Source organism: Lactuca saligna, chromosome 2 (genome assembly GCF_052625555.1).
Source record: "Lactuca saligna cultivar CGN05327 chromosome 2, ASM5262555v1, whole genome shotgun sequence".
Classification (NCBI taxonomy): domain Eukaryota; kingdom Viridiplantae; phylum Streptophyta; class Magnoliopsida; order Asterales; family Asteraceae; genus Lactuca; species Lactuca saligna.
In genome coordinates, this window is record NC_136418.1 from 156,199,080 (window position 1) to 156,255,289 (window position 56,210).

General features: G+C 37.1%; 4 protein-coding genes across 5 annotated transcripts; 1 reads left to right on the forward strand and 3 right to left on the reverse strand.

The window, feature by feature from the left end:
* Positions 1–4,103: 4,103 nt before the first annotated feature.
* On the reverse strand, positions 4,104–8,380 carry LOC145032276 (cytochrome c1-2, heme protein, mitochondrial). Of its 2 annotated transcripts, none has more exons than XM_078981037.1 (8): positions 8,247–8,380; positions 7,543–7,615; positions 5,640–5,860; positions 5,273–5,552; positions 4,866–4,937; positions 4,656–4,772; positions 4,502–4,567; positions 4,104–4,415 (listed from the first exon to the last, which is right to left on the reverse strand). In XM_078981037.1, the coding sequence occupies exons 2-8, from the start codon at positions 7,600–7,602 to the stop codon at positions 4,299–4,301; spliced, it is 933 nt and encodes a 310-aa protein (XP_078837163.1). In that variant the 5' UTR covers positions 7,603–7,615; positions 8,247–8,380; the 3' UTR covers positions 4,104–4,298. The 2 variants fall into 2 exon arrangements, with proteins under 2 accessions (XP_078837163.1, XP_078837164.1); XM_078981038.1 differs by lacking the exon at positions 8,247–8,380 and adding an exon at positions 7,757–7,896.
* Positions 8,381–16,967: 8,587 nt separating this feature from the next.
* On the reverse strand, positions 16,968–19,995 carry LOC145032277 (cytochrome c1-2, heme protein, mitochondrial). The gene is made up of 8 exons (XM_078981039.1): positions 19,833–19,995; positions 19,153–19,225; positions 18,511–18,731; positions 18,144–18,423; positions 17,717–17,788; positions 17,523–17,639; positions 17,369–17,434; positions 16,968–17,282 (listed from the first exon to the last, which is right to left on the reverse strand). The coding sequence occupies exons 2-8, from the start codon at positions 19,210–19,212 to the stop codon at positions 17,166–17,168; spliced, it is 933 nt and encodes a 310-aa protein (XP_078837165.1). The 5' UTR covers positions 19,213–19,225; positions 19,833–19,995; the 3' UTR covers positions 16,968–17,165.
* A 10,730-nt stretch (positions 19,996–30,725) lies between these two features.
* Positions 30,726–34,742, reverse strand: LOC145032278 (cytochrome c1-2, heme protein, mitochondrial). Its single transcript, XM_078981040.1, has 8 exons — positions 34,609–34,742; positions 33,938–34,010; positions 32,695–32,915; positions 32,328–32,607; positions 31,474–31,545; positions 31,276–31,392; positions 31,127–31,192; positions 30,726–31,043 (listed from the first exon to the last, which is right to left on the reverse strand). The coding sequence occupies exons 2-8, from the start codon at positions 33,995–33,997 to the stop codon at positions 30,927–30,929; spliced, it is 933 nt and encodes a 310-aa protein (XP_078837166.1). The 5' UTR covers positions 33,998–34,010; positions 34,609–34,742; the 3' UTR covers positions 30,726–30,926.
* Positions 34,743–48,652: 13,910 nt separating this feature from the next.
* Positions 48,653–54,350, forward strand: TPLATE (ARM repeat superfamily protein). The gene is made up of 5 exons (XM_078981041.1): positions 48,653–49,995; positions 51,448–52,044; positions 52,119–52,480; positions 52,677–53,556; positions 53,641–54,350. Exons 1-5 carry the CDS (start codon positions 48,868–48,870, stop codon positions 54,172–54,174), a joined length of 3,501 nt encoding a protein of 1,166 aa, XP_078837167.1. The 5' UTR covers positions 48,653–48,867; the 3' UTR covers positions 54,175–54,350.
* The last annotated feature ends 1,860 nt before the right edge of the window (positions 54,351–56,210 follow it).

Below are 56,210 nucleotides of genomic sequence, written 5' to 3' on the forward strand. Positions count from 1 at the left end.
CTACTACCTTTATGGAGTCATATTGCATGAAAGTCCTATATCTACCCCTTTTGGTGCACTTTGAGCCCTAAAACCTTCATTGGTGATTATCTACACGTAAAGTTGGAAACTTTACATGTAAACCAGGCCCCAGGAACCCAGATCTATGAATAGCATGGACTGGATTCAAGCAAAATCGTGTGTATAGTTTTTGTATGAGGCAGACTCGACGAGTCGTTCATCTGACTAGGTGAGTCGGATCGCTAGTCCCCGTGTTGTTCCCCTTTTGTGTTTGCGAGTTGGAGTAGTGAGTCATAGGGTATGAATCAGTGGGTTGGAAGCTAGACTCACTCATGAAGTCACTCGACGAGTCAATGCCATGACTCGGCGAGTTCATGGCAATCTTCTTGTCTCAAGAATAACTCGACGAGTTGTTCATACAACTCGGCGAGTCACAGCTTAGAGTGTTCTTTGGATGAAGGCGAACTCAGCGAGTTGTTCATACACCTCAGCGAGTAGGATGAAGGACTATTGGACTTGGGTATAGAGAAAGGGACTGGGCGAGTTGGCAAGCCAACTCGGCGAGTCTGGTCAACTAGCAGTTGACTGTGACTTGGCTCATGACTTGATAAGGGTAAATGGATAATTTACCCTAAGGGCGGTTAGCAGTATTTGACCAAGTGTTTTGTGGGATTTACAGCCGGAGGATTTCCGGAGCAGCAGCAGCAGACAGACAGACTATTCCCACACAGATCAGCAGCTACTACGAGGTGAGTTACCTTCCAGTAGCGGTGGGTCTACGGCCACAATGTCAGCCCACCAGTAGGAGTTGTATGATGGATGATTGTCTCTGTGATATTCATCTAAGGTTGCTACTACCTGTGATATGTTTATGTGCTAGTATAATATGCTGCTACGTGCTAGTGACAGTAGGGGGAGATAGTCCCCAGATTACCGGTCGATAGGGTCGAAGGGGCGGTCATGTCCAGCCATGCTAGATAGATTATGAGATATGTGTGTTATGTGGTAGTAGTAGGGGGTGATATAGTCCCCAGTATCCAGTCGTGAGGACCGAAGGGGAGACCAGCACCCAAATATGCTAGTCAGTATCCGGTCGAGAGGACCGAAGGGGAGGCAAGCTCCTAGTTATGCCAGACAATATCCGATCGAGAGGACCGAAGGGGTAGGTCGGGCACCCAGATATGTCTGATGATATATGCATGTTATGTGATTGTATGGTATGTGGTACGTTGGGGGAACTCACTAAGCTTCGTGCTTACAATTTTCAGTTTTGGTTTCAGGTACCTCTTCTTCGAAGGGGAAGAAGCTGACGCGGTAGCGGTACATCACACACATGCTTGTATTCCGCATTATGATATCTTCCTGGGAAATTGTACTCTGACACTTTTATGATTATGACAATGTTTTCCGACGTGCAACATCTTTTGTGAAAAGAAATGATTGTTGAATGATTTATTCCTAAATGTTTTGCTAAGTACACGTTTTAAAAACAAAATTTTTGCCTCGTATTTTGGAATGTTACAATAACTTTTATACCAATATTGGTGATCAAATCACTAATTTTCTAATAAATATGACTCATTATTCATACTACCAAAATATGATGAAAGATGAGTTATAATATGAATACACATTATGATGGTGCATTATTAAAGTCATAAAACACAATGGTTGTTACTAATGCTAAATAATGATAAAGAATTATGGGAGAAACATAAAATCCAATGGTCATTCACAAACTAATATTTCATAACAATTAAATAATATTATAACCAATAATGTAAGGGTAATAAGGTATGATGAAATTTACTTGACATTAAATCAATTCAAGTTAACTTCAAGTTTTGGTGAAGAAAAAAAGAAGTTTAATGACTACATTCCAAAAGAAGAAAAAAAAAACAAAAATAAAACAAAACAAAACAAGGGTTCCACATATGGTTGAATATATGATTTTTCAGTATCTAGTTAAAGTAAAACAAGGTTCCACATATGGTTAAACATATGATTTTTCATTATCTAGTTAGAGTAATAAGTCTCTCTAATGAATCTCTTAGTAGTTAAGAAGGTTGCCTAAAAGCACTATATTAGTCATATCTAGTAAAATTAAGGATTTAAGTCATTTTTTGTCACTTAATTTTTGATTTTATGTTTATTTAGTCATTTAACTTATTTTAAGTTTTAAAATGTCACCGAACTTTTGGTTTTGTGCTCATTTAATCACCTAACTTTTGGTTTGGTCGCTTAACTTTTGACTTTGTGCTCATTTAGTCATCTAACTTTTAAAATTGCGTTCATTTTCACTAAACTATTAAAATAAACTTATAAAAATTAGCACAATTTTAAAAGTTAAGTGACTAAATGAGCATAAAGCCAAAAGTTAAGTGAGCAAACCAAAAATTAGGTGACCGCCAAAAGATCAGTGACCATTTAAACTTAAAATAAGTTCAATGACCAAATGAACACAACCAAAAGTTAAGTGACTAAAAATGACATAAACCCTAAAATTTATTAGTTAAATATAAAAATCGTGACTAAGATCGTTTAGAGACAAATAAATTACTACGATGGATTAAACATAATAATTAGTGTCAGCAAATGATGAAATTGGAAACAAACCTTATTAGCAACTACGGACGACTAGCGCTTGATTGTTAAAAATAATTAAAATATCAATTTTAAAAAGGTAATTTCTTTTTAAAATGCCGAGTTAGTTTATGTCAAGAATTGAACTCATGATCTCCTTGATATAACACTTTTTTAGATAGATCAACCTGGACACGATCCATATAAATGAATGTGTCGTATTGTTCTCTAACCCGGATATGTCAAACTCAGACACGATCCACCTAGTGTGTTTAATTATACAAGTGTGTGGGTTAGAATCAGGTTCGTGGGTCAGATTTGAGTTCATTGATCATGTTTGTTTAACTAAGAAAAATTCTAGAAAAATAAATAAATAAATAGATTCAAATTCCCAAAAACTAAACATATAAACACACTAAATTTCGGAAAAATAAATTGATAAATAAAAAGGTAAAACGTTCATACAAACAAATAACAAACGAACACACACAAATTCAGATATTGGTAGGAATAAAACTTTAATCGACTCAAAAATTAGGACAAAATGCAAATACACCAAATTTGAGAAAATATTTTTAAAAAATCCTAATATAATATACGTGTTGGTGGGTTGACCCATGAACCCAAATATTTCCTTGAATATGGCCTGTATAATAAATATGTTATACAGGATGCAAAACCCGTTTATTTGCGTGTCAGATTTATACCGCATCAAAATTTGTCCCCCTTAATTTTAAGAGAGGATAGAGACAAGTTTTAAAGAATATTATATCCCCTTTGCTTTTTCTAAATGTTAAAATTTGTGTCGGCGACGAACGATAATCAGTTGCTAATCAATCACAATGTGCTTGAAAATCTATAGTTATATTTTGTAGGAGATGCGTACCTAATAGCAACGGATTATATAAGTTATGTGTGCAAGTAAAAGTCCCTTTTGTGGAAGTGTTTCTTCCAAATAAAAGAACATTTAGAACGAAAGTTAGCAATGGTTGAATGCAATTATCGTTGGTTGAATGTAGTCGTAAGGAGCATTTGCCCCTTGACCCCCTCACCATTCATCAGTTTAGCTCACACAAACATATACTCCGTGCTTTCTAGCCTATATTTGTGCAAACTTTAATTAATTTGAAAGCAATGTAAATCTCAATTATCTAAAATATTTGATGATATTAAATCACCTACATCATTAAAAATTTAAAATATTAAATATGTACAAGAATAGATAGGATGCCCAACATTTCATATGTTAGAACTCATGACTTTATAGATGTGTATACGAATTGATAAGATGCCTAACAATTTTGTTTACCTTTTATAAAACACAATTCATCTTTGTTTTCATTTTCTATTTTCAGCCTATCATCTTAATCAATTATTCTAACTTATAATGTGACTCGAACGAGATAAAAATGCTGTCATTCACGTTTTGGACAGGATAAGATACTCTTGTCGTAGTCTATGATTAAATTGATGAACGTACTATGATTAAATTGGAAAAGAAGATAAAACAATTAGCAAAATACATGAACACAATTCCCTTATTACTTGCTTCAAAATTCCAAAATGGAGGACCAGTGAAAACCGAAATACATCTTGTGTACCAAATTTAGCACAAAACTTAAGCATTTAAATCTTTTACAGAAATAATTATTTATCATTTGAAAGCCTTTAAAAAAAAAAAAAAGATTTGTGATCCAACCAGAGGAGAGAAGCTTCTAGTTGACGACATCAAGAACAAGCTTTCTGGACTTCAAAACAGACCACCTCAAACGCCTGTAATAAGCTGCTTGAAGCAAAGCCAATGACAGTACAAATATCCACTTAAATCCCATCTGCATCATCAAAATCACACATTTTAATAAGATAATAATAATAATAATTATAATTTGTTGGTTTTGAAGGATTTGTAGTTTTGTACCAGTTTCCTTTCTTCCATTTCTGGTTCTGCAGCCCAACTCAAAAACGAGACAACATCTTTTCCCATCTACAAAATATAGGAAATAGAGCAGAAAAAATTACAGAAATGGTCCCTGGGATTTGATGAAAATAGCAGGTTAAGTCCATTTTCAAACCTGGGCCTCTGTTGCAGGAGTACCATCTTCATATTCAACAGCACCATCATTAAGCATTTTGGGCATCGCAATGGCTCCACCAGGAAAGTATGGATTATAATGCAAACCTTCACGAATCTGGAGGTATAAAATTGTAAAATTTTCAAAAATCACAATTTAAAAAAAAAAAAATGAAAAAGAAAATATTTTTTAAAAAGATTCACAACTCACAGTAACACCAGCAGGAGGATCACGGTACCCAGTCAGAAGCGCAAACACATAGTTCTGTCCGTTATGGCGGGCCTGAATTTTTTTACAAAAAAAAAGAGTAAATTACACATATGGCCCATGTGCTTTCTGACTTTTACAGTCTTTAGTTCAATACAGAAACATTTTTCAACATTGGTCCTGGGTTTTCTGATTTTTACCGCGTTTAGGCGAACACTGAAACATTTTTCAAATTTGGTCCTTGTATAGCAAGGTTTCATAATGATATTGGTTCATGTATCGTCAACTTTAACACCTCATTTGTTAAAACTATAAAATGACCATTTTTCCCTTAAAAACTGGAAAAAAAGAATCTAGCACCACGCAAACAAAATCAGTGGAAGAAACTGAAGGTGGAAGGAAGAGGGTACTTTGGTAATAAGGCTGAGATCTGGGGGGTAGGCTCCTCCATTAGCAAACCTAGCAGCCTGTTCGTTTGCATAAGGTTGAGGGAAGCGATCACTGAGTTTGCCAGGGCGTGTGAACATCTCACCCTCATCATTTGGACCATCTTCCACTTCGATTTCAGCAGCCATTGCTTTTGTTTCTTCCTCTGTGTATGCAACTCCCACCAAGTCACGATATGAAATCAGTGACATCGAGTGGCACGATGCACATACCTGCGTGTACACCTGGTGACCACGTCGGATCCTGCTCATGGTCAAATTCCAATATTCAAAAAGTCAACTTTCTGAAAAAACGAATCAGTAGATTTAAGGTTAATTAAAAGAAACTCACGAAGCATGGTCGTATGAACTGAGAATGCCTTGGTGAGGCCACGGGTAGCTTGGAGATTCAAGACCATGTTCAGCTTCATCAGCAGAGGCAATAGTTGTAAAACTTAAAATCCCTGATACACCTGCTCCTAGAAGAGCAATTGCCCTCAATGACTTCACACCAGCAGATCCGGTGTCATTTTGGTCTTTCCTCAAAATCAGTGATGACAATGCTCGTGGGGCCTGAAATTTTTTAAGGAGATAATGACAGGAATCAGTGATTACAATGTCTGTATGATGCAAAGATAAAAATTTCCAAAACTTGGTACACTTCATCTATATTAGCTCCCATTAATCACTCAACTGTAAAGTGCTGCTGCATTTGCCTCATTTTGAGTGTTTTCTTGTACGTTTCAATGCTTTTGGTAAGTAGTTGTGTTTCATATGGTAATTCAGTAATTGTACACTAAATTACTAAAGGTAAGCAGTTTAGGGTTGAAAATGGTATTATATGGACTAATAATTATTTTTTTATAGAAATTATAAATAATTACATTAATGTTAACATTTTATTGAACAATGAGTATATGTAAATAATTAAGACCGAGTGTTGGTATTGCACTGTTATGGGGATTATTGCAAAAGCTGATGTGGCACAATTGAAAGAATGGTGAGTGGTGACACAATTGAAAGAACAGTGGCATTGCACTGGTGTGGATGGTCCAATACAAGCAGAGACATATGAATCACTAGTGAAATCCTTTTGTAGGTATTCAAGAGTTCAACAAGAGGCATTCATTGGACACTCAAACATTCAACCATGTTAGTAATGGGCAAGGTGATTTTGTAGCATGTGTCCATGGAATGCTTTTGAGTAGAGTCATTATCTTACAGTTCTTGAGTAAGACCACCATCATAAGCTTCTTGAGTACAACTGTAAAACCATTATCATATTGTTGTTGTGTAGGCCCATTATCATATTATTAATAAGTTGACACATAGCTATGATTCTTGAGTAGAGCAATTATAATGATGCTCTTGATTAGAGTCCAGCATGATCCCATGATGTATCGTGTGAGGAGTCTAGCATTATTTGCATTACAATAACACGTCTTGCATGTGTTGCACTGTATTTAGTAGTTTTGCATAAGTTGCATTATGTTACTTGTACATGTCGTATTTTATTTATTTTTTATATTACCGGGCATTGTTTATTGAGACATTGGTACTCACTAAGCTTTATCCTTAGTGTTACTATGTTGACATGTCTTTCGGGTGTATGTGGCAAGGGGAAAGGGGAAGGTTTAGCTATTGTTAGTAAGCATGGCACATGCCCATGTTATATGTTTTTGTATGTATGTATTGAGGACATATGATAAAGATTGTGTATCCCTTGGATTTGGAAGTACACTCTTCTTAATGTTTGTAAAGTTGTTGCTTTTCTCTAGAAGAAATTTTTTTAGATGTACTTCATGCCTTCATCTCAGATTGGGCTGTTACAGTTACCAAAGTGAACGGATGAAATTATAAGACAATTGCTTTTGTGATATTAAAGTGCTATCAATAACAGAATAACCAAAAACGAAATCTGAGTGTTTGTTATGTTGCAGTTTAAGCTCAAACACCATTCATGATTTGTGGTTGGTCTGGTCATAGAAAAATCCTGGAGTGTAGTATGTGGTGCTGTCATGAGGAGTATATATAGGAGGTGGATGGTTTTAAATTAAAAAGTTTTCGGTAAGAAATGGATATTTTAAAGGGTAATTACCATCTCTAGTCTCTACTCCTACACTAAAATACATTCGTAGAAGCATTCTAATTACTAACATACAGTCTGTCCAACACTCAACAGAGACACTAGAATTACTACAGAAAATGTTAATAAAAGCCAAATGATAAAAATTTCAAAGAGTAATAATGCTTACAGCTGAATGAGAATGGAGTCTGCCCCTCAGCAAGTGGTAAATTCCCCTACCACCAGCCATTCAAGCTAACTTCCTGTAAATCCATCCATCCGAATTCGATGTTAGCTTATAAAGAATCCCTAAAAGTACCATTATTGGTTTATCACCAAATTTATATCCAGGGCATAATCAGGAGAAATGTCATGTTAATATAAGTCCAGAGTAAACAACATACAGTAATAGTGATGTTCCTCTCATCCCAGAGACACCGACATTGATGTAACCTCGATCTCAAAGGCAACTACTTTTTGAAATCCAAAACTGATTAGGATTTAACCCTTTTTTTTCCCAGAAAAACTTCCATTTACTGACAACATCAGCTTTGCTACATATTAAATTTTTGAAACAAACCACATATCAATTTGGAATTTGGATGGTACTCGGTTTGACATTAGAAAATCTATAAATTGTTAAACATTTAGCGTGTAACAAGAAGGCAACACTAGTTGTTACTAAATGGATTACAAATCATGCTCAGAGAATAAAACAATCTCAAGGCCGGGTGAACATCAGATTTTAGAAAAATTGATGGAATATATAAAAGTAATTAAGAGAATCAATCAAAGAGAAAGGCAATCGAACAAATATTATCCCACATTTAGGACAGACGACCAAACCCTAGAGCATCTTTAAAGCATTCAAAATCCAACAAAGGAGACACTTACAGGACGTCCTCGGCAGAGATTGGTCTTAATCGGCGGCGTTTAGCTCGTGCAGATTGATCCAATGATGAAGGAGATTGAAATGAATCGAAGACAAGAAATTTCAGATCTTTCACTCTCGCCTGCGTGCTCGTTCTACCGTGACCAGGCTTGGTTGGGCTCGAAGTATTTCAAATATTGGACCGAAATGAAATTCAGAATGGATATTGGGCCTTGTCATGATCTTTAGTTCCTAACTCTATTTGCTTTGGTCATACTAAAGTCTAAAGGTACAAATTAGAAAAATAATATAATAACTTTAAAATTAGGAAAATTTAGAGACGTTAGCGGAGTCAAATGAGACGGAGGTTTCATTCGCTGTTTCCATGGGTGTTTCGGGACGTGACCGTTCACCCTTACCCCTCCCGCATCCCTAAAATTAAAATGGGGATTGACCCTTCCCCCAACCCGGTTTTTTTAAACAAATATCTCATATATGGAATCGGTGTCCTGCAGTAACAGAGTCTCATGTGACTTTTTGACATTCCTATGAAAACTGAGTAATCTAACACATATAAAAGAAATCTCTGAAAAAAATAACCTAATTTTTTTCTTTTGTAAAATAACCACTTTGTCTGGAATAAGTCATTACGAAGAGATCATTAGGGTTTTAGACCTTGACCTTGGACGCCCCGCATCCGAGCTTGTACGCCCCGCGTATGAGCCTAAGCTACCCGATGCAATCCGCTTGTGCACGCTAAGCATACACACATGTACGCCCAACGTATAGAGGTTCTCAAATGCCAAAATTTAAATACTTCAAGGGTTAAATGAAGTACCTGAATTTTTAAATGTTACATCTTAATTAAATAATATTATTTCTAATTAATATATTATTATTCTCATAATATATTAAAAGAAATATTTATTTTGATTTCCAACTAATTTATTAATCATATAATAAATTAATAAATCAGATTCTCTTTCTAAAAGTTATCTTATTCAATTGCTAGGTTTGAGAGCAACCCAGAAGGGTTGTGCTACTATCAATTCTAGTATATATCAATTATAGTTATGGGCTTAGACACCTAATCCAATAGGTTGGATAACAAATCGAAATACTCCTCTGTCACAGGCTGTTTAGGCAACCACCCATTGAAACCCTTTTATAAATGATATAGAAGACATACACAGACCGCATTAAGTCATTAAGAGAATGTTTAAACACATCAATCACATCCACTAATTTCACAAAGACATTCCCCGCAGCCATAGGAAATACAAGGGAATGGAAGGCGACACTAGAAACGAAGGCAAGAAAGTAGTCACCAAAGTAGAAGCCAGTGAGAAGACAAAATTCTTTCTTCCCGAAAGATAGCTCGTTGTAACATCTGGATTTTCAGGTATGAATCCTTAAGTAAAATTATGAGTTTTCTTTGATGGTCACAATGCGGAAAGGTTGCATGAGACGTGCATATCTTTTAGCCTCCACAACATTGTAATGTATGTGTCACGGTGTGTGGACTGATTTTGGGCAGGCTTAAGGCCCTATTTAAACGAAGTGATGGCTAGGGTTTCCTTCACCCTCATCATTCATCACCTCCTAAAGATTTGAATCAAACCTTAATCCCCTTTCCTCTATTGAGATTATTTTGGTGTTTTGATGCATTTGAAAGGAAGAAGAAGAAGGTTCTAGCGCAAGAAGCAATCAAGCAACTCCCAACCATCTTTGAGATCATCTTTTAGGCCTTTATAAGTCCTCTTGTTCATATATTGTTGGATAGCTCTCTTTAGATCTAGTTTTTATTGGCATTTCTTCATGTTCTTGGTGTTTTGAGTGGTTGGATTCAATAAATGTTGCAACTTTATTTGTCCTTGTATTCCTAAGAGGGTTAGGTGATTTAGACCTGAAAAGTTATGTGACTTTGAGCTCATGCATGGATAGTGACCCCCCCTCCCCTCCATTTATGCTATTTTGACCTGGTTGAGCAAATGATATGCATTGGACATGCATGTCATCAAATCAAGGATTTTTATGGACCATTAGGGTCTTAAGAAGACCCTGTAAAGTATTGAGTTTAGGGCTCAACAAATGGATAGCTTAATCCATTAAGTTCTTTATTTTACAGTTGCCATGATGTGGTAGAATGATTGCCATGATGTTATGATTTCACTGGTTGCGACTTGTCGACAATGTTCTACGACTTGGCTAAAGGATGGTCACGACATAGAGGTCAAGTGTTGTTGACTTTTGATCGAGATTAACTTTTAGTCAAATTGATAGTTTTGGAAGGTAGGCAAGGGTTTAAGTAGGAGGTGTGTAGCACCCATTTTTTAGTTGTGTGAGCTTGTTAGCTTTCGACTACGATTGTGAGGTGAGGCTTCTCACTATATTATGTAGGATGTTAGTTGTATTTGTGATTATTGTATGGAAGACCATGGTTTGGCCCCTGATATTTGTAACGCCCGCATTTTCAGGCTAGGCATAAATGATGATGTAATATTCTAGGTTAACCTTTGTAACTCGTTTCGAAATAATATAAGTGTATTATTTGAGTATTATGTGTTTTGTGCTTAATTGTGTGTCTTAATTAAATTAAAAATAAAAATAAGTGTGAAAATGAAATGTTAGATAAACCCAATATTGATACATGAAGACGTAGTGGTTGTGACGAGGTTTCTGAATATATAAGGAATGCCGAAATCCGAGTTATAACGAAGAAGTTATGACCTGTTGAAGTTTCGCGACAGAACCGACACGACATTGAATGACGTAAAATACGAATTTATGATAGAGCGAGATTTGGCCATAGCGATCTAAACAAAAGTCGTAGAGTTCGTTAAACCGAGAACGTGCATAAAAAGAACGTCCAAACCTGACTTCGTATGAGGAAGTTATGATTTTTCTAAGTTTCGACTTAGCGGTATGCAGCCCAAATACTCAATTTGAGATCGAACGGTTTTTAGCCGAAACAATCTAAACGAGAATCGAAGATCTAGTCAATGGTAGTGCAACGGTAAAAATATAGACAAAAAACGGGCGTCGGATGAAGAAGTTATGAATTTATAACGGAGTTTTCCAGTCCCGGCCTACTAAAAATAATATAATAAAAATAAAGTCAAAATTAGCCAACGGAATCTAAACGAGAGTTGTATAGCATAATCTCACCTACGCGTGGATATAAAGAACGTCAAAAACGGACCTTATATGCGAAAGTTATGAATTTCTGAAGTTTGGGGCGTGAACCCCAAGGTTGTGTCAGAGCTCACGAGGTGAGCATTAGTGGCTCACGAGGTGAACAGATGATGGACGTCTTCCAGGGCAAGTGGTCATGACGAAGGCAATGACGTATCGAGCTCACGAGGTGAGCATATGTAGCTCACAAGGTAAGCATATGTAGCTCACGAGGTGAGTATATGTGGCTCACGAGGTAAACCTAGCATTTTTGCCCTACAAATAGAATTCCCGGGGCAACCGACTTTGGTTGATCATCTCTTACTCTCACACTCCCGATACTCTCTCTAAGCCTTATTTTAACCCCTCGAAGCCCCGGTATCATCCCGAGACCCGAAGCGAGTCTCGGAGCACCGAAGATTCTGAGAAGAAAAGAGTTTCCGAGCCGAAGCTCTGGTTGTGAGAAGCCCGGTGTGTGAAGATCTTCCAATTTCACCGAAGAATAATACTCTTAGAGTCGTGGTGCTGTCCGATCATCTTCTGATCAAGTGAGTATGTGGTTACTTTCTTCTAACACATAAATATGAAGTATTTGCTTTGAAATACGTGTTATGTGTATATATATTGTTGTTTATTTGAACTGAGTGTATATTCATTTTCTTTTAACACACCGATACAAAGTATTCTATATAAAATACGTGTTATGTGTTTATACATTATTTGTTTATTTGAAATAAGTGTTGAATAAATGTTTTATACAAATTTTAAACTGTATATGTATTTTTATCTACAAAAGTGATGGGTAAAGCATTGGTAGATAGTTGATGTGTGTTAAAATGAAGAGAGGCCTCGATGTTGTTGTTTTTTATTCAGTCATCTAGCAGAGTTTAGATGACGACCACTAACTTTTCTAGACAGTCACGTGGAACGCTAGTAGGCTCGCCACCTGTAGGTGTTAATGAACTTGGGTGTTCATTCGCTGTACTTCATCCCCCTCATGGTTGTCTTATTTGACATATATTGTTGGGAAACCCCCGAATGCATGTGTTGTCGCCCCGGTGAAATATACTTAGACTAGGTCCCTTGTGTTAGATGTTTTAGGGACGTAAAGTGAGGATAACGGGAATGGATAATTGGGTTTTTTTTTGGTTGATGGAATTAAAAATAATTATTTATTATGGGTTGAAAACCCTATATGCTCACCAGGATCCCAAGCCTGGGCCATTCAGTTTTCTTTGTATTATAGGTAGTGGAGCCAAAGCATTAGTTGGATGACTTGTCAAGTTATTTTTGGATTATGGACCTGATGTTTTATATAACTGTTGTAAGGTCTGTAATGTAATGTTTATGTTTTTGGTCTGTTTATCGGAACATGACATCCCGGATTTTGTTATATAATGAAAATACATTTCTTTAAGAAATGTTTTGGTAAATCTTATTTTATCATATTTTGTTTTGGGAACAAATTTCGCAACTCTTTTAATCAAATGATTACTCTGAAATTATTTTAAAAGCATAAATTAAACCGGTCTTTTCTAACCGTGATTTTGGGGATGTCACAACATTTGTATGAAAGACCATGGTTTGACCCTTCGCAATTGATGAAAAATCAGGATTTGGTCACTGGTAGTTGTATGGAAGACCATGATTTGGACCCTGATACTTGTACAAATAAATACCATTATTCGGCCCATGGTAGAAAATAATGGTAAAAATATGATTTGTCCCATAGCAGTCACATGGGGTTGAGATAGACATGTATTGTTATGTATGGTATGTGGTATTTTTAGGGAACTCGCTAAGCTTTGTGCTTATGTTTTTGTGGTTTATATGTTTCAGGTACTTTTTGTTCCAAATGGAAGGGTTAGGCTTGATCGCAAAACATCTCCTAAAGATTGTTCCGCACTTTTTTATTTAATTCACTTTGATGTTTGAGAATACTTTTTACACTGTTGGGTTTTGAAAGCAATTGGTTGTATCGCTTTTGGGTGTTTTGAAAACGAAAATTTTACTAGTATTTTGGGACGTTTCACTCATAACCCTCAATCTCAAAACCATTTTCTCTAGTTCGCTGCGAGGGTCTGTGATAACTTTGTGGAAAAACATGTAATGTAGGAGTAAAGGATTCACATCTACCTTAGGAATATCTAACCACCTCTCAAAACATGTATTCTGAAACATGGTCTCGCATGATGGTTTGTCTTTAAGTGTCGCAAGAATATCCACGACTTTGAGTTTACAAGTCAGTGTAGTTTATGCATCAAAAATCATGGCGTGCTGCAAGTACAAAACTTGATATAAGTTATAAGCCTACTCCGGAACGAAAAGTGATGACCATTTCAAACATGTTTTTCGCATCCCGAACACGATATTCATATTTCAAACCAATTCCTCGAATTTTTAAATGATATTTTTTGTTATGGAATACTAATTTTCGATGTATAATACCCTAACGTAAATAATTAAACTAGTGTTGGTTTGATCCTAATGCATTATAAACATATATTTGCTACTCCATAATGTGTTCGGTTCATTCGAAATGTTCTTCACATTCCTAATAAAGTTTCTAAAAACCAAAATCTTCAAATTAAACTACTAAGAATATAAGAGTAAATTACTTACCCATAAAATAACATGGTCATTGTGATCGTTTTCCATATCTTAAGTCGGAGATCGGAATGCGTGTCGGAATGGGTCAAAATGCCGAAAAGTGTGGCCGCAACATGTCGGAATGTATAATTTAAGATCCGGAATAAAATCAAGATCTAGAATGTATCGGAATATGATCCGGAAAATGAATTTAAAAATAGAAATCCGGTATAAGTACTATTACTGCGGAATGGGCATTTTTGAGGGTCTTTGATAGACAGTCCAGCCCGCTATGGAGTCCGAAACGGACTCAGAATGACCTATTCCATATACAACGATTATTTTGCAAAAAATAATTTATAGAGTTTAGCATCCCCATCCCTCTCAGTTTGATAATAATTGTTGTGGTGTGAGCATTAAATGAATTGTAATTAACGTAACGATGGTATAACAAAACAAATTATTATCAATCCATTCCAAATATGACCACAGGCGGAAAGCTTTTTTTAAAGATGTAGCTTAAATGACTTAACATTCCAATTAAAAAAAATTACATTTTAAAATGAACGAAATAATAGGTTCAAAACCCAGACTATAAATTCTAGTTATAGCTAAAAGTTTTGAATGTATAAATAGAATTTGTACGAAGTAAATGTTATATACATAAATACCATTTCATTTATTAACCAAATAAATTGTTTGAACATTAGAAAAATGATCATTTTACCATTTTAACAACCAAGCAAACCTTTTTACGCTATTAAAAACTAAAATCTTTGAACAGAAATATCAATTTAGTCAACTGAAAATTCTTGGGATCTTCATGAAAAAGAATGGGCTTTCTTTACTAAAAGATATATGAGGTGAAGGCAACAAAATATTGTAAAAACTATCTAATGATAGTTCTTGGGTAAATAGCATAAAAGACATTAAGTTTACATCAAAGTTTTAATTTGACACTGTGTTTTTTTTTCTTTCAAATTTGACACTGTGTTTTTCAATTATTTACAATTCTGACAATTTGACCGATCAATCCAGTTACCTGCTGACGTAACATGATGACGTGTCAGTTTTGATGACGTGACATACTAATATAACATGCTGAAGTGTCAAAAGTTATTTTTTCCTATAAAAACACTAAGTTTTCAATTTTTTCGATTTTGACACTAAGTTTAATTTTTTCTTTCAATTTTGATATGTTGTTTTTGTGTTCCAAATCAAACATCATTTTTTCCAATTTTGTTCGATGTTCACCATTTTCCATTTGAAACCGTATAAATATTTTTTTAATACATTTTAAACTATATAGATACATTTTTTCATTTAAAACCCATATTTTTGTATAGATACAAGGGTTTTTTTTTTACATTCAAACCATAATTTTATGTATAAATATGTATTAGCTATTTATACAGTTTAAAACGTAATAAAAATATATTTATACGGTTTCAAATGGAAAATGATCAACATTAAACAAAATTAGAAAAATTGATGTTCGATTTGGAACACAAAAACAGAGTATCAAAATTGAAATAAAAAATTAAACTTAGTGTCAAAATAAAAAAAAATAAATAAATGAAAACTTAGTGTCTTTTGTGGGAAAAAATTCAATTTTGACACGTCATCATGTGATGTTAGCATGTCAGGTTAACAGGTACCCGAATTGACGGGCCAAGTGGTCAGAATTGTAAAAAGTTAAAAAATACAGTGTCAAATTTGAGGAAAAAAACACAGCGTCAAATTATAATTTTGATGTAAACTTAATGTCTTTTGTGCTATTTACCCTAAATTCTTTCTTTTTGCATATATGGTATTATAGTTTTCAAAAGGTGATCGAAACAAACCAACCTATATGAATATAAGTGTACTGATTTTTTAATATCAAAATATTATGTTGTTTACTTTTTATGACACATTTTTTACAAAATTGACTTTTTTATATGATTTTTTACAGTAAAAAACGTCATTCCCAATAAACAAATAAGATCTTCTATGGTGGATCAAAGGGTTTGTGTAACTGTATCTATCCTAATAATGTGATTTTTCTATCCAACTTCTTTGGTTTCGGTTCCAAAATAAATCCAGAACCATTGGTTGCTCATAGATTAAGAGTACTAGTCTTTGAAAAGATCTAAATTACTCTCACTATCAATATAAGCAATATTGTACGATATATAATACCCATAATTGCAACCAACTTTTATCATTTTACCCAAAGTATCAATGTATTATGAATTCTTTACCAGTTATGGCAATATACTTAATTTTATAACCATAATAGCAACGTACTTGTACATTTTTATATGAGCAATGTACTTTTTTTGTTACAGTAGATGTTATTAGAAGTGAAGATATGTGAATGCATCACTAATACGAGTAATGATTTCTAAGTACATTGCTATTTTGTATAAAGAAATGTAAGTATTTGCTATTATGAGTGAAACTGCAAAGTCATTTTATAACATTTTGATTAAATCTTGCTATTTTAAGGGAGTATGCAAATATGTTGCTGTATGGGTAAAAACTAAGCCAATTGCCTAATCCTAGTTTGTTTGTGATATTCTCCAGCTTCATGGTAGTCTAGTCTCCCTTTCTTTTCATAAAGAATCGGCTCTCTGTTTATAGCATAGTTCCAGACTTATGAAGTATTATACCCCCACTGTCAGAACTCCACCATTCATTCATCAGGTAATCCTTTCAGCTTCTGAAACAACAGAGATAGTCATTGACTTTTACCAAGTGGCAACAAACTATATCTACCACTTGTATCAGCATTACGTTAACTTGTGCGAAGAACCAGTATGACGACTCTTTCAATATTCTTTTGTTTTTATCTATAAAGCAAATTTATGAGAATAGCAACGTACTTTATCTTTTTTGTCAATATAGCATGAATTTACTCGTTTCGGCTTAATTTTTAAAAAATTATATGTATCATATATTATTAAATTGGAAAAGAAGACTAAAAACAATTCGCAAAATACATCAACACAGTTCCCTTATTACTGGCTTCAAAAATCCAAAATGGAGAACCAGTAAAAACCGAAATACATCTTGTGTAACAAATTTAGCACAAAAATTATGCATTTAAATCTTTTACAGAAATAATTATTTATCATTTCAAATCTTCTTTTTTTAAAACATCTGTGATCCAACCAGAGAGCAGATCAGATTGGCTTCTAGTTGACGACATCAAGAACAAGCTTTCTGGACTTCAAAACAGACCACCTCAAACGCCTGTAATAAGCTGCTTGAAGCAAAGCCAATGACAGTACAAATATCCACTTAAATCCCATCTGCATCATCAAAATCACACATTTTAATAAGATAATAATAATAATAATTATAATTTGTTGGTTTTGAAGGATTTGTAGTTTTGTACCAGTTTCCTTTCTTCCATTTCTGGTTCTGCAGCCCAACTCAAAAACGAGACAACATCTTTTCCCATCTACAAAATATAGGAAATAGAGCAGAAAAAATTACAGAAATGGTCCCTGGGATTTGATGAAAATAGCAGGTTAAGTCCATTTTCAAACCTGGGCCTCTGTTGCAGGAGTACCATCTTCATATTCAACAGCACCATCATTAAGCATTTTGGGCATAGCAATGGCTCCACCAGGGAAGTAAGGATTATAATGCAACCCTTCACGAATCTGGAGGCATAAAATTGTAAAGTTTTCAACAATCAAAATTTAAAAAAAAAAATGAAAAATAGAGATTCATAACTCACAGTAACACCAGCTGGAGGATCACGGTACCCAGTCAGAAGCGCAAACACATAGTTCTGTCCGTTATGGCGGGCCTGAATTTTTTAAAAAAAATAAAAAATATAAAAATATAAAAAAAGAGTAAATTACACATATGGCCCCTGTGCTTTCTGATTTTTACTGTTTCAGTCCAATACTGAAACATTTTTTAACATTGGTCCTGGGTCTTCTGATTTTTACCACATTTACTCCAAAACCGAAACATTTTTCAAATTTGGTCCTTGTATAGCAAGGTTTCTTAATGATATTGGTTCATGTATCGTCAACTTTAACACCTCATTTGTTAAAACTATAAAATGACCATTTTTCCCTTAAAAACTGGAAAAAAAGAATCTAGCACCACGCAAACAAAATCAGTGGAAGAAACTGAAGGTGGAAGGAAGAGGGTACTTTGGTAATAAGGCTGAGATCTGGGGGGTAGGCTCCTCCATTAGCAAACCTAGCAGCCTGTTCGTTTGCATAAGGTTGAGGGAAGCGATCACTGAGTTTGCCAGGGCGTGTGAACATCTCACCCTCATCATTTGGACCATCTTCCACTTCGATTTCAGCAGCCATTGCTTTTGTTTCTTCCTCTGTGTATGCAACTCCCACCAAGTCACGATATGAAATCAGTGACATCGAGTGGCACGATGCACATACCTGCGTGTACACCTGGTGACCACGTCGGATCCTGCTCATGGTCAAATTCCAATATTCAAAAAGTCAACTTTCTGAAAAAACGAATCAGTAGATTTAAGGTTAATCAAAAGAAACTCACGAAGCATGGTCGTATGAACTGAGAATGCCTTGGTGAGGCCAGGGGTAGCTTGGAGATTCAAGACCATGTTCAGCTTCATCAGCAGAGGCAATAGTTGTAAAACTTAAAATCCCTGATACACCTGCTCCTAGAAGAGCAATTGCCCTCAATGACTTCACACCAGCAGATCCGGTGTCATTTTGATCTTTCCTCAATATCAGTGATGACAATGCTCGTGGGGCCTGAAATTTTTTAAGGAGATAATGACAGGAATCAGGAATCAGTGAATACCAAAGTGAATGGATGAAACCGTATGGCAAACAAAATCTGAGTGTTTGTTATGTTGCAATTTAACTCAAACACCATTCATGATTTGTGGTTGGTTTGGTCATAGAAAAATCCTAGATTGCAATATGTGGAACTGCCATGGAGAACATATGTACGAAGTGGATGGTTTATAAACTTGTCGCTAAAAAACTGATATTTTCAAGAGTAATTACTAATTAGCATTTCTAGTCTCAACTCCTACCCTAAAATACATTCATAGAAGTGTTTTAACTACTAATATACAGTCTGTCCAGCCCCGGGCACAGACATCAGAATTACTACAGATGATGTTAGTAAAAGCTAAATGAAGAAAATGCAAATAGTAATAATGCTTACAGCTGAATGAGAATGGAGTCTGCCCCTCAGCAAGTGGTAAATTCCCCTACCACCAGCCATTCAAGCTAATTTCCTGTATATCCATCCATCCAAATTTGATGTTAGCTTATAAAGAATCCCTAAGAGCACCATTACTGGTTTATTACCAAATTTATATCCAGGGCTTATAAACAGGAGAAATGTCATGTAAATATTGAGTCCAAGTCAAATAACAGCAATCGTAATGTTCCTCTCATCCCAAAGATAACGACATTGACCTAACTACTTTTTGAAATCCAAAATTGATTAGGATTTAACCCTTTTTTCCTGAAAAACTTCAATATGCATCACCTTCGCTACATATTAAATTATCTGATACAAACCACATATCAATTTGGAATTTGGATGGTACTCGGTTTGACGTAAGAAATTCTATGAATTGTTAAACTTCTAGCACGTAACAAGAACGCAACACTGGTTGTTACTAAATGGATTACAAACCATGCTCGGAGAATAAAACAGTCTCAAAAGGCCTGGTGACATCAGATTTTAGAAAATTTGACGGAAAATATAAAAGTAATTGAGAGAAATCAATCAAGAGAAACGCAATCGAGCAAATATTATCCCACATTTCGCACAGACGACCAAACCCTAGAGTATCATTGTAGCGTTCAAAATCCAACAACAAGGGAGACGCTTACAGGATGTCGTCGGCAGTGATTGGTCTTAATCGGCGGCGTTCAGCTCGTGCAGATTGATCCAATCATGAAGGAGATTGAAATGAGTCGAAGACAAGAAATTTCAGATCTTTAACTCTCGCCTCGCGTTCGTTCTACCGTGACCACTGATCAGGCTTGGTTGGGCCAGTAGTATTTCAAATATTAAGAAAATCAAAGAACAAAAATAATATGACAAAATTTCAATCACAATTACTTGTTTAACTATGGATGGCATTTATTTTTGTTTGATCAACTAGCTAAAAATCTATCTATTATCGAAAGTTACCTATTATTGAAATTAACTATTAAATAAAAAACTAATTAAAAAATAACGTTTACTAAAACTAACAAAAAAAATTAACTACAATATATAAAATAAATGACTTCAAAAATACATTTAAAATAATGAGTTTCTATAGGGCCAAACAGAAACACCGCACCCTAGCGCTTGCTAGGGGGCTCGCTAATGTATCCTCGTCCTGAGAAGAGAAAGAAACACAGAAAACAATGTCATTGGTAAAAGAAGATTTGATCGGATTGCTTATCTTTGACCATATTTAATTTCCAAAAATAAATTCACCAACTTCTTTGTCACAGTTAAATTTAAAAAAAAAATGTTTTTAATTAACAAAATTCAAATTATTCAATTATAATTCATATAGTATAAATCAAACCACACTCTTAACATTTCACACACACAAAATATCATAATCTTTCTTACATACTCTCTTAATTCACCAAAGAAAAATATCTTCATCTCAATCAAAAAAAACCCAAAGAACCAACAAAAGAAATTTTCAAACCTTTCATCACTAAACCTTCCACCTCTAAACACTCAATCACAAAACATTATATCCTAAACCTTCAATCACCACCATGTTATCGACCTTCATATGATCAACTCATTCACTTATTCGCTAGCTTATATTTTTCCCTCTATGGTGTAACGTCCGTATATCCGGGCTAGTCAATTTAGAGATAATAGGGTTCGAAAACGACTTTTTGAAAAAAGATTATTTAAAATAAATAATCTTAACCAAGTTGAAATAGCGCTGAAATTCAAGTTATAATGAAGAAGTTATGGCTCGTCGAAGTTTTTCGGCAAAACCGACATGGCATTAAGAGACGTAAAATAATGAATTTATGATAGAAGACTTTTTGGCCCTAGTAATATAAATCAAAGTTGTAGTATACGTTAAACCAAAAACAACCATAAAAAGAACGCCCAAATCTTACTTCGTATGAGGAAGTTATGATTTTTCTAAGATTCGGCTTAACAGTGCACGGTCCGAACCTCGAATTTTAGTTTGAGCATTTTTTGGCTTACGCGACCTAAATGAGAGTTGAAGATCTCATTAATAGGAACTCAACGGTAAAAAGACAGACGAAAACGGAGTCCGTATGAAGGAGTTACGAATTCTTCGCGGTCATTTAACAGTCTAAACTCCTTCTACTGTTAAATTTAAGATCGATCGAGAATTAGCCAACGGAGTCTAAATTAAAGTTGTAGATCTTGTTTTTACCTATGCGTGGATATAAAGAACGTCAAAAACAAAGTTCGTACGCGAAACTTATGAATTTTTAAAAATCGGCTGATTTCCACCATGTGTGCGATGTCACATGTCAACACCAGGTTGCGCCTGGTTGTAGCCAGCCTGGCTCACGACGTGAATATCAATAATTCACGACGTGAACCTTCCTCCATCCCCTATAAATAAGTGGTGAGGCCTCCATTCATTCTCACACCTTCGTACTTCTTTCCCTCTCTCTAGAACCTCTCTTTGGCCCCCAAAAAGCCTACAGAACCTCCCTAGCACGAGGCGGAAGCCCTGGAGCGCCCGACGGCTCTGAGAAGAAAAGCCTTTCAGCTCGGGAACGTTGCTCCAGCGGCGCCTGGTTTTGAGAGAAACCCGTTGTAAGTGAGCTACGCCTGTCCTATCTTTAGTATAACTTATGTTTTGATATAGTAACATTATTAGGACCTTAAAATAATTATTGGGCTATTATTATGAGTTATATAAGAGTGTTGCTTAACGCTTATATAATAGTAATAATAGCTAGACTATTGATTGGTCTCGGTGAATATTAGACTAAACTCTAGTGGTGATGATACTAGGTTTTGTCCGATGGAAATTGTTTTGAGATAACGAAGTGTTGTCCGAGTGCCGAGTCACCACCTTCTTAGGTGAGTGCATGGTCCCTTTCATCTTACACATAGATATGAAGTGTTTTATATAAACTACGTGTTATGCGTGCATATTATATGAATACTTGTTGTCTATGCTGGATGAACATTTTTATACATATTTTAAAGATTTAAACTATATACGTATTTTATATATACAAATTTGTTAGGCATGACACGAGTAGATGAATGATGAGAGATAAAAGATGATGTGAGCAAACATTGGCAGCTATAGACTTAGTGTCTATTGGACAAACATTGGTAGTTATGGACTTAGTACCTGTTAGGAATTGGTAGCTATTGACTTAGTACCTGTTAGGAATTGGTAGCTATGGACTTAGTACCTACTAGATAAACACTAGTAGCTATGGACTTAGTACCTGTTAGGAATTGGTAGCTATAGACTTAGTACCTATTAGATAAACACTAGTAGCTATGGATTTAGTACCCAATGAATAAACTATAGCAACTATGGAATTAGTGTTTTACGAATGAGTATTGGCAGCTATGGATTTAGTGTCAATCCTATAACCCTGGAAGCAACGGACTTCGAAATAAACGAATGCAGGATAAATGACTCTTAGGATAGATCCTTAAAAGTAAATAAGATAATGGGGATGGGTAATTGGGTTGATTGTTTGATTGTTTAAACATAATAATTATATTATTGTGGGTTGAAAATCCTATGTACTCACCAGGTTTCCCAACCTAACCTACTCAGCTTATTTATATCACACGTGTTGATATGAAGTCACATTACACTGAGAGATTAAAGAGATATAAATCACTAGTGATAATGAATGTAAGTTCTGTTTATGCTTATTTTTCTGTATTGACGATGACATCCCAAATGTTTTAAAATGAATAAAACTACTTTTCTTCGGAAATGCTTTGATAACGTATTTATCATGTTATGCTGGGAACAAATTCCGCAACATTTTTATTAAAAGAGGTACTATGATTTTTATAAAGCATAAACAAAAATCGATCTTTTCTGGCCGTGAAAATGGGGATGTCACATATGGCTCCACAAATGTTTCCATTCAATCTGCTGAAACATCCCAAAAATACAAGCCAAAAATTCCGTTTTTAAAATCATTTAACAAACATAATATTATCACCATAAATTAAAATCATCAAACATGTATCTCAAAATCTCATAAAATCTGTCAATCATATAACAGTCTCATATAAAATATCAGAGTAAGCTCTCAGACTAATAAATTATGATGTGTGTCATGTCATCAACTCAAGTCCTTCCCTTTGCTAGCTGAAGTACCTGAAACCAAAACTGAAACTGTCAGCACGAAGTTTAGTGAGCTCCCCCAAACTACCACATACCATACAAAGCACATATCAAAATAACATAACTCTGGGACTACTCCCAACTGCATCGAGACGAATCCCAGCATCGACTTACCCGACATAGGGCTCTCCTCGACATCCGACCGCATCGGGCATCAGGCTCAACCTGGCATCAGGCTTACCCCGACACATACACAGCAATACATATATCATAAACACATAACATAATCACATAATTTGCATCGGGCTTGCCCCGGAACATATAATACATAACATAATATCTAACATACATCAGGCTTACCCCGGAACACATAACACATAACATGTAAACTAACATACATCGGGATTCCCCCGACATCGAACCGAAGCCTGAAAAACATAGCACATATCATATAACATGCATAAATCACAAAGACATCACGCATACATAACTACTACTCGGGATCGCCCCAGCATCAGACCGAAGTCCGGAAAGATATAAGCTGCATCGGGCTAAACCCCGACATCAGGATTACCCCGGGATACTCTACTACTTAAATGGGACGACATTGGTGCTATAGACCCGTTCCTACTGGAGGAAAACTCACCTCGTGTGTCTGACTACTGAAACTCTGGGTGAGGAATCTCTGCATGTTGCTCCGACGACTCTCCGGCTATAATTTCCATAAAGACACTTAGTCAAACACTGATAACTAATCGTAAGGTAAAATGACCATTTTACCCCTGGCTAAATTCAACATCCAGTTGACTCGACTCGCCGAGTTGGTTTGCCAACTCACCGAGTCCCTATTCTTTTATCTGTCCCCAACCCGACTCTACTCATCAAGTCTAGCAAGAACTCAACGAGTTCTCCTTCAATAATAACATCAGAACAATCTTCAACAGACTCGTCGAGTTCCTTTTTGAGCTCGTCGAGTTCAGCTTCATCATATAAGTGTGTCTAGTCAGTGATTCGTCAAGTTGTATGAACAACTCGTCGAGTCCGTTTTCATGGGTTGGGAGATTGCCTTGGACTCGTCGAGTGTGTTCATCCACTCGCCGAGTCCCATGGTTTCCAGGTCCATAACTTCGTCTATTTCATTGAGTCCTTCTTCTAGACTCATCTAGCTCCCTTCTAAACTCAACTGGATCCCTTCGAATCATAAAAGGTTGGAGAACCAAACCCCCGACTCGTCGAGTCCCATGAGCGACTCATCGAGTCGGATTATGTCCAAGTCCATAACTTGATTTATGTTGTGCAAATCTCATCCAAAAGGTAGATCTGGGCTCCTAAGGCCGATATAACACGTAAAGTCATGAACTTTACGTCCATGCATGGGATTTTTAAGCTTAAAGGACCAAAAATGGGGTTTATTACATGCATGGGGTTCTCATGGCCATAATGATGGCACCTTTATGCCATGAGGACTCTCCAAGGTTCTAGATCTAAAGCTTCTACCCTACATTACACCATAGAATCCGAAATGACATGGAAATGTGTTAGGTGCATTTGATGTACCCATTTTGTAGCTTTATTTCATAAAAGTACATTGCATATAGGCTTAAACTCATGCATTTTGCATGTTTTTCGGGATTTTTCATGATGCAATTTCATTCAAATATTTTTGTGATATTTCAGGAACTTTTGGAGGTAGGATATTGTTGGAGGAGGTAAATAAAAGTTGCGGACAAAATTTTAGGACTTGCAGAGCACCGAGGAGCAAGATATCAAAGAAATGAGGATTTTGGCTTTACAGACGTTTACACGGCCGTGTAAATGGAAGCCTTGCGTTTACGCGGGCCGTGTAAACGTAGATTTCTGCGCAGTATATTTTTGCGTTTACGCGGGCCGTGTAAATGACAGTGTTAATTTACGCGGGCCGTGTAAACGTAAATGCGGGTTTTAAAGCAGTTTTTCACCATTTTTAAAGGGGGGAACCGATTTTTTACTTAAGGGGGTCGAATTTTGGAGTAGAGAAGGCGATTTCTTGAGGATTTTGGAGTTGATTAACAATTGGGAACATTTGATTTCATCTTGTAAGAACTTTAATTTCATTTTCTAGATTTGTGATCTTGTTCTAGTCATGAGTGGCTAGAACCCTAGTTTCTCCAACTTTATGTCTTGACTTTTTAGTTGTGATTTCAATCATGTGATTTGATGTTTACTTCCAATTCCTACCTAGTGAATTTGATTTTGTTTCAATTGAATGTTTGATTCTAATTTTAATTCTTATTGGCCATTTGAATTAGGGTTAGGTCATTCAAGTTATCTAATTGCAAAATCCGTAATTGTTTTGTGAATTGGACTAAGTAACAAACACTAAATTGATTTCCATTGAATGAATTTAGTGTAAATCTTATTCACATACTCTTAAACTCCCAAGCTTGTGAGGAGTATTGGGTGTTGTTGGGAACATTCACATAAATCTTATTGCAACCTTTTGATTTTTATCTAAGAGCTTGTTTAGACTTAAATTAGAAGGTTAGGTTATTTTCAAAGAGCTTGTTTTGAATTTGACAACTTGGTGAATGGGAAGTGTTAGAACTTGTTAACACTTTCAAGTACCAACTTAGGTGAAATTGAGTAGATATTATTTCATCATTGGAATCACATTGTTAAATTGTCTTGCATAGAGTTGGAGTTATCACAAATCCTGAATTTGTTTTATTTAATTGATCATTTACGTATTGCTTTATCCACTTGTTTAAATCATTGCATACCAACCCCCCCATTTATGTGACCATTATTGTACCTTCCGCAAAAAGGTATAAACATTTGTTCCGTGTCTCTGTGGATCGACCCTACTTACCTTGTATTACATTTCTAGTACAAAGTAGTAGTGTTTAAGGAGTTATTTTACCCCTTTATTTGTTGGCTTTGACACGCTTAACAAAATGCGCCCAAAGATGTCAAGGTTCAATCCCCAATTTAGATCTAACACATAGGAGGTATGGATAGGGGCTATTTACCTCAAGTACACTGGAAATGCAACCAAACTTGGAATCCACTGACTTACTCCTTGATTCACCAAGCTTCCCTTCCTTCTTTTAGCTTCAAATAAAGAAGCAAAGGCACAATATGGCTCAAAGAGTCTCACAACTTATTAGGGTTTTGAGGATAGGACTTGGGGGTGATGGAGGCTGGGGTGGAAGCCTCATAAGTTGTTTAAGTAAGGTGAAAACCCTCCAATGTAGGGTTTCACTCAGACAGCTCCTACTTGCCGAGTCGGTCTTCCGACTCGTCAAGTAGGTCACTTAATCCCCCAACCCGGAGTCGATCCTACTCGACGAGTTGAGCCTTCAACTCACCGAGTCCAAGGGTAAAAATATGAAGTTTGACTTAAATTTAAATGCGTACTTGAGACCGGGTGTTACAATTCTCCCCCACTTGTCTTAGACTTCATCCTCGAAGTATGTTATCTCGAGAAACAACTCTGGGTAGTGCTCCCTCATTTCCTCCTCGGGCTCCCATGTCCACTCCGAACCCTTGCGGTGCTGCTACTGCACCTTCACTAACTCTACTCTCTTGTTCCTTATCTCCTTCATCTTGCGATCTAAAATCATCACGGGTCTCTCGATGTAGTTTAGGATATCGTCAAGTTGAATGTCCTCAAGAGGTATCACTACTGAATCATCCACTAAGCACTTCCACAATTGAAAAACATGGAACGTGTTGTGGATCTGGTTGAACTCTACTGGAAGATCTAACCGATACATAACCCGACCCACCCGAGATAAAACCCTAAATAGACCAATGAACCTGGGCCCAGCTTGCCCGACTTCCGAAACCTAATAACACCCTTCCAGGGAGACACTTTCAGGAGGACCATGTCGCCCACTAGAAACTCCACGTCTGAACGCCGCTTGTCGATGTAACTCTTCTGCCGGCTCTGAGCAGTCTGGAGCCTGCTCCGGACTTGTTGAATCCGCTCGGTGGTCTTGAGTACTACCTCCGTACTCCCCATGACTCTCTGGCCGACCTCACCCCAAAAAATTGGGGTCCTACACTTCCTCCCATAGAGCATCTCGAAAGGAGGTCGGTCTTTACTGGAGTGGTAACTATTGTTATAAGAAAATTTCGCTAATAGAAGATACGTATCCCAACTGCCACCAAAATCTAACACACATGCCTGAAGCATGTCCTCGAGAGTCTGAATCGTCCTCTCACTCTGCCCGCCTATCTGAGGGTGGAAAACACTGCTAAAATGGAGACGAGTACCCATCTCTTCGTGAAGCCGCTTCCAAAACCTGGAAGTAAACCGGACATCTCGGTCTAACACCACCGAGACAGGCACTCCATGACGTGTCACTACCTCTCGCACATAAATCTCGGCCAAGTTCTCGGTCGAGATGCTCTCTTGGATCGGTATAAAATTAGTGCTCTTGGTCAACCGATCCACGATGATCCATATCGAATCAACCCCACATGCGGTCCTGGGAAGCTTAGTAATGAAATCCATAGTGATATCTTCCTATTTCCACACGGGAATGTCTAACAACTGCATCTTGTCGTGGGGCCTCTGGTGCTCTGCCTTGACCTTCCTGCAGGTCAGGCATCTCTCCACATACCAAGCTACGTCCCACTTCATGCAGGGCCACCAATAATCGGGTCGAAGATCTCTGTACATCTTCGTCGCCCCTGGATGGATGGAGAACCGAGACTTGTGGGCCTCATCTATCAACACTTTTTATACTCCGCCCCAGTACGGTACCCAGACCCTCCCATGCAGGGTCAACAATCCTCGGCTATCGTAATCAAATCTATATGTGAAAAAGAGTTAATGTCGATTGTCTTAGCCATTAAGAAATGACAACATTACTTAATGGATGTCATTTTTTCATTCATACCGGGGATTTTTATCAGTGTTTGGCGGATGAATGGTTCTTGGTTGGCTTGTGCAAAATGGTTCAGAATCATGTACAAAGGTGCATTGTATGCCAAATACATAAGGCTACAACTACACATCCAACAGGTCTCCTACAATCCTTACCTATTTCGATTAAAGTCTAGGACAAAAATTTCATTGAAGGACTTCCCTAATCTCATAGGACGAACATGATTAATGGTTGACCGTCTTACCAAATATGTCAACCTTTTGGTCAAACGCACATTGCGGTTTGTAACCTTGTTTGCGAAAGAAATGGTGCGTCTCCACGTGTTTCCCTTATATGTCGTCTCTAACTAAGACAAGGACAAGATTTTTATGAGCCTATTTTGGTGCAAATTATTTGGTCTCTAAGTTACAAAATTGTTGCGAAGTACAACTTACCATCCACAAACGCAGAAATAGATCGAAATTGTCAACAAGTTTGTGAAATATACATTTGTTCTATTATTCAAGGAAATCTGAAATCTTGTTCTAAATGGTTGTCCTGGGCGGAATTCTAGCATAACACGACTTTTTACACAACCACTAAGTGTTGCCCCATTCAAAGCCTAAAATAGAAGGGATCCTTCACATGCTAATCGGCTTCAGCAAGGCTAAACGGCGGTGTCATCCTTAGAAACCAATTAATAGAACATGATGTCATCTTAGACGAATTAAAGGGACTTTTAATGAATGCCCAACAGAATATGGAGACAAATGTTGATAGGAACCGAAGAGATGTGAACCTCAATGAAGGAGAATGGGTGCATTTGAAGCTACAACAGTATAGACAATGACTAATAGCAAACAAGCCTTTCCAAAAGTTGGTTGGTCTTTTTATGGGTTATTTTTTATCACCAAAGAAGATAGGAAAAGTGAGGAATGTGACTTCTGATGCAAGACAAAGGACTGAGGTACCTTTGGGCAAGTTGGGCGACAACCCTGGGCCCACATGGTGTTTTGGGTCTCCAATTTTGTTTAAATATATCTATGTATTTAATAAATGTATCAAATGTGTTTTGAAAATTAAAATGCTACAGCTAAGATTGTTTGGACACTTTTACTTTGTTGTTTGTTGTTTTAGAAGACACGACAAGTTCAAATTTGAGGACTAAAACAAGTATCTTATATTTAAGTGAGCCATTTTATTATATATATATATATATATATATATATATATATATATATATATATATATATATATATATATATATATATAGTTAGGTTCATGTGAGATGGCCAAATTTTGTGAGACCGTGAGACGCATTTTTTTAATTTTTTTTTATTTTTTATTAATTTTTTTTAGTTAATTCAAGTTCCGAAAATAATATTTAAAAAAAGGATTTTTTCTTTTATTTTTCCATTTATTTTGCATTTTAAAATTATTTTTAGAATATGTACAGTGTAATATTCTATTTAGAATATTTCACGTATTTTTCAAAAAAAAAAGGATTTTTTTTAGTTAATTCAAGTTCCGAAAATAATAGTTAAAAAAAGAATTTAGATTTTTCCATTTATTTTGCATTTTAAAATTATTTTTTAGAATATGTTAGTGTAATATTCTATTTAGAATATTTCACGTATTTTTTTTAAAAAAAATGGGATTTTTTTTAATTTTATTATTTTTTTAAAAAAAAATTGGTTAATTCAAGTTCCGAAAATAACATTTAAAAAAAGAATTTTTGGATTTTTCCATTTATTTTGAATTTTAAAATTATTTTTAGATTTGGTCTCACGGTCTCATAAAATTAGAATGGTCTCAAATGAACCTGAACATATATATATATATATATATATATATATATATATATATATATATATATATATATATATATATATATATATATTACTTCTACCGATTAATCGTCTATTTTTTAATTTATTTGCTAACAATTGTTTATTTTTTCTTATAAAAGGCCAAGACTTCAAATTTTGGCATTAATCTATTTTACAAGAACCTTAAAATTTATTTATAGAATAGTCCATTTTTTTTTTGTTTTCGTCCGGGGCCAAAAATATGTTTGAACCAGCCCAAAGATACCGATTAAATGAAGAATGTTTGGAAGTTTGACTTTACTTGGGAAGATTCTGATAAGAAACAAAGTGCTTTTCCCAAATTTGACATTGTGGACAAGGTCAACCTTTAGGGTGGGGTAATGTTATGCATCGACCCATCCAATTCACGTACAAAAGGAAGAAGAATATGACAAGGCCACTAGCAGAAGGCAACACCTCATACAACATAAGCACGACACACCCTTGAAGGAACCATGGGCATTTTGGGGATTAATCACAAGTTCTTATTGTTTGGATATGTAAGGTAGTAGTAAGGCCAGTAGAAGGTAGTCAGGTACTGAAAAATATTGTAATAGTGTCCTATTGGAGGCCGTTAGCTTCTCATGCAAACAATGTATCCCTATCATATCAATTTCAATCAAGAACTTTTGAATCCTTGAAGTATTTCGTGAATTTTTCTATTACATATTTTATTCCATTACATATGATTAAATAAAAGAAGCTGGAAAACAATTAGCAAAATAAATGAACACAATTCCCTTATTACTTGTTTCAAAATTCCAAAATGGAGAAACAGTAAAAACCGAAATACATCTTGTGTAACAAATTTAGCACAAAAATTATGCATTTAAATCTTTTACAGAAATAATTATTTATCATTTCAAATCTTTTTTTTTTTTTAAAACATCTGTGATCCAACCAGAGAGCAGATCAGATTGGCCTCTAGTTGACAACATCAAGAACAAGCTTGCGGGACTTCAAAACAGACCACCTCAAACGCCTGTAATAAGCTGCTTGAAGCAAAGCCAACGACAATACAAATATCCACTTGAATCCCATCTGCATCATCAAAATCACACATTTTAATAAGATAATAATAATAATTATAATTTGTTGGTTTTGAAGGATTTGTAGTTTTGTACCAGTTTCCTTTCTTCCATTTCTGGTTCTGCAGCCCAACTCAAAAACGAGACAACATCTTTTCCCATCTACAAAATATAGGAAATAGTGTAAATTACAAAAATGGTCCCTGTGGTTTGATGAAAATAGCAGGTTCAGTCCATTTTCAAACCTGGGCCTCTGTTGCAGGAGTACCGTCTTCATATTCAACAGCACCATCATTAAGCATTTTAGGCATCGCAATGGCTCCACCAGGGAAGTATGGATTATAATGCAAACCTTCACGAATCTGGAGGCATGAAATTGTAAACTTATCAACAATCACAATTTTTTTAAAAAAAATAAAAATTTAGAAAGATTCACAACTCACAGTAACACCAGCTGGAGGATCACGGTAACCAGTCAGAAGTGCAAACACATAGTTCTGTCCGTTATGGCGAGCCTGAAATTTTTTAAAAAGAGTTAATTACACATATGACCCCTTTACTTTCTGATTTTTACTGTGTTTAGTCCAAAATGAAAGAAATTTGTAGTTATTGGTCCTTATTCCTAAGTTTCCATCGTTAAGTCTAAAAGCCTTTTTTATTAAATTTATATAAATTTTAAAAACTGAAACTGGAAGGAAGAATTCACCAACAGAACATTAAGAAATGAGAAATTCAAAAATGGATCCCAGGCTTTCAAAATTTTACAGTGTTTAGTCCAAACTCCAAAATTGAAGCATATTTCAACAATAGTGTACACTGCAAGGTTTCATATATCGATTTTTCATGTATAGTCAACTTTAGTATCCCATCTAATAAATCTATAAAATGACCTTTTTGCCCTTAAAAACTGAAACAGGGAGGAAGAATTTAGCAACACATCAACAAAACAAAACAAAAAGAGATAATGACAAAGATGGACCCTAGGATTTCTTACGTGTACTGCGATTAGTATAAAACTTGAAAAAACTTTCAAATTTGGTCCTTATAGCAATGTTTGATATTGATTTAGGTCCTTGTGTGGTTAACTTTAAAAGCTCTTTTGTTAAATATATATAACATATAATAATGACCATTTTGCCCTTGAAAACTGAAACTTGAAAGGAAGGATTGAACTACACGCCAACAAAATAAGAGACTATGAAAATGACCATTTTTCCCTTAAAAACTGGAAAAAAAGAATCTAGCACCACGCAAACAAAATCAGTGGAAGAAACTGAAGGTGGAAGGAAGAGGGTACCTTGGTAATAAGGCTGAGATCTGGGGGGTAGGCTCCTCCATTAGCAAACCTAGCAGCCTGTTCGTTTGCATAAGGTTGAGGGAAGCGATCACTGAGTTTGCCAGGGCGTGTGAACATCTCACCCTCATCATTTGGACCATCTTCCACTTCGATTTCAGCAGCCATTGCTTTTGTTTCTTCCTCTGTGTATGCAACTCCCACCAAGTCACGATATGAAATCAGTGACATCGAGTGGCACGATGCACATACCTGCGTGTACACCTGGTGACCACGTCGGATCCTGCTCATGGTCAAATTCCAATATTCAAAAAGTCAACTTTCTGAAAAAACGAATCAGTAGATTTAAGGTTAATTAAAAGAAACTCACGAAGCATGGTCGTATGAACTGAGAATGCCTTGGTGAGGCCACGGGTAGCTTGGAGATTCAAGACCATGTTCAGCTTCATCAGCAGAGGCAATAGTTGTAAAACTTAAAATCCCTGATACACCTGCTCCTAGAAGAGCAATTGCCCTCAATGACTTCACACCAGCAGATCCGGTGTCATTTTGATCTTTCCTCAATATCAGTGATGACAATGCTCGTGGGGCCTGAAATTTTTTAAGATGATAATCACAGGAATCAGTGATTACAATGTATGCATCTCCAACCAAGTTATATGCTAATTCTGATAATCCATGGCCATCAAAGATGTGCATGCTTCAAAAGGGCAACCTAGTTCTTTTAACTTTTAAATCCAAGTACAAAATATACACATTATTTTTTCATGTTGGAAGTATGTCTGTATCAGTTAAACGATATTTGCTTTTGTTCCAAAAACTTGGCACTCATGTTCATGTGGTATTAAATGATGAGAACACTAGATCCATTGCTGAATACTACTTGTTATATCTGATATCTTGAGTAGCTACTGTTATCAATAATGACTAAACTCCATCAATGGGATGAAAATGGTAATTGTACTTTGTACGCTAAATTACTAGAGATGAGCAATTTAGGGTTGAAATTGATATTTTGCTATACATCATGAAAGAAAGATGTGGATTGAATCGAGAAAATCAATTGTGAAGTTGAGTGCAGGTAAAGGAGGTTATGTGTGTGACCACTCTTCATATAATTATAATGGTCCTTATAACTTGGTTGTGAGTCTTTTAGATGAACCAATGGGGCCATGGGATGTTACAATTACTAAAGTGAATATGAAATTGTAAGACAATGGCTTTTGTCATTGTGATATTAAAGTGCTATCAAATGTAAAATAACCAAAAACAAAATCTGAGTGTGTGTTATGTTGCAATTTAACTCAAACACCATTCATGATTTGTGGTTGGTTAGGTCATAGAAAAATCCTCGGTTGTAATATGTGGTAGTGCCATGTGGAACATATCTATGAGGTGGATGGCTTAAAAAATAAAAACTTGTAGGTAAGAAATTGACATTTTCAAGAGTAATTATCATTTCTTGTCTCTGCTCCTAACCTAAAATACATTCTTAGAAGCATTTTATTACTAATATACAATCTGCCCAGCCCCCGATACAGACACCAGAATTACTACATAAGATGTTAGTATAAGCTAAATGAAGAAAATGCAAATAGTAAAATAATGCTTACAGCTGAATGAGAATGGAGTCTGCCCCTCAGCAAGTGGTAAATTCCCCTACCACCAGCCATTCAAGCTAATTTCCTGTAAATTCATCCATCCGAATTTGATGTTAGCTTATAAAAAATCCCTAAAAATACCGTTATTGGTTTGTTACCGAATTTATATCCAGGGCATATAAACATCAAGTACATGGTAAACATCACCAATAGTAATGTTCCTCTCATCCCAAAGATAACTATATTGATGTAACCTCGATCTCAAAGGCAACTACTTTTTGAAATCCAAAACTGATTAGGATTTAACCCTTTTTTTCCAGAAAAACTTCCATGTACATCGGCTTTGCTACGTATTATATAATTTGAAACAAAACCACATATCAATTTGGAATTTGGATGGAACTCGGGTTGAAATAAGAAATTCTATGAATTGTTAAACTAACAAGAACACAACACTAGTTGTTACTACATGGATTACAAATCACGCTCAGAGAATAAAGCAATCTCAAAAGGCCGGGATAACATCAGATTTTATAAATTTTGACGGAAAATATAAAAGTTAGTAAGAGAAATCAATCAAGAGAAAGGCAATCTAACAAAGATTGTCCCACATTTCGCACAGACGACCAAACCCTACGGCATCTTTGAAGCGTTCAAAATCCAACAACAAGGGAGACACTTACAGGTCGTCGTCGGCAGAGATTGGCCTTAATCGGCGGCGTTCAGCTAGTGCAGATGGATTCAATGATGAAGGAGATTGGAATTAATCGAAGACAAGAAATTTCAGATCTTTCGGTCTCGCCTCGCGTCCTCCTTCTATTTGGGCCTTGTCCTGATCGTTCAAATATTGGACCGAAATGAAATTCAGAATGGATATTTGGGCCTTGTCATATTTTCATCGGATGGGTGTAATTACATCTATCTTATTCTATTTTAATAATATTTTATTATTTTAATTTATATATAGTTTAATTGTGAGGTAGTTTTAGGAATAGTATTCTATTCCTATTGAACCATTTTTATATTTTCCTTTTTTGATTTTTTTTCCAAGAATTTTGTCAGTTTGATCCTTACGTGTTTATGTTCCCACCTATAGTGTCCAGTTATTCAACTCCATATCCTTTCACGTTTCATTAATCGTTTTCATCAGTTGTTAATATCTTTTTCTTCTCTTTTTACCAATATTTCTTCTATCTTCTACCGCCATCCATATCCTTCACCGCCTCTCTCTTCTTGAAGCATCAATTTTTGTAGGCTCTTCTGCTCCGGCGTGAATCCACCAATCCAAAGGTACCTTCGATTTTATCATATACTTTCCCTTCAATCCATCATCCTCTTCGCTTGTAGGAGTCATCGAACCATCCACTTTGGCGTAAGAAGTTCTCCATCAGCGCCTCCCTTCGAGTGACAACAACGCATTCCGTAGAGACGTAAAACTGAAACGACGACCGGTCTGCTTCTCCATCACCAACGATTTCATCAGCAGGCGTCAGTCGGCCATAACCACTCCACCATCATCCATCAGTGGCCACATCGCCGTCTACTCCACCATTCTCAATCACTAACACAATTTGACCTCTCCAACATTCTCGATCCATAGAGGCAATCATGTATAATCATTGGCAGAATCGGGTTTGTTATTGTTGATTATGATCTCAATTGATTTTTTTAATTGATCAATCACTTTTTGGTGTTGGAACCCACTGTTTCATCTCCGATTCACACATGCTACCAGCTTCCTCCAAACTTCACTCAAATCTCGAATGCTCCAGAGGCGACAAATTGTTTGTGATTTTGGTTCTTACATGATCGACCCTTTGGTGCTCATTCTAATCTTTCCAGGTAACTTCCCAACTACTTTGGCTTGGTGACTTTTTGGTTTTGGAGCTTTGAAAATTACAACTACAAACCGGAAGTCAAGAATAGTTCTTTAATCAAATTTGAGATGCAGATAACATCTTTCATTTTTAGCCTCTCAAATTACTTGGATTTTACAATTTGAGGTCGACTAAATGTTGAACGGATTCAATTTCATCGGTAAGTGAAAACACCTTTTGTTTTTATATTTTTCTTCTGGATCGGTAGTCTAAAAAACCTATTTTTGTTGAATGTATTGTTAATTGTTTGAAGTGGATAAAGAAAAAAAGGGTCGATCATGTAAGACCCTAATTTTCTGTTGGGTTTATTTATTTCACTTCCTCAAAAACCTAATTCGGCTTAATGCATTGTTAATGGGTTTATTTATTTCACTTTCTCCATGTATGACTCGCTATCTTCCATGAAAAGGTGTGTTTCTGACTGCAAATCACTATTTTAACTTTTTAACAAATGGATGAAGGAGTGAGGTTGTCAACGAAGGCTATATGCTCTGCATATTTAATGACTTAGGAAATGGAAGTAATGTAGATGTATGTGTAATAGAAAATGCTTGTTTTCTTCTCTTTGAATATAGACTACGAGGTTGTTTCCTTTTAGATTAGTGAGCTTTATGGGTTAAGTACTAGCCAAAAAAAACTGATAGTTTTTACTGGATTCATTGGTTGAGTTAACAGAGCGTGTTCTGAAGGTCCAATTTTGGCATTGCACATGAGTTGATCCGAGCTTAGCAACTATGTGTGATTCTTTGCTCCACATGTTCTGGTATAAAGTTATCTATAATCTTAAGTATTATTAAAAACTACAATTCTATGTCTCTTTAAAAAAAACACTACAATTCTATAATAAACAATTAAATGAAAGTATGTTGCCCAAGTGGCCAAGTATGTAGTTATTTTTTATTACTATAAATTCATAGCATTTATATATGGTTCTAATAAAAAAAATTGTGATCGATTGAGTGAAGGCCATATTGGAACATGTGAAAAATAAAATTTTCTACCAGGGGCATAACTGGGAAACCCAAACACTTTTGAACAACAAATTCATTAGTTGTAAAGATTAGCCAAGAGGTAATATAACTATTTTCTTGCTCTTGTGGATGTGATTATTTGTATCATGTCTTATAATCTTTGTTGTCATTTAGGGCAATGAGATTGGCGCTTTTGATAATTCTTGGAAAATATTCAATGTCAAGTTTGGATTGGTGAGTGACCTTCGACATTTTTTTCTTTGCCCTTTGACCTTTTTTTCTCGTATTGTGTATGTTATTAAATGATTCCATATGTTTTGAAGGTGAATATTTGGGATTTTTCAAAGCAAATAACCAAGTTTTTAATACAAAAGCAGAGTTCTATCCGATAGATCCGAACTAATGAATGTAGAGGTAGTTACTTTCATCGGATACCCTTTTATGAGCTTCGTATTTTCTCATCTATCCAAGAACATAAAACAAAGTAAAATTACTAAACTATCCTTATTTACTGCCATGAAAATTTTCTTGGAGTTACATGGGGTAGGGTGGGGTAGAGAATGACAAACAAAGCATATAGAAGGTAAGGTTGCACTGTTTGGAGATTGTATGTACACATGTTTTTTTATTTTATTCATATATTAATACCAAAATTATAATTAAATCTTTGTTACATGTGATCATTTTTTTATTATGTAACAACTGGTTATTTTGGGTCAATAAAAGTCTAACAAATTAAACCAAAGTCAAAAGCAAGTTAATTATATCTAATATAACTCGGTCAATAATATAAGTCAAAGAGTTCCATGGCTAATAAATTTATTCAATATTCAATGAGTTTATACCCCACCATAGGAGTATTCGGTTTCCAGAAATAAAAAACTCTTGCCACCGAGAACCCTCCACACCAAGAGCACTCCTCGACCGAGAACCCATGGGACCGAGAACTTGCGAAGACCAAAGACCTTGACTTCTCGATTTCCTTTTTGGATTAAAATCATAGTTTTCGGTTGGACCCTTTTTACCGAAATTGGTTGGAGATAAGCCAATATCTCTATTTTAGGTGGTGGCACGCATTTCAAGAGGATAAATTACACTTTCCAATGCACGTGTTACATCAATTTATCTCATTTGTATAAGCCAAGACCGAAATCATCACCTCATTTCTCACATTCCCACTACGAAAACTCCTATTTTTGTTCTCAAAATTCATCCATAAACACCATATATTCATAAGTTTTGCCCAAATTACCTTAAAATCTTCATATATCATCCAAGAACACTTCATATCTTCAACGAAATTTCCCAGGAAGAACAGTCACTTAAATTAATTCTTAGGAATTAATTTGGTAAGTTTCTTACAGAAACTAGTGTTATATAACAGTTTATCTGATTTATACCCGATATTATATGCTAATATAAATTAGGATTTTGACCATATCAGCGTGTTCTAAACCCGATGATCATCGCCATCACATAGTATTCAACCAAAAAATGCACACTCGATGTGAGTTCATACCCCTATGTTTTCATTATTTTTTATATGTTTTAAGGGCGCGCGCGAGGGGGGGGGGTACAAGTAAAACACAAGATAACTTGTGTTAATATATAAAACGTTGCATTTATATTTTATTAAATATAAATATACATATCTGTATAAATTTGATACAGTAAAACTTTAACCTTTTGTAACATGTCGAGCAAAAATGGTATAATTATATAAACGAACGTATATAATTATTTGATACCAACTTATTATCATGGAGAATTTGACAATAATATACAAAGTAGGGATGAGCAAAAACCGAACCGAAAACCGAAAAACCAAAAAAAGCCGACATAACCGAAACCGAAAAACCAAAACCAAAGCAATAACCGACGATTTCGGTTTGAATTTTACAAAAACCGAAAAATAACGGTTTGGTTCGGTTTTGACGTATAAAACCGTGACGCGTGACGGGTGGCGGTGTGCTTTGATGGTGTTTGGACTCGTTTGGATGATTGGACAAGGGACTAAAACCCTATTGGGCCTAACGAAGCTTAAGGGATTCTAATGGACCCAATAAAACCCTAATGGGCTTAATAAGATTTCAATGGGCTTATTAGGCCCAATAAAGCCCTAATTGTCATAAAAGGCCAACAAATTGATAAATGGGCTAATATTTGGATTGGAACATCATAATGCCAATAAAACCCTAATTTGTGGAAATTGCTTGGGACGCACACGAGAATTAATTATTAAATCTTAAACAATAATTAATAATCATTGGCAAACTAGCGTAGGGAATAATGGACTTAATGGATTAAGTCCTTAATGGGTTAAGAAAGAAACACTAAACCTTAATCATCATTTCATCTAAAAACTCTAATTTGGGATTATGCGCTTGGACTTATCGAGACCCACATTTGGGCCATTGGAATGGAATTGTGTGATTAAGCCCAATCACACCATATGACTTATTTAAAAAAATGATGGACTTAATGGATTAAGTCCTTAGAGGAACAATTCCTTAATGGGTTAAGTAGGAAACTTAACCCTAATCGACATTTTATGTGAAACCCTAACTTCACTGGGGTTTATTGTTGGGCCTTTCTATTGGGCCTTAATAATTGGATTATTAATGGGCCATCCAAGAATAATTATATGGGCTAAAATAATTTAATGGGCCTAGGGTAAGTCCCATGTAAGGGGTTGGGCCCAATTTGGAAAATTGGGCCATAGATGGACCATAGTTGGGCCTTAATGATTGTATTATGTTGGGCCATATGTTGGGCTTCGATTCCTAGTTTGCATTGGGCCTATGGTTTGGGCCTTGTACTTGAATAAAGCAAATCTTAGGGTAATGTAGTAATTATCCAAGTATGTATTTATGGTTATGTGTTGGGACCCAATTATTAATTGGGTGTTATTTTGGTGTTGACAGTTCGGGAATCTGTCATCCAGCAGCTGGGGTTGAGTCTGCGAGACTTCAGCAAGTGTGGGATTTTGTCTTCGGGACTTCAGCAGTGTGAGGTAAGTTACCTTCTAGTAGTAGTGGGTCTAAGGCCACAATGCCGACCCACTAGTAGGAAGTATATGATTAGATGATTGTCTTTGTGATATTCATCTAGGGTTGCTACTACCTGTGTTATATTTATGTGTTTGTATGATATGATGTTATTTGCTAGTGATAGTAGGGGAGATAGTCCCCAGGTTACCGGTCGATAGGGCCGAAGGGGCAGTCAAGCCCAGCCATGTTAAATATATTATGTGATACGTGTTATGTGGTAGTGGTAGGCGTGAAATATTCCCCAGTATCCGATCGAGAGGACCGAAGGGGAGACCAGCACCCATATATGCTAGTTAGTCTCCGGTCGAGAGGACCGAAGGGGAGACCAGCACCCATATATGCTAGTCAGTATCCGGTCGAGAGGACCGAAGGGGAGACCAGCACCCAGATATGCTAGTCAGTATCCGGTCGAGAGGACCGAAGGGGTAGGTCGGGCACCCAGATATGCCTGACAATAAATGTATGTTATGTGATTATATGGTATGTGGTATGATGGGGGAACTCACTAAGCTTCGTGCTTACGGTTTTCAGTTTTGGTTTCAGGTACTTCGTGTCTAAAGGAAAGGAGTCGGCTTGATCGCAGCGCATCACACTATGGTTTTCCGCACATGGGATCTTTGGGATTACACTCTGATATTGTTTTATGATAACATGTTTAATTATTTCTACTTTGGATTTGACATGACATGATATTACAAATGTTTTATTACACTATTGGTTTTATAATGATTTATTTAAAAATATTTTCTTTTTAGCCTGTATCTTTGGGATATTACAAGTTGGTATCAGAGCCTTGGTTTGAGGGATTCGGGCACACTCTCGGGTGTGTCTGAACTCAAACTAAGGACTTGGTATGAAAAGTTTAAAAAATAAAATCATTTTATAAAAGAAGTTTGAAAATAGAAAAGAACTTTGAAAAGAACAAGGTGTGTGATGCGTACAATCAACCGAGCTCAAGTAAGTTTTTCCCAAGATACCCATACATGTTATGATATGATATGTTATGATTATGAGAACTGCATGCTAGATTAGGGCTAAGGATCTAGGAGGATGCCTTATATGCCTATTATTTGTGCTTGTAGACTTGCATGCTAGTACTAATCAGTCAGCGATAGGATAGCCTGTTTAGGTTATGCCTGATTGTATGAGCCTTTTAATTGCATGTACAGATTCCTGATTAGAGGATAAAATGATTTGATTGGAATATGATGGTTAGATTTTCCGTTGTCTGAATGTTGCTTGCTTTGTGCTTTGTAGGACTCTTAGTAATCTGAGTTAGCTATTAAGTGAATATGCTAAGTCACATGTGGCACGGGCTGGATAATCTCAGAGTGATAGATTTGACCATATTGTGCAGCTCTCGTTTGAGTCTAACCGTTATAGGGATGAGTTTGTTACTTGAAGGATTATCTGATCTCTGTTGCATGTGGCTATATTCATAAGGTAGCTAGTTGACATTACTGGAAATCTTTCAGCAGCTGAGGACTGGGTGAGTTCAGGAACCTAGGGAAGCCTAGGATATATTTCAGTGAGGCTTAGTTAGACTTGGGTGTACCAGTTGAGGAAGTGACTTGGAGTATCCGGGAGGATTGCTGAGGAAAGTATGGATAGGTGTGGAAGGTAGTATTGGGCCCGTACTACTGAAAGCACAGGATCCATACTCGAATCAGTAAGAGTCTTGGAGAATCTAAGAAGCTTCAGGGAAGAGTTTATGACCCAGTTTGGGGACAAAGGATGTTCTAGTTGTTGCAGCTTAGCCATTGGCAAGCGAGCTAGTGAGCGTGACAGGGTGTCAGACCCTGAATGATATGATTTCCAAGGATTGCAGATGCGAGATCAATTTGGGAGTACCCTGAAAAGAGAGGTGTGTGTGAGGTGCGTATAGTAGGGGTCTCGGGAAGAGACCCATGATTTCTGATCATCGGGTGAAAGGCCAGCATGGTCGGAATCAGTGCAACGCGTACAAGAAAGTGTACGAGGGAGTTTGTCACTCCAAGGGTTTAGGATGCTACAGGTGTGGAAGGGTTGATCATATCAGCTGGAGGTGACTCCGATTCCTCCAGATGTTGCGGGTATGTCATATTTTACTGCTACTAGTTGGATGTTGGGAATATGTATCGCTTTGGAATTGTGAGTGAGTCGGATAACTCAGACTTCGGGTCGGTTCTCCTGCTAGTGTTTGGGTTATCAAGGATCATATATGCCATCCTACATGCCGAAAGGTAGGGGTGCAAACGAGCCAAGCTACTCGCGAGCTACTTGGGATCGGATCGTTAAAAACTCGACTCGAAATCGGTTTTAAACGAGCCCAAGCCGAGCTCGAGCTTAAAATTCAGCTCGTTTATTAAACGAGCTCGAGCTCGAGCCTATGTCATTAAGCTTGATTAGGCTCGCGAGCCTAAACGAGCCTTTACATAATATAATTTATTATTATTTATATATATTAAAATAAAAATATATTAGAGGAATTACGAATTTAGGGTATTAGTAAACGAGCTTCTTAACGAGCTCGAGCCGAGCTTAAGCTTATTTAGGCACGTCAGATAAAAAACAAGTCGAGCTCGAGCCCGAGCCCGAGCCGAGCTTGGATAATTCGTTACGAGCTCGAGCCGAGCTCAGTACAAGAAAGCTCGAATCTAGCCGAGCTCGAGCCTCATGTAACTTAAACGAGCCCGAGCCGAGCCTGGCCAGGCTCGGGCTCGACTCGGCTCATTTGCACCCCTACCGAAAGGTCCTTGATGAACCCAAAGAGGGATGCGTCTTGCGGAGTGGGTTCCGCGCATACCGTTATCATTTCGGATCTTTGTCGGGATCTATGCAGGAGTATTATTTAGAGGATACTCGATCAGGGTTGGAGTGATTGTTCTCCAATGAAGTCAGCATTCAGAGGTTCTATCATTGTTCAGGTATGGTCGATAATTGTTTATGGATGAACTTTGGAGTTCAAGGCACTACCGTTGCTAGGACAGAACTGGTGACAGGAAGAGCATAGTGTCAGTCACGGGTGTTAGATACATAAGTGGTTGGTCACTGGATGTTCAAGAGAATTGTGTTTTTGCATGGGTTGTGTTCGGTTAGAGCTTAGTGGTACTGCAAGATTGGGAGTGGGAATGGGGATTCGTCAGCTAGAGTGAAGATTGAGGTCTTCAATCGACAACATGTTAGATGGATTGAGGTGTCAGACTGGGTCAAATTTCAAGAGTACTCATCGAGATTTCCGAGGATAGGAGAGCTCAAGGTTTAATCGGCGATTAAACGCTAGCATTGGCAGGTACAGGTTGTCATCAGTGGGATATTAGAAAGCGAGAAGGATTAGAAATCCTTCAATTCTCATGTAATGTGAAGACTTAGTTGAATCTAAGTGGGGGAGATACTTTTTATAAAGATCTCCAAATGTGAATTCTGGTTGCACGGGGTGCAATCTCTTGGGCACTTTGTCAATCAGAAGGGTATTCTAGTTGATCCGGCCAAGATAAAGGCCGTGATGCATTGGGAGATTCCGAGGTCTCCATTTGAGATTTGGAATTTCTTGGGTCTAACAGGTTACTATCGGAGATTTACATGGGACTTCTCCGAGATTGCGGTTCCTTTGAACCGACTGACCAAGAAGTCGGTGGCCTTTCATTGGGGGCCTGGGCAGCAGGCAGCCTACGAGGCTCTCAGACAGCGGTTGTACGAGGCACCAATTCTCACCCTGCTAGAGGGTGTAGATGATTTTGTGGTTTATGGTGACGCTCTGATCACGAGCATGGGTACGGTACTGATACAATGGGGTCACATGATAGCAGGTTTCGAGAATCAGGTTAGAGTTCTGGTTAGGACTCAAGTGTAGTGGTGTGTTTGGTCGAGTGCGTGTTCGAACCGGTTTGGAAAGTGTTGTAAGACTACGGGTGTAGCCGTAGCATTCACTAGCAACCAGATAGTGATAAAGTGTTGTGAGACTGCGGGTGTAGTCGCAACATTCACTAGGTTAGTAGATAGTGTGAGCGCATTGTTAGGACGTAGAAGGAATAGTCGTACCCACCAGTTCGGGTGTAGCGGTAAGGATAAGGAAATCCACGGATTGGATTTCGGAATTACCCAGATGGATTGGATCTGGTTGAGCTAGTGATAGGACTGTATGAGCGCCACTACAGTTATGGGATCGGGAAAGAAATGGACTGTATAAGAAATCATGTGAGATAAGGCTACCATTGGTCAAGTAGCAATCACTTTTAGTCTTGGATTTGATGATGACAGGATTCGACGCAAGGACCCGATCGGTTAGACCCGAAAGTTGTTTGAGCCATTATGGCATGATAACTAGTGGCAACTAGTTCCAGGGAAGTATTTCATTCAGGAGTCGTGAGAGGCGACTAAGTGGGAGTCCTTTGGCTCCGCAACCGGGCTGGAACCTGGCAAATTCAGATGATTAACGGATAAATTGAGACCAGAAAAGTCTCGATAGATTATGGGAAGCAGCTATGTAGCAGCATACTGCTTCCGGCAGTTTAGTGTTTAAGCAGTTTTAGCTATGGGCAGTGTTAGCAATTGTGTTTCAGGTTCCGAGTATGGACGTAATAGCTAGATGATCTGAGGAGTGACAAGTCACTCACAGCGAGAGTATCCGAGCCTTGGCCAAGTATTAGTGGTCTGCGAGGATAATTGGGCCTATGACCTTGTTTTATAATGGGAACCACAGGTTATCAGAAGTTGAGTAGTTAGTTGAGGGATAAACAGACTAGATTCAATGATAATGATTCAGTATGAGTGGTCTGTCGAGGAATCAGACCATCTCGAGATAGTAGATTCAGATGAAATAGATGTGATCCTGTTGCGAGGAATTCGTACATATGAGGATATTATGGCTTTGTGAAGATTGGTCCTAGCTACCTTGGGAAGGCTAGGGCGTGCCCATGATGATGACTATGTTATTAGAGTGGCTTGGTATGTAAGGATTAGCATGGAATGATTCCGAGGACGAAATCTAATTTAAGTATGGGAGAGTTGTAAAACCCCGTTTATTTATTAAATAAATAAATTAATTAATGAATGGCTAGTAGTCCTAAAATAATAATTATATATATACCAAAGGATGGTTCGAAGGGCTAATTATCATTTTTAGAAGTCGGGGGTTAAAAGCGTGAGTTTGGGACTCATTTTATAAATATTTATAAAGACAGGGGCTCTGTAGTAATTAATTGAATTTAATTTAAAAGGAACTGAGGTGGAGGGGATGATTATGTCATACTTAAGATATTGGGGGTCGTTTTTGTGAAAGATGGACTTAATTTGTAAAGGAATTGAAGGGGGCAAGGTTTAAATGGAATATCATAGACTTGTTTTGAAGGGATTCTATGGAGGAGGGGTATGAACTGTCATTATGGCAAAGACATGATGAGGGACCGGGTATATAGTCTCCTTACCCGTCAAACCCTAACCCTAAGCCCTTAGTCAGTATCCGGTCGAGAGGACCGAAGGGGTAGGTCGGGCACCCAGATATGCCTGACAATATATGTATGTTATGTGATTATATGGTATGTGGTATGATGGGGGAACTCACTAAGCTTCGTGCTTGTGGTTTTCAGTTTTGGTTTCAGGTACTTCGTGTCTAAAGGAAAGGAGCCGGCTTCATCGCAACGCATCACACTATGGTTTTCCGCACATGGGATCTTTGGGATTACACTCTGATATTGTTTTATGATAACATGTTTAATTATTTCTACTTTGGTTTTGACATGACATGATATTAAAAATGTTTTATTACACTATTGGTTTTATAATGACTTATTTAAAAATATATTTTTTTTAGCCTGTATTTTTGGGATGTTACACCTATCTTGGGCCTCGCCCTTGTCCTGCTACTGATGAGTCTTGGAACCCCGTCCACGCCCTTACTGATAGTGAGATACGGGCCCAGCCCACATTCACTCTTTCCCTAATTTGGGCCTCGCCCCTGTTCTGCTGCTAATGAGATGTGGAACACCATCCACACTCTGCTATTGGTGAGATACGGGACCTCACCCACACTCACCTCCCTACCAGGCACATACATGTATCACACAGACAACAAGTATAAACTAACATAGAAACCATTCCTTGGGAACCCGCTCGCTATCATTGGACCTCGTCCTGAATATCATACTAGCATATTGTGCCTAGGGCTAACCCCCGAGTCTTCCTACTTGTATCTACATGGGCCGGCATTGTGGCCTTAGACCCATTCACACAAAGGGAAAACTCACCTGCTCTTGCTGAACTTGCTGATAACCCTTCTAGCTGCTACCCGACAACTCTCTGAACTCCTGCTCCACTAGCTCTCCGAGCTACCAATATCAATGCAACACTTAGTCTAATTGACCCCCGAAAGACAACCAAGTCAACTCTGGTCATAGACAAAGTCATGGTCAAAGTCAACCTTCCAGGTCAACCCTACTCGCCGAGTCACCCTATTGACTCGCCGAGTTCATATGTTTAGAGTCCTTCCATTGGCGACTCGACTCGCCGAGTTAGTCCATGACTCGCCGAGTCTACTGATTTCCGAGTCCTGACCTGTCCGACTCACCGAGTCTCCACTCGACTCACTGATTCGAGTCTCAACTCGAAGGGTTTGGGGTTTCGCGACTTGACTCGCCGAGTACAAAGCAATCTTCATCTGACTCGACGAGCTGTTCATCCCACTCGTCGAGTTGCTCCTAATCTTCATGCTACTCACCGAGTCCACTCAAAGGACTCACCGAGTCCATTCAAATATCCTTACATGTAGAGGACTTTTGAAGCATGCATGGACTCCAAACTGTAGATCTACCCTTCCCAAGCCTATTCCTCACGTAAAGTTGCAAACTTTACGTGTAGAGAAGGAGATCTAGGCAAAATACACCATAAACTAGGGTTTAAGGCAAAGAGGCTCCATAATCAACTCAAGGGCAGATACTTTATGCTTCTCAAGACCATAATATGCTTAGATCCGAAGTAGCAACTTCAGATCTGGCTTCTAACTCAAATGGATACCATTATGGCTAAAAAGCCCCAACACCCACACATATATCTAGATGCAAAAGAGTCCAAGAACTAGTTTATTACCTCCAAATACTCAGAAATATCTTCCTAATCCCAGATCTATAGCCCCTTCGTGCACCTCCAAGATCCTTCTTCCTTCTCCAAGCTTTAATGCACTATTCAAGGCACCAATTGGCTCAAACAATGGATATGGCGGCTAGGGTTTGGTGTTCTGGGTTAGAGAGGCAGTAAAGGAACCCTAGGGAAGAGAATGAGGCGCTTAAATAGGCTCCAAGTCCCGAATTTAGGGTTTTCCTCGCACAGACCAGACTTGCCGAGTCCCCTTGGCCGACTCGCCGAGTCGGTCACTTACTCCTCGACCTGGATCCCGCTCGGACTCGCCGAGTTCCTCCTTGGACTCGCCGAGTCGCCCCTTAAAATTAGGGTTTTCTTTCCTTTCTTGGCCTTCCAGACTTTGGGTGTTACAAAAGCACAACTTGAAAGATCGTTAGCAGTTGTTGAAGATGAAGACTAGTAGAAATCGACTGAATGCTTGAGCTTCTACCTTGGACGAAATCGATGATTACAGAGTTAAATCAATAAAAATCTTGTAATGAATTGTTGATGCAGATAGATGAACATAAACCTCAATCACTTAAATCAAAGCAAATAGAAGATTGATTAGCATGAATCGAAGATTAAGGAATGTTGATCGATTAGTGTGAATTGGTAGAAAGAATCTAAGCAACTGGGTTTTGTGATAACGTGAAGATAACAAATCTGATGATCTAAAATTTAACTTGGTGATTAATCTACCCCTAATTAACTAATTTTTTAGATTAATTAGTGTTAATCACGTTTTTTTATGAGCCACAAGATCAGTTTTAATCAAAGGTTCAGATTTGGGCTCCATGCCTCACAAAATATAGGTGGCTCAAATGAACATATATATATATATATATATATATATATATATATATATATATATATATATATATATATATATGGGAAAAGTGAATATACCCTTATATAAACATAGGTACCCTATACATAAAACTACGTAGTTTTGGTTAGTGAATTAATTAAAAAAAATCATTTCCAAAAAAAAAAAATATATTGCTGCGTATTTCTTATTCTTCCTTATTCACGTTTCCAAGAACTAAAAAGTGTGTCTTTTAAAAGGGATTTGTCCCATATTATTTATCACAATACTTGATTCTTTCATTGTATCATTTCCAAAGAAGATTGATTCATGATTAATCCCTACAACATGTTTTTCGTTTTATGTCTCGGCTTCAAGGATTCAAGGAGGCACATTTTGTCAACATCTCCTGTCGACGACCATGTTCAATGGGTTAACCATTCACCTGAATTAGGTGAAATTGTTTTTTTGATGCAGCTACTTATGATCTGTGAATTACAATTTCACAGACTTGATGATTTTTTCGGGATTATCAAAAAACCATTTGTAATTTAAGGACAAATCAAGTTAAACGTGAATATGACAATGTGAATATGGAAACGTGATTAACGAATACGCAGTAATTATTTTTTTGGAAACTTGAATAAGGAAGAATAAGAAATACGCAACATTTTTTTTTTTTTTTTTGGAAATGATCTTTTTTAATTAATTCACTAACAAAAACTACGTAGTTTTATGTATAGGGTACCTATGTTTATATACCCATAAGGGTATATTCACTTTTCCATATATATATATATATATATATATATATATATATATATATATATATATATATATATATATATATATATATATATATATATATATATATATATATATATATATATATATATATATATCAAGTTCTTTTTTTGTTCGATTTTTAAAGAAATCTAGGATCCACTTGAATTAAAAAGAGAAAACCCATAACCTTTTAACTGTACGAATCTGACGACGGCGTTTGAGCAATTGTTTTCAGCACGGAGACCGTTGTAATAAAACCACCAACAGCCTCCGTCGGAACCATATTTTCCACTTCTCTCCGTCGAGGGAGTATTTTACTCCTTCATGCTCTAACAGCCGTAACTAACATTTCAGGTAAATGGATATACTCTTCGCTCAGATCCAAGCGGATCTCCGCTCCAACGATGCCCTCCGCCAATCAGGAGCTCTACTCCAGGCACTCCAACAATCTGCAGCCGGACGTGACATCTCGGTCATTGCCAAGTCCGCCGTCGAAGAGATCGTGGCTTCTCCTGCCTCCGCCGTCTCAAAGAAGTTAGCCTTTGACCTTATCCGATCCACTCGCCTCACAACCGATCTATGGGAGATCGTATGCACTGGCATTCACAACGATCTGGAATTCCCGGACCCCGACGTCACTGCCGCCGCCGTTTCTATCCTTGCCGCCATCCCGTCCTACCGGCTTGGAAAGCTTATTACTGATAGCAATAAAGAAATATCCAGCTGTTTTGATTCGACTAGTGATAATTTGCGGTTTTCGATTACTGAAACCCTAGGTTGTATCCTCGCTCGTGACGATCTGGTGACTTTGTGTGAGAACAACATCAATTTGTTAGATAAGGTGTCGAATTGGTGGACTCGGATCGGGCAAAACATGCTGGACAAAGCTGATAATGTTTCGAAGGTGGCATTTGAATCGGTTGGAAGGTTGTTTCAGGAGTTCGAATCGAAGAGGATGAGTCGATTGGCTGGAGACAAGCTTGTGGATAGTGAAAATTCTGTTGCGATCAGGTCAAATTGGGTGTCATCGATGGTGGAATTTGTTTGGAAGAGGCGAAACGCTTTAATGGCAAGGTCATTAATTCTTCCAGTGGAGAGTTTTAGGTCCAGTGTGTATCCGCTTGTTTATGCTGTAAAATCTGTTGCATCCGGCTCAATTGAGGCTTTTCAGAAGCTCTCAAGGTCTTCGAAGAAAACAAATACCAGCAATTTGGATTCAAGCAAAGCAGAGAGGTTTGTGGGAGTGTCAGATGTAGTCACCCATTTGGCTCCCTTTCTGTCATCTTCTTTAGACCCATCATTGATTTTCGAGGTAGGGATTAACATGTTGTATCTGGCTGATGTTCCTGGTGGCAAGCCTGAGTGGGCTTCAGCTTCGATTATTGCAATTCTCACACTTTGGGACAGACAAGAATTTTCTTCTGCTAGAGAGAGTATAGTTAGAGCAGTTGTTACGAACCTACATCTCCTCGATCTTAGTATGCAGGTTTGTGTAACCACTTCCTACACTTTGTATTACGTGTATGACATTTATTAGTTTCCATGAATAGAAAGTAGAAACTACTCATCATGTGCAGCAGTATACAGACAACACCATAGGTCATGTTTTCATGACCTGAGAGCCATATCTACTAGCCTTAAAATGCTAAATAACAATCTATTTCAGAATTGCATAAAAATAGTTGTCCAACTGCTGATATGAAATCTAGACACACGAGGCATGATAATAACTGATTTACTGACATGCTTTGTCATATTGCTGCTATACTGAAATCAACTAGCCTCTAATCCGGTAGGTTGACAGCCGTTGATAATGAGCTCTATGATACCTGTATCCAATATAGAACTCATTAAGTTTCAGTTATGTTTACTGACATGCTATACTGAAATCAACTAGGCTCTTTATGATATTGAGATCCAAAGTAGAACTTACTAAGTTCCAGTTCTGTTTGCCATGGAGATACACGATAAAGCTTATCAAGCTCTTATTCTCTTTGCCATATCCCACATTCTTGAACCAGGAATTGAAAGTTGTGGTATCACCTTTCAAAATTTAAGTAGGTCTTAACACAAATAAAAGTATATGAACAGGACAACAAGTAAGAAATAGTGAACTGGACTTACCAATAGCGTGAGGTTAGACATGAAGGAGACGACATTTACCAAGGACATGGCCACAGATATAAGTGTCATTAGGGTGTGGACTGTGGAGACTTAAAATCAGGGTAGCGGAGTAGTCTAGGGCTCTAGGCTCTATTATCCCTTTTCGTTTTTGTGCTTTCTGTATATTTACCTTCTTACTCATGCACCCTCTTTATTTGTGGCTTCTTCATGTTTCCCCCCTCAGATGTGAGATATGAGATATGAGGGCGTGGAGTAGAATATGTCCTAGTTTTCCTTCTATGTTTGCGACTTTCATACGACATTTACCTGCTTACTTTTGCCCTTTTGTCCCCTTTCCTTTAAGCTTCATTGTTTTATTGCCTGAATGCCTGTACCTGCTTTATGTTTTATTGAATCTACCTGAATTGCTAGTATACCTGCTTTACACTTTATTACTTTAAGCTTATTGCTGTATATCCTTACCCCCATGCCACCCCTTTATTTGCATTATTGTGGACCTGAAAGAGATCATCTCAGGAAGCAGTCTCTCTATCACTGGGTGGGGTACACTTGTATGCATATACCTCCCCCTTACCCCATTTTATCTCATTGTTCATTGTGGTTTTTCCTTAATCTTTGGTGAAAAATCAAGGTTATTCCTTTTCTCTTTTCTTTTGGTCAGAGGTGGCTGTTTATTATGTTTAACAGTAAAGAAATTATTCACTTCAACTTGGATCAAGTTGTTTTCCATGATAGATATTCTCATGAGTGGGTAACACTTGTATAAAATAACTTTTGGCATGATAGATATTTTCCATGTGTTTATTTTTTTCAGGTATCATTATTCAAAAGGCTGCTTCTGATGGTGCGAAACTTGAGGGCAGAATCAGACCGAATGCATGCTTTAGCATGCATCTGTCGTACAGCTCTCTGTGTTGATCTTTTTGCAAAAGAAAGTGTTCGAAGAGGCCAAAAACCTCTCTCAGGAACCGACATCGCATCACTTTTTGAAGACACCAGAATCAAAGATGACCTCAACACTGTGACAAGCAAAAATTTATTCAGAGAAGAACTGGTGGCCACTTTAGTAGAAAGCTGCTTCCAGCTGTCACTCCCATTACCCGAACAAAAAAATTCAGGCATGGAAAGTAGAGTGATTGGAGCATTGGCTTATGGAACCGGTTATGGTGCATTAAATTGGACTGAACCAGCTTTAGAAGTAGTGGAGGTCTGTCGCCCTTGTGTGAAATGGGACTGTGAGGGTCGAACTTATGCTGTTGATTGTTACTTAAAGCTACTGGTCAGACTTTGCCATATATTTGATACCAGGGGTGGGGTCAAACGTGTCAAAGATGGGGCATCTCAAGATCAGATTTTGAACGAAACCCGTTTACAAAATTTGCAACGACAACTCGTCAATGATCTGCTTGAGGTTCGTGACTGAATGTTTAGAAATTATTGAATTTTTTTTTGTTTCCTTTCTTATGTGGATGTGTATCTGGGCAGGTGAATACTCCTAGAATTGCTGCCCGGCTTATTTGGGCAATTTCAGAACACATTGATTTAGAAGGTTTGGATCCTCTTTTAGCTGATGACCCAGAGGATGCATTAAACATTATCATATCAAAAATCCACAAGATCCTGTTCAATGCTGACTCATCTGCGACTGAAACAAATAAGCTCCAAGATGTTCAAGCGGTTCTTTTATGTGCTCAAAGATTGGGATCACGTAATGCTAGGGCCGGCCAGTTGCTCACCAAAGAGCTGGAAGACTTCAGGGCTGATCCCTTGACTGATTCTGTCAACAAACATCAGGCCCGTATGATATTACAGAGAATCAAATACGTTTCCAGTCATTCTGATGACAAGTAAGCATCATCTAATTTTGAGTTTAGAAAGTAATCCGTATTTATCAGGGTATATGTCTCAGTTTAGCAACAAACTGTTTTGTATGTTCTCATTTAGTCTCTTTAGTCATTCTAAATAACAGACACTAAATGGTTAAATGAGAACATACAAAATAATTTGTTGATCAAGTATGACGTAAACCCTATTTTGTTACAGGTGGGCTGGTGTTAGTGAAGCAAGAGGAGACTACCCATTCAGTCACCACAAACTAACAGTTCAATTCTACGAAGGCTCAGCAGCGCAAGACCGAAAACTGGAAGGATTAGTTCACAAAGCTATTCTAGAACTATGGAGACCCGATCCCAGTGAACTAACTCTATTATTAACAAAAGGAGCCGATGCTACTTCACTAAAAGTTCCTCCAAATGCACACACATTAACCGGTAGTAGTGATCCCTGTTACGTGGAAGCATACCACTTATCAGACCCAAGTGACGGAAGAATCACGCTTCATTTAAAAGTTCTGAATTTAACCGAAATGGAACTTAATCGGGTGGACATCCGGGTCGGGTTATCCGGCGCTTCATATTTCATGGACGGGTCTCCCCAAGCAGTTCGACAGTTACGCGATCTAAACTCTCAGGAACCCGTACTATGCAGCGTGACATTGGGCGTGTCTCATTTTGAAAGATGTGCGCTTTGGGTACAAGTGTTGTACTACCCTTCTCATGGACATGACATTGCAGGGCATGAAGGTGACTACGCTGAAGAAGATCAACAAATCATCAGACAAAGAAGAAACTTAAAGCCGGAATTAGGAGAGCCTGTAATCATGAGATGCCAGCCTTACAAGATTCCATTAACCGAGCTTTTATTGCCTCATAAAATCTCACCCGTGGAGTATTTTCGCCTCTGGCCTAGTTTACCAGCCATGGTGGAGTTCACAGGTACTTATACATATGAAGGTAGCGGGTTTAAGGCCACAGCTGCTCAGCAATACGGTTCTTCCCCTTTCTTGAGTGGTCTCAGATCTTTATCTTCCAAGCCTTTTCATAGAGTTTGCTCTCACATCATCCGAACTGTAGCTGGGTTCCAGGCAAGTTCATTTTTTTATCTTATTTTTTACGTATTATGTTCATCGTTAATCGGATTATGTTTTGGGTATTATTATTTTTTGTAGCTATGTTTTGCTGCAAAGACATGGCATGGGGGTTTTGTGGGGATGATGATATTTGGTGCAAGTGAAGTGAGTAGAAACGTAGACTTGGGTGATGAAACAACAGCTATGATATGTAAGTTTGTGGTTAGGGCATCAGATGCAGCCATTATAAAAGAAGTTGGTTCGGATCTACAGTCATGGTGTGATGATCTTACTGATGGGGGTGTCGAGTACATGCCGGAAGATGAAGTCAAGGTGGCTGCTGCTGAGAGGCTACGTGTATCCATGGAACGGATAGCTATTTTAAAGGCGGCTCAGCCGCCTCCTAAAGCCCCAAAAATTGAAGAAGAAGAAGAAGTAAAAGATGACGTGGACAGTGATGATGATGACGTGGTGGACAAGAAGGAAAATGGGGAGGATGGAAAGAAGAAACACAAGGGTCCCACAACTTTGTTTGAGTTGACACCGGAGGAGGTGGAGCATCGTGCTCTTCAAACTGCGGTGTTGCAGGAATGGCATGCGCTGTGTAAAGATAGAAACACCAAAGTTAAATAGGACACGTTTTAAGTTTTTTGGCGGGAGTTTTGCATAGTTTTGTTTTTATAAGTGGTTATTGAGGCTGTGACGTCAGAGTGTTTTCTTGTTTTCATTTGCCTGTCTAATTCCAGTGGTGATTGTGTTGTATTCTTGTACTCTTTTTCAGGCACATAGTGATTCATTTCTTCTATGTATGTATGGACTCCTTGTTGTCTATATTATCATTACTTGAAAAAAAAAACTTGCTTCAAAACATGCAATTTGTTCCAAAAACTGTACGTAAAACAAATTATATTTCACTTATTTTGATGTATAGATATAATCATAGGTTTCATCGTTTTTTTGTGCTAAAAAAACCCAATATGATAGGACATATGTATATGAAGGTCCATCCCATACACATACACATAGATGTGTTTCTTTTAAGACTGGAGGGAGTAAGCTGTGATAAATGTGAGGTGGAGCCTATGTGCCATACCTTTGTCATGGCGAACACAACTCTTGGAACAATGTTGGAATTGCATGGCAAGAGCACTCTCTCCCTCTCTCTCATGGCAAAGTGGTATATCATTCTTGGTGCATGGTATTCTTGATGGCAAAATAATGTAGAGCTCAACAAGAACTTCTCATCCCTCCAGCGTAAGATAACCCTTTTTTTTGTTACATATCATTTTGATTTTTGACAAATTATGTGACAACCTATTTGACACTTAAGCAATTTACTTTTGAAAATGAAGAGATGTACACTTCATCTAGTTGTTGTAACCCTTAGATTAAAGAGACGATATCATTTTTGTATGCCACATTAGTTTTACATTATACATTTTTTTTTTCCTTTTGTGGAATGATATATATATATATATATATATATATATATATATATATATATATATATATATATATATATATATATATATATATATACTAGCCGTTACCCGCGCACAGCGGCGGGGACAAATAGCTTCTTTCAACGATATTTTTTTTAAAAAAAAAATGTTATGTTCCAAAAGAAAGTTCATGTCGTGGGTGAGAGGAAGGGCAGTAGTCGTGATAGTGGTTAGTTGAAGGCGGAAGGAAGCAGAGCGGCTGTGGTGGTGGTGGTTATACTGTCTTGGTTACTGGTTAGGGTTCTTCGAGAGAGTGTGCGTATATTTCTTACTTTGAAGGGATTACGAAGATAGATATTATGAGATGACTTGTTACCAATGTGAGAGAAGAGATCCTCTATAAATTGTTGATATTAACCGCTTCAAATGGCTGAAGTGTTGACGGGTTCAATTTGCAAATGAATTATTCTATTAATTTGATACCAGATTTTTAGGGGATAAATGATAGGGTTAAAGTTTTAATATTATTATATTATAAATGGGTTGTACTTCAAGCTTAATAGTTTGGACGTCTTAAAAAAATAATATTATTATATTCAATCTATTTATAGAAATAGTTAGATTTCTTTTATAAGTAGTAAAGATATATATATATATATATATATATATATATATATATATATATATATATATATATATATATATTAATTTAGATAACAACAAAAAAATTACTAATTTAAAATAAAGTTATATAACATTAAATTAAAAGCTAAGAAACATAATAAAAAACTATATGTCATATATTTTCTTGATTTCGACTTTTACCACCAGAGCCAATTCGATCGTCTCCAATGAAGTTGATCACGTCTTGCATTGAAAGTTTCATGTCACGAGCTTTTTCCTTCTTACGTTCATTTTCTTTTTGCGAACTCCAAAGTATTTGTTCAAATTTTTATCCGATCTTATTTCTTGTAGCTCACCAAAACAAATTGCATCTGAAGTTGATTTATATTTGCCCATTCATTGTTGGCCTTCTGGTCCTTCGATAGATCGACTCATGCATGGCCAACACCTCTTCTTCTTTTAGATCCAAATCTCTATTGGGGGCCTTTCTTTTTCTTTTAGACTCGACTTGCATTTCGGGTAGGAATTGGGGTTGGGTTTCTAGAACATATTCAAGGTGTTCGAATTTCATGAGGGTGACTTCGGTTTGCATTGGGTATTTAC

What these genes read in the sequence shown, in the direction of transcription:
- TPLATE (XM_078981041.1), top strand. Translation starts at nt 48,868, where the DNA reads ATGGATATACTCTTCGCTCAGATCCAAGCGGATCTCCGCTCCAACGAT. An exon ending in TCCTCGATCTTAGTATGCAG is followed by an intron (nt 49,996 to 51,447) that starts GTTTGTGTAACC and finishes TATTTTTTTCAG; the next exon opens with GTATCATTATTCAAAAGGCT. An exon ending in GAACTGTAGCTGGGTTCCAG is followed by an intron (nt 53,557 to 53,640) that starts GCAAGTTCATTT and finishes TATTTTTTGTAG; the next exon opens with CTATGTTTTGCTGCAAAGAC.
- LOC145032276 (XM_078981037.1), bottom strand. Translation starts at nt 7,602, where the DNA reads ATGGCTGGTGGTAGGGGAATTTACCACTTGCTGAGGGGCAGACTCCAT. An exon ending in ATCTCAGCCTTATTACCAAA is followed by an intron (nt 4,938 to 5,272) that starts GTACCCTCTTCC and finishes AAAAAAATTCAG; the next exon opens with GCCCGCCATAACGGACAGAA. An exon ending in AAATGGAAGAAAGGAAACTG is followed by an intron (nt 4,416 to 4,501) that starts GTACAAAACTAC and finishes TTGATGATGCAG; the next exon opens with ATGGGATTTAAGTGGATATT.
- LOC145032277 (XM_078981039.1), bottom strand. Translation starts at nt 19,212, where the DNA reads ATGGCTGGTGGTAGGGGAATTTACCACTTGCTGAGGGGCAGACTCCAT. An exon ending in AGTTCATACGACCATGCTTC is followed by an intron (nt 18,424 to 18,510) that starts GTGAGTTTCTTT and finishes GACCATGAGCAG; the next exon opens with GATCCGACGTGGTCACCAGG. An exon ending in CTCCTGCAACAGAGGCCCAG is followed by an intron (nt 17,435 to 17,522) that starts GTTTGAAAATGG and finishes TATATTTTGTAG; the next exon opens with ATGGGAAAAGATGTTGTCTC.
- LOC145032278 (XM_078981040.1), bottom strand. Translation starts at nt 33,997, where the DNA reads ATGGCTGGTGGTAGGGGAATTTACCACTTGCTGAGGGGCAGACTCCAT. An exon ending in ATCTCAGCCTTATTACCAAG is followed by an intron (nt 31,546 to 32,327) that starts GTACCCTCTTCC and finishes AAAAAATTTCAG; the next exon opens with GCTCGCCATAACGGACAGAA. An exon ending in ATCCTCCAGCTGGTGTTACT is followed by an intron (nt 31,393 to 31,473) that starts GTGAGTTGTGAA and finishes TCATGCCTCCAG; the next exon opens with ATTCGTGAAGGTTTGCATTA.